The sequence below is a fragment of the Carassius auratus genome, chromosome 28 (genome assembly GCF_003368295.1).
Source record: "Carassius auratus strain Wakin chromosome 28, ASM336829v1, whole genome shotgun sequence".
Taxonomy (NCBI): domain Eukaryota; kingdom Metazoa; phylum Chordata; class Actinopteri; order Cypriniformes; family Cyprinidae; genus Carassius; species Carassius auratus.
This window is the reverse complement of record NC_039270.1, coordinates 21,628,441-21,689,388: the sequence shown is the minus strand read 5'-3', so window position 1 is coordinate 21,689,388 and position 60,948 is coordinate 21,628,441. Positions and strand designations below refer to the sequence as shown.

The 60,948-nt window shown below is 35.4% G+C and overlaps 3 protein-coding genes and 1 long non-coding RNA gene across 5 annotated transcripts; 1 reads left to right on the top strand and 3 right to left on the bottom strand.

Moving 5' to 3' along the window:
* Nucleotides 1-2,220: 2,220 nt before the first annotated feature.
* On the top strand, nucleotides 2,221-14,234 carry LOC113047138 (phospholipase A2 inhibitor and Ly6/PLAUR domain-containing protein-like). 2 transcript variants are annotated; one of them, XM_026208418.1, is made up of 6 exons: nucleotides 2,221-2,342; nucleotides 2,436-2,555; nucleotides 2,852-2,974; nucleotides 3,239-3,349; nucleotides 3,469-3,667; nucleotides 14,151-14,234. In XM_026208418.1, the coding sequence occupies exons 1-5, from the start codon at nucleotides 2,294-2,296 to the stop codon at nucleotides 3,657-3,659; spliced, it is 594 nt and encodes a 197-aa protein (XP_026064203.1). In that variant the 5' UTR covers nucleotides 2,221-2,293; the 3' UTR covers nucleotides 3,660-3,667; nucleotides 14,151-14,234. The 2 variants fall into 2 exon arrangements, with proteins under 2 accessions (XP_026064203.1, XP_026064202.1); XM_026208417.1 differs by lacking the exon at nucleotides 14,151-14,234 and having other exon boundaries at nucleotides 3,469-3,814.
* LOC113047139 (prostate stem cell antigen-like) lies at nucleotides 14,128-15,213 on the bottom strand. The gene is made up of 4 exons (XM_026208419.1): nucleotides 15,153-15,213; nucleotides 14,857-14,988; nucleotides 14,545-14,652; nucleotides 14,128-14,329 (listed from the first exon to the last, which is right to left on the bottom strand). The coding sequence occupies exons 1-4, from the start codon at nucleotides 15,178-15,180 to the stop codon at nucleotides 14,139-14,141; spliced, it is 459 nt and encodes a 152-aa protein (XP_026064204.1). The 5' UTR covers nucleotides 15,181-15,213; the 3' UTR covers nucleotides 14,128-14,138.
* Nucleotides 15,214-18,175: 2,962 nt separating this feature from the next.
* Nucleotides 18,176-20,751, bottom strand: LOC113047140 (uncharacterized). Its single transcript, XR_003276219.1, has 4 exons — nucleotides 20,602-20,751; nucleotides 19,963-20,053; nucleotides 19,342-19,466; nucleotides 18,176-18,558 (listed from the first exon to the last, which is right to left on the bottom strand). It is a non-coding gene; the product is annotated as an uncharacterized LOC113047140 (long non-coding RNA).
* Nucleotides 20,752-28,538: 7,787 nt separating this feature from the next.
* LOC113047137 (phospholipase A2 inhibitor and Ly6/PLAUR domain-containing protein-like) lies at nucleotides 28,539-29,975 on the bottom strand. Its single transcript, XM_026208415.1, has 5 exons — nucleotides 29,892-29,975; nucleotides 29,698-29,817; nucleotides 29,321-29,452; nucleotides 29,003-29,110; nucleotides 28,539-28,884 (listed from the first exon to the last, which is right to left on the bottom strand). Exons 1-5 carry the CDS (start codon nucleotides 29,938-29,940, stop codon nucleotides 28,694-28,696), a joined length of 600 nt encoding a protein of 199 aa, XP_026064200.1. The 5' UTR covers nucleotides 29,941-29,975; the 3' UTR covers nucleotides 28,539-28,693.
* Between the last annotated feature and the right edge of the window lie 30,973 nt (nucleotides 29,976-60,948).

Here is a 60,948-nt window from a genome sequence, read left to right as displayed (position 1 = left end):
ATTGTTAAAAAAAACAAGCTAAGAAAACTCGCTAGCTACCATTTGTTCAAGTGTTGAGGGGAATCTTTCTGCCTCCAGCTAAGCCCCGCCCACACAAATACGTCACCTTGTTTACCAACTGTAAAAGGGTCTATAAAAGCTGCTTTGTGATCTCGTCTCTCCTTGCCTGCTCAGCTGTGACAGCACCTGCCTTGAGAGAAATTGAATGAAGTTCTTCTTCTGCTTTCGCTCCCATACTGCTTTTAATTTGTACTCAGGGGCATCGCACACGTGGGGGATACTTTTCCCGGTGAGACAGTTAAACGCCTTACTACAGTCGCTCTTCCGTTTCTCTGGCCGCTCTGTGTCCGCGCTCGCTGCGCCTGCTCCTCTCCCCCTCCCTCTCAAACATGACACCGGCTTTGAGTGTGACCAGCTGATGATTGGCTGTTCTGCATTAAGTCCCGCCTCTCTTGGAATGTTATCGGTCAGCTCGTGCTGAGGAGGCGGGAACTTATGGTTATTTACATCTCCCTTTTCCAGTGTTTATGCTTTCGAGGTTTTTAAATAAGCTTGATATGTGTTTGTGAAGATGTTCTGTTATCGTTCTGTTGACATGTCGAGTGTTTTTGGTATTATATTTCGTTTTTTAGACTAATGCTAATTGATATTATTGGGATATTGTTAAGCAGCTAGCTAAATTCGGTTATGTAACGTTATGTGGCATGCAATGTATAACGTAGCTGTGATTAAGAAGGCAGGGAATTGACGAGGAGGGGGGACAAACTGCCATTGTTAAGCAGTGTATTTATGGGTTCATTGCCAGTGCAACTGATTTTGATATTTTGAGCATTGTTTGTTGATTAGCTGAATACTTTTGTGGATACCTGTTGTGTTTGATTGTAACGTTACCTGTTAAGGAGAAAAAAGTGAGAAATGATGACATTGTTTGCATACCTGTTGAATAACTATGCAAGAAAAGTGTATATTATTTTAATTTTTAAAAACAGTAAATTGTTACATTATTTATACCACCAGAGAAAATGACTTGTGTGGGCGTTTTTTTTCTCTCCCCTTTTCTGATTATTATTATTTTTTTTAAATTTAGGATTATTATTTTTCCCAGCCAAACGCTGCAAGCCGGAAGTTCGGCACAGTGCTGGAGAATTTTAAGCCCTGCATTTTGTACCCCTCTGTCACTGTATTCATAATTTTTATTGTTTATAAACAAACCACATCCATCCCCCGCACTTTTGAAAAGCTTGCTACGCCCCTGTTTGTACTACAAACTTTCTACCATATTAGAGAAAAAGCAGCATGTTGATCTGTCGATCACGTGTCCTTCATGAAAACTGTTCATGTGTTTTGAAAAATTATGCATTTAAAAGTTAATGACCAAATGTGTCTTTATAAAAGGCCACTTTGTTGCTGTAGATCAAATAACGAGATTAGTTAGTCTTTCATCAAACACATTTTGTTCTAAATTCCCTATGTGTGTTTATAGTGGAAGGACTATTATTATGAATGTGTGCCGCTAGTTTATGTGAGTTCCGCTATTCCGGTTTCACTTTCATTTTCAATAGCCGATTGCTCCGCCAAAACGATGCCAAGTGTCAACATAGCCTATATCAATCAATTTGATAAGAAAAATGAAAACACTATATTTGTATATTTTACATCTGTGTATTTTAATATTATTATTTGTCATTAACAGTGAAAGGCTGTCAAACCTCTTAGTACTTTTTATTTTATTGTTCTTATATTTTTGTCCTTGTTGTGTCTGTGTGTGTTTGTGTGTACAGTATATGTGTTTGCTTTCTGTCTCATGACATGATTTTTTTCTTATTAAAATAAAATAAAGCTTATACACAATTTATGTATGACTTACTTTCTTATGCAGAACACAAAGAGATATGTTTGGGACTAAACATTATGGAACCCATTGTTTACATCTTATGAACAAAAAACACAAAATATCTTCTTTTGTTTTCCACAGAAGACAGTACATCAGTCAGGTTTGAATGGTGTGAGGATGAGAAAATGAATACAGAATGTTTATTTTGATGTGAACTATCCCTTTAAGAAGGTTGGTTTGAACAGACTTATACTTTCCTTGTAATTACATATTAAAATTCACTTTTTCATTAACTGCCAAATATGTAAAGTATGCAAGCTTCTTTTTCTAGTAAGTTTCTGTTTCTAGTAATGTTTGCTTCTGTTTAACTTTCATTTTCTCATAAAGACCCTCCCCTTTTATAAGCTATAAAGTGAGCACTGAGAGAGAAACTCCATTTCATTCTCCTCGTGATCAAAGATGGATCTGCAAACCTCAGTTTTTCTTCTGTTCAGTCTCTTCACCGCAGGTACAAAGACAAAGAGTGTTTGTAATGTTATTGAGTATAAATACGGATCACTGATGTTTCTCTCGCTACTCTCTCTCTCTTTTATTACTAAAGGACACACTCTCAGTTGTTATGTGTGTTCGGGTGTGACGGGGTCTTGTTCAGATCAGACGGTAAAAACATGTCCCAGTGGATCTTACAAATGCGTGAGTTTAACAGCAGTAACAAAAGATGGTAAGTCCATGATGGATTGAATTTTTTTATTATTATTATTGGAAATATAACTTCTGACAAAGCTGCAAATTTCATCACAAAATGTACAAATCTAATCACCGAATGTTCTTTTCAGATTTCTGTTTATTAGTTTTCTCACAAAATGTTACGTCTACAATACAATTTATATTTAAAGTTATTAAAATTGAATCATTATTTGAAATGAGAGATATGCTACATATTGATGTTTAAAATTATTTTTACAGTCAAAATAATGTGCAGTTGAACTGGTCTATCCTGAATCATTCATGTTTTAGGTGCTAAAATCAAGTTTAAAGACTGTGCTGCTGACTGTGCAAGTGGATCCATGAACCTCGGCATTATGAGGTCATCTTCAGTGTGCTGTAACACAGACGGGTGTAACGTTCAAGATGCTCCAGGTACATTGTTTCACTGACCAAATTTGCGTTTGTTCAGTTTCTCTGACGCAATCCTTTTTGTTTAAAGCGCTATATAAATAAAGATGACTTGACTTGACATTAAAGTCGACTCTCACTTTACTTCCAAAAGACATTCAATCAGGAAATAAAATAGAGAGTGCAGGTTTTCAGTTGTGAATTGATTGAATGGAGCAGCTAATAGAGTGTTATTTCATTACATGTTATATTTTGTACAGAAAATACAATACTTTTTTTATCCTGTAGATCCCAGCACTAGAACCCCCAATGGAAAGACTTGTTACTCCTGTGATGGACAGAGCTGCTTAAACAAATTGAGCTGTACAGGGAATGAAGAGCACTGCATTAATGGAACATGTGAGAATCTGGAAAATTAAATGTTTTTATTTTATCTCTCTTATGATTGAGATTTTGATACAGAACACATTTACCAGTTTCCAGCTTAGATTAACCACTCTTTTCATTCTTTCCATCAGGGACTGTCAGTGGCATCTCCATCCTTGTAAAAGGCTGTGCCTCTAAATCTATCTGTGATGCTGGATCATCGGATATATATGTTAAGGGGATCTCATGTTGTCCAGGGAATCTGTGTAACGGTGTTCAGAGCGTCTCTCAGAGCTTCCTGTTCCTCTGCCTTTCTCTGCTCTCCTTCATCCTGCTGCACTGAATCCAGCAGATCTTCACATTCACATCCAAAATTGGACACACTGTACTGAATATAGAGCTTGCTTTTTCACTGTATAATGTATCCTTTGTATCCTGATATGTTTTTGTCTGTGGCATCTCATGTGACATTTTATTAAATAAAATACTACAACTTGTTTCTGGGGTTATAATTAGCTTCTCACACTGTAAAAAAATCTTTTTTATAAGATCATTATCTTCACAACAGACATATGAAAATTACTTATGTAAAGAAGAAAACACATTTTTTTAAACAATATTTGGATTCTCACTATTGGAATAATGTTCAGATCATAAAACTAATAAGTAAAAAAATAGATATGAGAAATAATATCTTGCAAATACCTTTTTCCCCACTTATTTTTCACTCAGTATATTGTATAACTAGCATGAAAGGTCAAAAGTATAAGTGTTATACATAATCATAAACACAGTTCGATTTCATAACTATTACATGGAACCTTCTTACTTACTCTCATTACTATAATATTAAAGGTTACATTTTTATTTTTCCCCCAATAGTTAATTATTGGCATTTGTTTGTAAAGGTTAATAATAATAACAGAGCCCAAACTATCATATTAAACTTCTATTTATTTTCTAATATAATAAACAAAAATTGTACATGAAAATTTAAATTGCAGATAAGGCACGTTCTGAGTAACTTTGACCCAGAAACAGATTAATTGTATTGAATTTGTAAGAAAAGTGCTGTTGGTTTAAAAACAGCTTATTGAAGGCTGTCTGCCAAAATGAAAGCTTTGGGAATGCTCTACTATGCTCTACTATTATGTAATAGTGTGCATAAGCACTGCCTCCGCAGAAAATGATCAACACCTGCTTATACACTAAACAAAATTATAAATGCAAAACTTTAGTTTTTGCTCCCATTTTTAATGACCTGAACTCAAAAATCTAAGTCTTTTTCAATGTAAACAAAAGGCCTATTTCTGTCAAATATTGTTTACAAATCTGTCTAAATCTGTGTTAGTGAGCACTTCTCCTTTGCCGAGACAATCCATCCACCTCACAGATGTGGCATATCAAGATGCTGATTAGACAGCATGATTATTGCACAGGTGTGATTTAGGCTGCATGGCCACAATAAAAGGCCACTCTAAAATGTGTAGTTTTATCACACAACACAATGCCACAGATGCTGCAAGTTTTGACGGAGTGTGCAAATGGCATGCTGACTGCAGGAATGTCCACCAGAGATGTTGCCTGTGAATGTTAATTTCTCTACCATAAGCCGTCTCTATGATGATCATGTTTCGTAAGTCCCTATAAAGAGTGTATGTTGAATATGGTAAATCTAAACCTTTTTCAGCATTTCTTGTTATCCAGTCTGTGCATCCTGAAGACAATTGTTGGATGATATTGTTACACAAATGTCAAAGAGTATTTGTATTTCTGAAGCAATGCACATCATAAACATGAGTTTTATTTGTGCATATTTAAAATAGCCTGGACATATTGGTGGACTGCATAAGCTTACAAAACAGTATATATATTTTTGCATTTCTAATGCATGCATATAGGAGCTCTTTATAGTAGTTATGGATCAGATTCATATGAGATGATGCAGTTTGTGAGAAAGTTACACAGTGACATCAGAGGTCTGAAATTTAGTATAAACTAATGTTTAAACATTAATGTTAACCTACAACAAGTAACAAAAACCCCTGCTTATTCATTTATTGTATCTGTGGAGCAAGAACAAAAACATACGTGTCTAAAAATGCATGTTTTAATTTAATGTTTACGTTCTTTTTTATTGCAATGAAAAGGAAGGGAAAAACTACTCAACTATTTTTAATTAATTTATTTATTATTATAATTTTTTTTGCAATTGGGTTTTTCATAGTGTAGCAGTATTTTGTTGATTATTTGTTTAATTAAATACAGGTCGGTTCCAATCCCTAAAGCATGATAAAAAGCAGTAGACCAACAAAAGAAGCTTTATTTAGTTATGCATGAATTGAAATGCATGTGACATTCAGTTTTTGCGGTTGTCTTTGCTGCTGAATCTATTACAATTAAAACAGGATGTAGAAAGACAGAGGGAACTTCACTTACACACACCATCTGATCAAGGAAATTACTTAGTAAAAAATGAATTGCATATTAATTGTTGATCAATTTCATCACCATAAAAACATTATTTTTCTTGCTGCTCAAGCTTAAATTCAGCAGTGCTCTGTAAAAAACATTGTTCTTTAAAAGTTGTTTTTACACAAAGTAAAAGGTCTGTTTAGGATTCTTTATTCGCGCCTTTTTGTTTTTCAAATCTGAAACAGTAAAAGTCACCTCATGTTTTTTTTAACATTGTGAAGAGCTCTTTGTCCACTTTTGCTACTTTTGTCCTTAATAAACATTACTGTTTTATAAACATTTATAAATGAATGGAACAAATGGAAGAGACACACTGTAACTATAAACTCAATTGTGTATTTCAGATAGGCTACCAGCAGGGAAAAGGTCACAGTCTGCAGCCCTATACCTAAATTTAAATTATTACAAGACATGGAGCCCCCTTCAATTTGCAAATGCCCCCATTGTTTGAGAACCACTGTTTTAATCAAACACATAGCTTGATGTTCTGTTGTATTAATCATAAACAGTAAAATTTTATTTTAATATTTACTTACATTACGTTTGTTAATTTCTCAAAACACATGAATAAAGTGGGATTTTCCTCAGATGATTGCTAGCTATAGCTTTGTACCCAGCAAAATGTTTTTTAAAGCAGAAAGCTACCATAAAGGAATTACATGTGTGATAATTTCCTGTAATGATAGAACAAGGAAACACAAGCTATATTCAGAATGTCAGATTGTGGCTTTGCTGCAGAATCTCCAGAGCTGCTGGATTTAGTGCAGCAGATTTAGTTACACAGGTTCCCCTTACAACATGAGATGTCCTGAAAAGATTAACTAATGTTTTAGAATCACAAAAGGCTTTAGAGACACAGCCATTTCCCACAGTTGGCCGCCCTTAACAGACCCTGATAAAAAGAAATAAATATAAGATTGAGTCAGTCTGAGTTAGTTTGAGTAAATGTGTAAATGTGCCAATGGTAAATGTGTACTGTCAAAGTTGAAAAATTAATGATAAAAAAGCACCTCTTTTTTTCTTACCTGTTGCTGTAATGCAGCGGTCTTCACTCCCTAAACAGCTCAATACTGTATGTTTGAGCAGCTGTATCCATCACAATAGTAACAGTTTTTTGTTACTACTGATTCAGTAAATGAAAAGAGAAACTAGTGCCATTCAACTAGTGGCCTCTGAATAACACTGTTGATTGTACTGCGTTTTGAGCTCCGTCACTATCTTCTTTTCATTGACTATTTTTAACTTAAAAATAAATTTTATACATCATCGTTTCCGTTTATATAACGCGTGAATATTTCCTCTATTGTATTCTACAACAAAAACAATCAGATTGCCTCGCTATCACTACTTTTATCTTGATCTCCCGGGTCCGCTATTAGCTTTTAGCCAGTTAGCATCAGCAAGCGTGGTTGCTGCTAACTGCGCTTACATTGCTAATACTCTATTCACACACATTACCACTGCTGTACTCACTGTTACTTGCTTTAATGGCGGATGAATGTCTCCACTCTGTGCAGCTCGAGGCCGTGGGGAAGCAGATTCGCGACCTGGAACAGAAGCAGGCCCAGCTGAGAGAGCGGAGAGTCGCGCTGGAATCATCCCGGGCTGACGCTCACAAGTCCGGGGTAAGTATACAGCGTGCTGTTAACAGTCCCACCACGTCTACTCCGTGTGTTTCTCTGCGCAGGCCCGGTGCACCCAGGACGCGATCTTCCCAGATGTCCGTCACTGCGACGCCGGGACACCACGGACCCTGGGTGCATCCACAGCGGAGGACGCGAGCTGGGTCCAGTGCGACGACTTCTCCCCCTCCTGCCTTCGAGATCTCCATCCAGAACCGCTTCGCTCCCCTCCGCGAGACAGGACGCGACGCTGTGATCATCGGAGACTCCATCGTCCGACACGTAAGTGCTACGTTAGCTGAAGGTAAAGTGCACACTCATTGTTTGCCTGGTGCTCGTGTTCTCGATGTTTCTGCGCAGATACCCGCGATCCTGAAGGACGACGAGAGCCCCAGAGCGGTCGTGCTTCACGCCGGGGTTAACGACACCACGCTGCGGCAGACGGAGACGCTGAAGAGGGACTTCAGGAGCCTGATCGAGACGGTTCGCAGCACGACGCCCGCGGCGACGATCGTCGTGTCAGGACCACTGCCCACGTATCGACGAGGACACGAAAGGTTCAGTAGACTTTTTGCTTTAAATGAATGGTTGTTGTCATGGTGTAAAGAACAGAAACTGCTATTTGTTAATAACTGGAATCTTTTCTGGGAGCGTCCTAGACTGTTTCGCGCTGATGGATTACACCCCAGTCGAGTCGGAGCGGAGCTTCTCTCTGACAACATCTCCAGGACACTTCGCTCCATGTGACTAGTAAGACAATTCTCAAATAACCATTATGATGAGTTTTGTTCCACCCGCTTAAATGCTAAAAGTACTTGCGCTGTAAAACCTATTAAGACTGTGTCTGTTCCCCGAATAGTGAGGTTAAAATATAAATATAATGTACGATCTAGAAAAAATCTTATCGTAATTAAACCAGAAAAATGTAAAGTAAATGAACAAAAACAATTTTTAAAGTTTGGGCTCATAAATATTAGATCACTCGCACCAAAAGCAGTTATTGTAAATGAAATGATCACAGATAATAGTTTTGATTTACTCTGCTTGACTGAAACCTGGCTAAAACCAAATGATTATTTTGGTCTAAATGAGTCTACTCCACCAAACTACTGTTATAAGCATGAGCCCCGTCAGACTGGTCGTGGCGGGGGTGTTGCAACAATATATAGTGATATTCTCAATGTTACCCAGAAAACAGGATACAGGTTTAACTCTTTTGAAATACTTCTGCTAAATGTTACTCTGTCAGACATGCAAAATAAATCTAATGTATCTCTTGCTCTGGCTACTGTATAGACCACCAGGGCCGTATACAGAATTCCTAAAAGAATTTGCAGATTTCCTCTCAGACCTTCTAGTTACAGTTGATAAGGCGCTAATCATGGGAGATTTTAATATTCACGTTGATAATGCAAATGATACATTAGGACTTGCATTTACTGACCTAATAAACTCTTTTGGAGTCAAGCAAAATATCACCGGGCCCACTCATCGTTTTAATCATACACTAGATTTAATTATATCGCATGGAATCGATCTTACTGCTATAGATATTGTACCTCAAAGTGATGATATTACAGACCATTTCCTTGTATCGTGCATGCTGCGTATAACTGATATTAACTATATGTCGCAGCGATACCGTCTGGGCAGAACTATTGTTCCAGCCACCAAAGAAAGATTCGCAAATAACCTGCCTGATCTATCTCAACTGCTATTTGTACCCAAAAATACACATGAATTAGACGAAATTACTGACAACATGGGCACTATTTTCTCTAATACATTAGAAGCTGTTGCCCCAATCAAATTGAAAAAAGTTAGAGAAAAACGTACTGTACCATGGTATAACAGTAATACTCACTCTCTCAAGAAAGTAACTCGTAGTCTTGAACGCAAATGGAGAAAAACTAACTTAGAAGTTTTTAGAATTGCATGGAAAAACAGTATGTCCAGCTATAGACAGGCTCTAAAAACTGCTAGGGCAGAGCATATACACAAACTCATTGAAAATAACCAAAACAATCCTAGGTTTTTATTTAGCACAGTGGCTAAGTTAACAAATTACCAGATGCCACCTGATTCAAATATTCCACCAACGTTAAATAGTAATGACTTTATGAATTTCTTCACTGATAAAATAGATAACATTAGAAATACAATAGCGAATGTAGATTCTACAGCGTCTAACACTTCAGTTTCATCCATCGCACCCAAAGATAAACTGCAGTGCTTTACAACCATAGGACAGGAAGAGCTAAATAAACTTATCACTGTATCTAAACCAACAAAATGTTTATTAGATCCTGTACCCTCAAAATTACTGAAAGAGCTGTTACCTGTAGCAGAAGAAACGCTTCTCAATATCATAAACTCGTCGTTAACTTTAGGACACGTCCCAAAACCATTCAAGCTGGCGGTTATCAAGCCTCTTATTAAGAAACCAAAACTAGATCCTAGTGTACTGGCAAATTATAGGCCTATTTCAAATCTTCCATTTATGTCTAAAATTTTAGAGAAAGTTGTGTCTGCTCAATTGAGCACCTTCCTGCATAAAAATGATATGTATGAAGAATTTCAGTCAGGTTTTAGGCCCCACCATAGCACAGAAACTGCACTTGTTAAAATTACAAATGACCTGCTCCTTGCGTCAGACCAAGGCTGCATCTCATTTCTAGTTTTTACTTGATCTTAGTGCTGCGTTCGACACCATAGATCATGACATACTCATAGATCGATTACAAAACTATACAGGTATTCAAGGGCAGGCTCTAAGATGGTTTAGATCCTACCTGTCCGATCGCTACCATTTTGTTTACTTAAATGGGGAGTCATCTCATTTATCATCAGTAAAATATGGAGTGCCACAAGGATCCGTCCTAGGTCCCCTTCTATTTTCAATATATATGTTGCCCCTTGGTAATATTATTAGAAAATACGGAATTAGCTTCCACTGTTATGCTGATGATACTCAGCTATATATCTCAACGAGACCAGATGAAACTTCCCAATTATCTAAGCTAACAGAGTGTGTTAAAAATGTAAAAGATTGGATGACACACAATTTTCTCCAATTAAATTCGGATAAGACAGAGATACAAATTATTGGACCAAAAAACACTACACAGAATCTTGTAGATTACAATCTGCAACTAGACGGATGTACTGTTACTTCCTCTACAGTCAGAAATCTGGGTGTAATATTAGACAGCAATTTGTCTTTTGAAAATCATATTTCCAATGTTACAAAAACTGCATTCTTCCATCTTAGAAACATTGCCAAGCTACGAAACATGTTATCTGTTTCTGATGCAGAAAAGCTAGTTCATGCATCCATGACCTCTAGACTGGACTATTGTAATGCACTTCTAGGTGGTTGTCCTGCTTCGTCAATAAACAAGCTACAGGTCGTCCAAAATGCAGCAGCTAGAGTCCTTATGAGGTCAAGAAAATATGATCATATTACCCCAATTTTACAGTCTCTGCACTGGCTACCTATTAAGTTCCGTATCAGTTACAAATTATCATTACTTACCTATAAGGCCCTAAATGGTTTAGCTCCAGCGTACCTAACTAGCCTTCTACCACGTTACAACCCATCACGCACCCTAAGGTCACAAAACGCTGAACTTTTGGTCGTTCCTAGGATAGCAAAGTCCACTAAAGGAGGTAGAGCTTTCTCACATTTGGCTCCCAAACTCTGGAATAGCCTTCCTGATAATGTTCGGGATTCAGACACACTCTCTCTGTTTAAATCTAGATTAAAAACACATCTCTTTCGCCAAACATTCGAATAATGTATCTTTTTAATTGTGAGTGTAGTTGCATCTGTTCAAAGTTGCATTTTTATTCATTAGCTTGGGTTAAACTAATTTTACTTTGTTGGATCAGCAGCTATGCTAATGATGTCTGTATTTTGTTTCTATGTTTTGCCACGGGATTCACATCCCGTGGTAACTAGGATTTACACAAGCTCCAGTCTGGATCCAGAACACCTGAGAAGAGATGATTCTGACCCTCAGAGGACCCCAGATGATGCTACCTTGAATCAACAAACAGAACTAACAATTATTGCTAAATGTGTGACTGAATCATATAATAACTTAATTAATAATATTGATAGTTCATCGTCTAGCTGACTACGTCTTGTATTATTATTATTATTTTTTCTAAAATCCTGTCAAATGTGCACAAACTACTAGCTACTACTAAATATTGTAGAAACATAATTTTCTGTAAAGTTGCTTTGTAACGATTTATTTTGTAAAAAGCACTATACAAATAAACTTGAATTGAATTGATACTTTAGTCATGAATTGATTTCAATATTATCACTTTCAATTAATTTAACTAAACTACGCCAACTAAAAAACACAGATTACAATGGATGGCGATTAATCTTAAACTAATCTAATATTTAAAGGAGTTATCAACAGTTGTTTACAGATGACTTATAAGATCATAAAATAACATAAAACATTCTGCTCCAACAGAACCACAAGTTTCCTTTTCTCTGAAATCATAAACTCGGTAACATTTTATTTTAGGGTCTCTTAACTAGTTGCTTATTAGCATAATTATTACTAGAATATAAGCCATTTATTAGTTCTAATTAAGCACATATTAATACCTTATTCTACATCCCTAATCTTACCCAATAAATAAACTTAACAACTACCTTACTAATTATTAATAAGCAGCCAATTTGGAGTTTGAGTGAGAAGTCTATAGTAAATAGTGAATAGGTGTTTCATATTCTAAAGTGCCACCATAAATTCTACACAAACAGTGAAGCAACTTTCTGTTTATTGAATAATAAGCTCTTAAATATTTAATAATATCTCCTGTACATTATATATTGCATTTCTGCAGATTGTCTGCCAACCTGTTTTTACTGGTGTAAGAGAAGTAAATGTTGTTGTTTTTTTTAAATGTTTTGTATTTTATGTGATAATCAGCTACAGTATTTATTTACATTATTTACTAAATGCATTACTTGTTAGATCAAATGATCTGAACTAATTGATGTTATTTATTCCCGGTGACCAATTTTTATGACTTATTTTAAGATGTAAATCCACATACTGTTCCTCAGTGATGACCTAATTGTCTAGACATCCATCAGCACAAGACCACAGGAACCAGATGAGTCCTCTGCACAATCTGACTTTGCTGCAGGCTGAAATTAAACTGCTGGTTGAGAAGAACTGCTCCGGCTGAGCCTGGTTTCTCCCAAGTAAACTCTAACACTGCTTTAACACACTCTGTATTGTTGAAAGTGTTATATTAATAAAGGTGACTTGACTTGACAACAATGAATGTTTTTAAAAAGTAAAATAGTAAAAAAGTATATTTATATACTATGTTTGCATCATTATTGCGAGTAATATAAATCTAAAAAAACACACATATGTGTGTGTGTGTGTGTGTGTGTGTGTGTATACATAAAATTAAACATTTTTATGTTATCTTGTTATCCAATTTTTTTTAAAACATGCAAATGTCAGATTGGATTGTAATAAACATTCTTACCAAGAAGCCTCCTATAACAAGCAACCCAATTTTTAACATTTTACATTTAAATGTTAAATTAACATTTAAATGTTATTTATTTATTAATTCATTATTATTTTTATATTTATATTTTGCCCAATGTCAAAAAAAGATCATCAGCTTCCACCTGTTGGTAAATTATACAACATATGCAAACTTTCTTAAAATGAGCAAATTCAAATAATAATTGTGAAAAATTGGTGTCTCAATCACGGAAAGATGACAATAAAATAGGTTAACGTTATTTTTACCTCAGGAAAGCCATTCAGAGTCTGTGTCTCGTTCCTTAGAAGTGTTCTCTGGAGAGAAGGCCTATTGCTCAACATAAACATTTATCTTTACTTTTTATTTTGCTTGTTTGTCTTTGCTATAGTTATGGTATAGGCTATTCAAATGTAGCAATGTAAGTGAGAATCGCTTAAAAGTAATGCTATTTTGAGACAAAGATCTTCTTCATGATTTTCATGATTGTGTAACTGTGTAAGACAATTAAAGCAGTTTTTAAATAACAAAAGAGCATGTAAAAGTAAAGTATTTGGGCTAAAAAGCGTTTTTTAGACACAGTAATTAACATGATAATTAATAGATGGCTGACTTTTCCATTTGTTATATTCAGGTGGTAAATATCATATATTATGTTGGGTGTCCATATTAGAGATAATCACCATGTTTAAAATGAAATAATCATATTTAATATGTCATCATACATCATATTAATAATATCATTTCATTTAAACATAAGTATTTATATATTTTTTTCCTTTTTTTGCCCCCTCAGACTCCAGATTTTCTAATAGTTGTATCTTGGCCAAATATTGTCCGATCCTAATAAACCATACATCAATGCAAAGCTTGATGTATAAATGTCAACCTCATGACTGGTGGTTTTGTGGTCCAGAGTCACATATATTAATGACAGTATATTTATTGAATAAAAATGCATTACTTTATTTTTTTAAATAAGCAGAAAATAAACTAAAAGTAGGCCTTTAGTCACATTGTCCTTACAGCATGACCTTATTTATTATATATGAAAATGAAAAAGGTGACTTGATATTACACAAATGTCACATCAGAACGTCACAGCAAACAATCGCATTAGAACACCACAGTACAGAGAAAGCACAAGCTCTATATTCAGTGCAGTGTGTCTGATTGAAGATCTGCTGGATTCAGTGCAGGAGGATGAAGGAGAGCAGAGAACAGCAGAGGAACAGGAAGCTCTGAGAGACGCTCTGAACACCGTTACACAGATTCCCTGAACAACATGAGATCTTCTGAACATCATCAACTGATGTTGTGCTATCACAAATGGATTTAGAGACACAGCCTTTTACAACCAGTGACTGCTCTCCGTAACTCGCTGATGAGAAGCAAAAAACACAGATTATTTTAAGCATTACTGGTATAGATAATATATATATATATATATATATATATATATATATATATATATATATATATATATATATATATATATATATATATATATATATATATATAATGATTTACTTAACCATTTATCATAAGAGAGATAAAAACAATGACTTTAATCTTCTTGCTTCAGCAGATTCTCACCTGCTGCTGTAATGCAGTGGTCTTCACCCCCTGAACAGCTCACTGTGTTTGAGCAGTTCTTCCCATTACAAAAGTAACATTTCTTTCCATTGGAGTCAGTTCTGGGATCTACACAGAAAGCAGGTATTCATTTATTTTATTTTCTGTAAATATAACACCAAATGAAACGACACTCTGTTAGCTGCTCCGTTCAATCAGTTCACGACTGTCAAGCCACCGCCTGTATTGTATTTCCTGACTGAATGTCCTTTGGAAGCAAGTTTTGAGATAAAAGAAGATGGTTATTTGCATTTGGTCAGTAAAGCACAATACCTGGAGCGTCTTGGACGTTACACTGGTCTGTGTTACAGCACACTGAAGACCTCTTTATAATGCTGAGGTTCATGGATCCACTTGCACAGTCAGCAGCACAGTCTTTAACCTTCAGTTTAGTACCGATGTCACCTAAAACATGAGTGATTCAGGAAAGACCAGTTCCACACATTATTTTGATAAAATTTGATTTGTAGTTTTGTGAGACATTACATTTCCAGAGAAGCAGCCCCAGTAAAACACATCTCCATCAGTCAAAAAGAAAATTACATTTCAATCCATTATATTGAACTTACCAACTTGTGTTACTGCTGTTGTACTCATACACTTGGAAAATCCCCTGGGACATGTTTTTACTTTTTGAGCTTTTAACACTTTTAACAGCTGAGAGAGTGTCCTTTAGTAATAAAACAGAGAGAGACGGTGAAAAAGAGATGCCAGAAATCTGTATTTGAACTAAAAAAAAAATTCAAAACTATTTGTCTTTGTACCTGCAGTGAAAAGAATGAACAGAAGAAAAACTGAGATTTGTAAATCCATCTTGATCAGGAGGTGAGTGAAATAATGTGCCTCTCTCAGTGCTCACTTTATAGCTGATCAAAGTGGGAGGGTCTCTAACTTGAACCTGCTTTCTTCTGTGGAATACAGAAGGAGATATTTTGGAAAATGTTTCTTAAATGTTTTTTACGTCTATAAAATGAAAGCGTTGTTGGCTTTAGCGTTGTTTGGGCCCCAGTAAACTGCAGAACTAGAAGATGGCTTTTGCTCTGAAATCATGAAGAATCAGACTTGATGTTGCGATTTTGTGAAAGATGTTTTAAAAGACAAAAACTGATGCTTTGATGATCTAGAACACTTCAGATCTAATTTAGTGTGTAATTTTTTTTAGTGTCTAATCTAAATTATTTGACAAGCCTGCTTGAAAAAAGCAGGGAAATCATATGGAGCCAGAAGAGTCTCAATAAAGATAAATGCACACACTACATTCACATATGCACACACAGGATTCATAGATGCACACACATGATTCATAAATACACACACAAGATGCACAAATGCGCACAAAATTCACAAATGCACACACAAAATTTAAAAAGCACAGAAGATTCACAAATGCATACAAAATTCAGAAATGCACACAAAAATCAGAAATACACACACAATTCAGAAATGCAAACAACATTTACAAATGCACTCAAGATTCACAAATGCACAGGACAAGATTCACAAATGCACAGGACAAGATTCAGAAATGTATTTCTGATGCACACACACATATATATTGATTTACAAACTGCTTGCGGTCTGTGAACTTCACTGCATTTGTGTGTGAATTTTGAGACTCCCCTGACTTGGCTCTACACACAAATGCTTTTTTTTAAACAGGGAATGATCAGCAACCAATCAGATATCTCCCTTGTTTTAGCCAATCACAAGAATGCACCCCATGTGGGGGATTGTTTACTTATAAGCCAATCACATGAATGTGTTCACACAGCAATTGTATTAAATTGTATGAAAATACAGATGTTTAGATTACAATTCAGGTTTATTTTTTATTATTTTTTACTAAATATAAATTTAAAAATGTCTCAATACATATAGCCCAGTGACTGCAGAAAAAAAGTTAACCATTGATTTAAAAATTTGCAATAGGCAATTATTTCATTTTATTGAAATATTTTAATGAAATAAATAAAAAAATAAAAAAAATGTTTAAACCTTTTTGAATATTTAAATATATCTAAATATTCTTTTGGATGCAATAAAGAAGTCACTTTAATTATAATATTCAGTCCCTACATGAAGAGAGAGTCATCCGCTGCGAGAGGAAAGTGGCTCTCTGGCTGCGAAAAGTGGGTCTCCGGCTGTCGTTCGCTTAGGAAAGTGAGTTGATCGCTGCGTGAGGAAAGTGAATCATTCGCTGGGTGAGGAAAGTGAGTCGCTCGCTGGGTGAGGAAAGTGAGTCGTTCGCTGCGTGACTCGTGAGGAAAGTGAATCGTTCGCTGAGGAAAGTGAGTCGCTCGCTGGGTGAGGAAAGTGAGTCGTTCGCTGCGTGACTCGTGAGGAAAGTGAATCGTTCGCTGAGGAAAGTGAGTCGCTCGCTGGGTGAGGAAAGTGAGTCGTTCGCTGCGTGACTCGTGAGGAAAGTGAGTCGCTCGCTGGGTGAGGAAAGTGAGTCGTTCGCTGCGTGACTCGTGAGGAAAGTGAGTCGTTCGCTGCGCAAAGTGAGTCGCCGGCTGTGTGAGGTAAGTGAGTCGTTCGCTGAGGAAAGTGAGTCGTTCGCTGCGTGAGGAAAGTGAGTCGTTCGCTGATTGGCTTATAAGTAAACAATCCCCCACGTGGGGTGCATTCTTTTGATTGGCTAAAACAAGGGAGATATCTGATTGGTTGCAGATCATTCCCTGTTTAAAAAAAGGCATTTGTGTGTCGAGCCAAGTCAAGGGAGTCTCAAAATTCACACACAAATGCAGTGAAGTTCACAGACCGCAAGCAGTTTGTAAATCAAGATATATGTGTGTGTGCATCAGAAATACATTTCTGAATCTTGTCCTGTGCATTTGTGAATCTTGAGTGCATTTGTAAATGTTGTTTGCATTTCTAAATTGTGTGTGTATTTCTGAATTTTGTGTGCATTTCTGAATTTTGTATGCATTTGTGAATCTTCTGTGCTTTTTAAATTTTGTGTGTGCATTTGTGAATTTTGTGTGCATTTGTGTATCCTGTGTGTGTATTTATGAATTATGTGTGTGCATGTATGAATCCTATGTGTGCATATGTGACTGTAGTGTGTGCATTTATCTTTATTGAGACTCTTCTGGCTCCATAAAATCATCACTAGATGGACTTAAGGTCTGAATCTGCTATGAAACCCTTTTAGTTTTTAACCTTCACTTGGAAACAGGAAATGCATATGATCAGAAAAACTAATGTTATTACTCACAGTAAAAACAGAAGTGTTAATTTAACTCCTAGAGAGTTGAATTTGACTCTGTTTCAGATAACATTTGGTCCCACTCGAAATAAGTGTAAAATTTACTCTTTGGTCAGTGTCAAGTTTTTAGAGTTAATTCTACTCGATATTGTGTAAAAGTATTTAACACTGTAGTTTAATCACACTGTTAAGAGTAATACAATTACACAGTATAGAGTTAATTTATCTACAATTTTACTTTTACAAAAATGACACTGTAATATTTACTTTTCATTTCTCAGCAGTTTTAAAAAATATATATAAAACATAATATGCAGTGTTACTGAATTATAGATCAACTACTATCCAAATGAAAACAAGCACAATAACACTAGATCACAGAACTCACAATTTATTGTAAAAAAAATAAAGCATTTCAATGTCATTTAATTTACATTGCAAACCCATTGCCTTGTCTCTGACAGAAACATGTATAACATAAAAATGTTTACCAGAGTAAGCAATATGGCACGACATGGAGAGTTGTGTAATTTCCTCCAAATGACATTTGTGTGTCATATGGAGGGAATGGAGAACTGTATGACGTACCAAAGACGTAATGGGCTTCAAAGAGTTTATCAAAAGCTCCAACTGAACCTGTTGCCTTGCACAGAAGTGCATGCTTGCAAGTAGGAGTGAATGGTGCTCTGTGTGGATTCTTGGGCGAGAGGGTAAGGCTGACTGCTTTTGGTGATGTTGTCTAGATGCTGCTACACACTGGTTCCAACCTACAACAAAACATATTCAACATAATTGTTTTGGTGACTAACTTCTGACAATAGATCACCTCCAACTGTACACAAGATTGAGGTGATGGAAGATGTATTTTAAACAACCGTTAAAGAATTAGTTCACTTTGAAAAATGTTTTTGCTGATAATTTACTCACCCTCATGTCATCCATGATGTTCATTTCTTTCTTTCTTCAGTCAAAAATAAATTAAGGTTTTTGAGGAAAACATTCCAGGATTTTTCTCCTATAATGAACATCCATGGTGACCAACAGTTTGAGGGTTCAAATGAAGGGTCAAATGTCTGTCTCAATGTAGCTTTAAAAGACTCAAAATCCCCGCAGAGAAATAAGGGTCTTATATAGAGAAACAATCGGCTGTTTTCAAAATAAAAATAATATACTTTTTAATCACAATTCGACCTTTCCGATGTCATGACGGCATATGTGGAACATCTTGAGATTCTACAACACGTGCAGTTGTGGTATTTTTATTTTGAAAACGACCAATCATTTTGCTAGATAAGAACCTTATTTCTCTGCTGGGATCACATCGAGACTTTGAAGCTACACAGAGACAGACTTTGAACCCTCATTTGAACCCTCAAACCATTGGTCACCATTGAAGTCCATTACATGGAGAAAAATCCTAGAATGTTTCCCTCAAAAACCTTAAATTATTGTCGACTGAAGAAAGAAATACATGGACATCTTGGATGACATGGGGGTTAGTAAATAATCACCAAAACAAATATATAAGTGAACTAACCCTTTAAGCATACCTTTTGAAATCTGATGAGCTGATCAGCTTGATACGCAGAAAGCTTTCCCGGCCTCTTTCTACCTTGTGCAGATGGTGGTAGCAGACGTAGAAGCAGCAAGATGGCAGACATGTCACTGTCCAAGCCTACAAATATGTAAAAAAAAACCTGGTTAACACTTCTGCAAGAATTTTTGGCCTCACCAAACAGAAACAAACTAACCAAACAAACTAATTTGCGAATTGTCTGAATGAGTACGAAGTCCTCGATTACCCAGCATGATTCTCAGAGTTCCAGGTGACTCCTTCACTATTTCTTCAAAAACCTCTGTCTGACTGGTCATAGACCTTAATGTTTGGCTGCGTGCTTTCTGTTATGTTGAATTTAAGACACGCTGTTTAAATTTGTATAATTTTATATATATATATATATATATATATATAAAAACATGCATTCCCTTCTCACAAGAATTCACTAAATGATGAAAGACAAGTATCTGCAGCCAATTTTGTGTAACTGAAAATATAAAGCACAACAGAAATTATTATTGACCTAGCTAGATATCATAACATAATAGTTTAACGGTATATTATTGTGTCATTGCGTGATGCATAGGCTATAGCTTTAACCTAATGTACCCACCTTCTTTCAAGAAAGCATCGAATGTCAGCTCAGACAGCTTGACGTATATTTCTGCTCTTCCCCAAATTGAACACGCAACAGTATTTTGCCCCTGTTAACAAATAAAATACATCAACTAAGAATTACCTATCCATTTCTCTCATGCACTATGCATTGTTTAGATGTTACACTGCAATAACAAAGGGTGGCTGAATAAGACAAAGTTGTGCTGGTTGAATATAACGTTAGGCTATTTTCTGCATCAAATTAGGCTAGTTAAAGTTAAGAGGCACGGTGTCCAATTAGCTACCAAATAACTGTGCCAAAGTTAGCTAGCTCATTAGCTATTTTAGTTCGAACAGTAACCTGTTAAAATTGTTAAGCCATGTTTAACAAACACGACATGAAATCAGTGATCTAAGTTATCATTTTATACGACCAACATTAACTATCAAGCATGCTAACACTAACGTTACCAGTATATATATAAAAAGCTAGATTAACCTTGCCTGTGAAGCTATGAAATATGTTAGCTAAGAATAGCTATTAACCGGATTGCTATTACTTGTAATATGACCTCAACTAATATCAGCACACATTTACAATTATGTAAAGTTAAAAAATACAGTTTTGGTCTGGACAACACAGGATGTTACTCACCTAGCAATATCAGTGGCCTAGCATTGCTCCTTCGCAATCTTCCTTCACCGAAATGCAGCACGTTTGACAAGCACAGCAGAGTGGCAGGTTTTCATCACTGCTGTAGAGTTGAAATTGTCACTGCGTTTCTGCAGATTTTTACACTCACTTTTAACTCCACTTATAGAGCAACTTTACTCCCCAAATGTTGAAAATACTCTATCTGGGTTAAAATAACTTTACTCTAGAATATTAACACCCCATTTTTTACTGCAAGTATTGGAAATACACGAAACTATGACACCGAAAATCAGAGCACAAACACAATTTATTGAGTATAGTCTGAATAGAAAAGTGTGTCATGTTTAGTTTACTCTGCAGCTGTAGAATCTGAAGTGTATTCACTGAAACAGGAAGTAGAAGAGCAGAGGAGACAACAGCGATAAGAGGCTTACCTTCATCACCTTTTCCCTAAATGCTCATATCCTACATGCAGCTCGCTATCAGGGTGAAGTTCAGGGTTTGCTCTCTGAATAAAGGATACACATAAAACCTTCTTTGGGGAGTCTTTGTCTTAAGTGCTGCAAGCCGGGATTGTTTTCTCATGTGAGTTTCTCATGTGCATGGGATGCAAGACATGAGGCACCGTACACAGACATTCTTTTTATTTTTGCTGGTGCTCAAAACAAGTACTGCCCAGGACTTCCTCAGCCTCAAGTTTATTGCTGTTGTAGTGGCAGCATAGCTTAAATAAAAAGTTTCTGTTTAAGAAATTCAGTCGCTCTTTTACCCAGTTATAACATGGGATCCTTGGGAGACAAAAACAAGGTGGCATAAAAACGGAAGGAAAATTTCACCATGACAGGACTCAATGTTTACTCACGAAAAGGGTGTGTGCATCCCATTTAATCCAAACAATGAGGAAATTATTAATAAATACCACTACTAATAATTCTAGTTTTTAAAATTGCCTGGGTTTCATGGTGCAGAAAAAAACTAACTATCTTTATTTTAACGTGAGAGCAGGTGCTGCCTTTCTTAACTTGAATGTGTAAATCGTCTGGTGTCATTCTCTTACAGCTATTTTAACTGCACACAAAACACTTTGTTATGCTACTTGATATTTCAAACTGGAATTTATTATCACATTATTTTAATGTATTGTGTTCATAATCATAAAGCAGCTTGCATTGCAAATAGTTTTACTGTTTACTTATTATTAATCTACTATTTATCAATAGCATGCTCAGAACTGAGGTGAATCCTCCAGTTAATCAGTTTAACCGATCAACTCCAGCGGTATTATAACTTTTAGAGAATCATACTGGACTTAGGCTACCAATAATTTAAATACTGTTTTGCTTTCATATTTGAAATCTTATCCTCAAAGACAGAGAAAGGCATTCAATTATTATGTATTTATATCTTTTTCCTCTTCACTGCTTTCGATCATTTTTATTTTGCTATCAAGCCATAGGCTACTGTACAGTTACTGTTACAAAGCAGAGTGAATCTGAAACTTGCACATCATCAAATCGGGGTGCATGTGTGACAGTGGACAGAATGGATTTCTGTGGAAAAGCTGCTTGTCTCCCTCATGTCTGATGAATGAGACTTGACCACCCTGTACAAAAAATACAAAGGCATAGGAGCAACACTGTTTATTATTATTATTATTATTATTATTATTATTATTATTATTATTATTATTTGTAATATTGTTCTTCCTCATCAAATCATCTGTTGCCCCTGCTCATAAATGATGCTAATGCAGTTTGAAATGTTACATTTTGGAACGGCCCAAATGGAGAAAACAACAAATTGCAAGAACAAAATGAATTATGTTCCAATAAAATATTCATATACTGTATCTATGCAGCAGAAAGGTCTGCTCAGATGGTCCCAAAATCACACCTCCCCCAGAGGGTAAGGGAGTCTCCAATATATTATTTTATACAATTAGGCCAAAGTACACAATCTGTGTCCAGTAACATTACAAACACTTTTTATTTTGCCTTTGTACCTGTTAAAGTAATTAGGCTATTTCTTTTGGAGTCAAATTATTGAGAAACCAGGTCAAGATGATAGCTATTCAATTCTCTTAGCTCCTCAATTTAATGTAATGTTGCAATGACCTTAACATTTTAAAGGGGCTATATGATTTTTCCACCACTAGATGTCGCACACACCGCATCTCAGACCAAATCAAACGTGCTTCGATCACACTTTGGCATTTCGGTTTCATTTCCACTTCATTCACTTTCTCTCAGTAGTCCTACATGAAGTGTTGGCAGCTTCCACATTACATTCTGGTTTCAGTTTCGTTTTAGGTTAAACTTTGTTGCATCTGTTAGTTTCCTTTGTCTCCATTTCTTTATATTTACTAATTAATTTGCAGATCTTGTTTTGTTTATTACACCACAAATAAATACCACGAGAGACAGAAACTGTGTCACAGGGAGCAAAACACACGCAAACAGAGGATTGTTGCTTGCAGGATCACATTTGGACTTGGACTTCTAAGATAGTCGTTTTGCTTTTCCTCTTGTGGTTTGTTTTTTTCCTGATGTCAAGTGGCTTATAATATATTGTCTCTCAAAAAAAATTATTGTAGCCTGCCTTCTCTTAGAGCTTGCTTTGTGTTGATTAATATTTTCTTCTTTGAAAAGTCAGATAACTCTAGAAAAATCAAGCGAGGACTTTGTTGTTTTCTATAGTTTTGTTTTGTTTTATTATCTTTCCTGACAGTTTGTGATATAGTGACGCACTTGTACTTCTTTAGTGTCTTGGTACTTTTGTCTGATACTTTTTCATCAGTGCATTATGAAACAGGAGGCTTTTTGAACCTCTAAAGGGACTTTATGTCTTCCCATGCTTCAACATTTTTGTTTGGGGGGATTCAGACACAGCGGTTGTTTTTGTTTTCTGCAAAACTTTCAGTTCTCCTGTTTTACTTTTCTTCAACCTGACCGCCTTTGTCTGATACAATATAAATAAATAGCAGTTTGCTAGAATTTTAGATTTACTTCATCGCCATATGTGTACATTTTGTATTTATAAACATTAGAGCAAAACATTGCATTTTAAGTAATGCAGTTCAAAGGTGCATAGTGCACTATTATTATATTTAAATAAACCATGGAACAATTATAGAGTGACACAGCATCTTGGAAGAAACAGTTCAGCTACATACTATCATGTTGACAGTCCTGGCAAAAGAGCTTAACTTTCCTTAATCTACCTGTGTCTGCATAACCTACATTAAACTCCATTCTTGGGCCTAATATTAACTGGATATCTGTGGATCATTGTCTGGTTCAGTATATTGTGGTGATGTCATCTCTACAAGTCTCTGTTTTTTAATCTGCACCTCTGCTGTGCACCTCTCCAAAACCTGCACTTGTACCAGTTCTCCATTGCACACAGATCTGCTTGTTTTCCCTGTATTTTTCTTTTGTGCCATCTATTTCTGTCTTTTCTCAAATTTTCTGCCTTCTTTACAGGGTCGGCATCTCGGCGTACCCTGTGTTGCCATTGCCTTTCTGCTTTCAGCTTCATTAACTTATCATTAATTCTCCTTAACCTGGAATACTATACAACAAATGTATAATTTATTTTATTTATATATATATATATATATATATATATATATATATATATATATATATATATATATATATATATATATATATATATAAAACAGAGAATTATCATGTGATTGAAGATGACTCAGATTGTGGTAACGATTTTGGCAATCTCTAAGCAGTTTAAACATGAAGTTGCAAGAAAATAACTTGCTTTAATCCTCATAAGGAGTGGTGATGATCCAAACACTTTATTTCAGTGGTGTTTGGGGTCAGTTTCTCAGGCTAATGTCAGCATGAACATTAACAACTGTCTCTGATTTACTGCTTGTTTTGTTTCAGTCGATGGTGGTTAATAACTCTGGTTTTGTCATAAAATACTTACCCGTGTACTTTCTTTTGATTACAAACAGCAACATAGTTCCTGTTGAACATATTGTAATAATGCACAAGTTCCTAAACCATATTATATAAAAACCTTATAGTACATATATGCAATTTTTGAGGAACCTTCTTTGCACCTTAACATTTATTCCTACTGCTTTGTTTAATTGCATTGTTGTTTCTTCCTTTTTTCATATATTTCCTCTGCTTTAATCCATTCTATTGTTTTTTCTTCCTTTTACTTTTTCATTGGTGGCTATAAACTAAATAATTCAATAAAATGACTCACTTTTTTCTGCAGAATATAAAATGATGCTTTTAAAGAATGTTGGAGCCCAAATAACACTGAACCCATGGCTTTCATTTTATGGACAAACCCATGATTGGTTGGTTTTTAGTAGACATACATTAATTCCTTAAACCTCCCTTTATAATTAACTGGCAAGTAAATGATGTAAGCTGAAGGTTACATTTCTAGTAATGTCTACTTCTTTTAAACTTTCATTTGCTTATAAAGACCCTCCCCTTTTAAAAACTATAAAATGAGCACTGAAACAGACGTCAATTTATTCACCTATTGATCAGAGCGGGGTCTGCAAATCTAACTTTTTCTTCTGTTCATTCTTTTCACTGAACGTAAAATGACAAATAGTGTTTGTAATGCTTCTGGGTGCAAATACAGATCACTAATGTATTTCTCACTTTCTCTCACTCATTATCTTATTAATAAAGGATACTCTTTCAGCTGTTACGAGTGTATGGATCTGAAGGATTATTGTGCAAATTGCAAATTGCAAAAAAAAAAGAAAAAAAATGCAAGAAACGTACCAGTAAAATGTCGAAGTGCATGAGTTTAACAACAGTTACACAAGTTGGATTAGTCAACTTCACATCAACTGAATCACAGCTGATATATTTGACTGATGGAGATGGTGCTGCTTCCCTTACGAAAAATAAGTTTATTAATTCCTCAGAAATATATTAAAACGATATTTAAGTATACTTGACTTATACTTACAAAAAGTCTAAATGTATTTGAACTTTTCTTGTGCTCCTAGAATCCGTGTTTTATTTGTTATACTGTAGAGGGCGCTAGTACAAATCTTCTGTACAGAATTTCCAAAAAACACAAGTGAAGAAGAAAAACAATCAACAGATACTAACACATTCATTCTGAATCCAATTCATAGTCTTTTTTCAGTTTTTTGTTCAAAATGATATTTCTTTATTTTTTTATAAAACTTACCCACAACAAAGTGTTTAAAAAAAGAATGCATGAAGTGTTTTTGTTTACAAGCAGATACCCTGTTCTTCCTTTGGATGTTTTGTATATTCAGATATTCATATACAAAAAATATATACAAATAAAAACTTAAGAAAGGACATGGTAGTATACTTAAAGTATGATGTAAAGTTCACTTAAAGAAAACTGGTAGCACTTTATTTTACAGTCCTGTTCCTCATATACATACTATGTACTTATTATAGTAATTACAACAACTATGTAATAACTAACCCTGAACCTACCCCTAAACCTAACCCTATCCCATGTAGTTACATTGTGTTACCAGAACTTTCTTAGATAAATACACTGTAAGTACACTGTAAGTACATGTTAGTACACGTACTGTATTCTTGCAGTATAAAACTTCTAAACTATTAGTTTACTGAGACTAAACTTCAAAGTGTACTTTTAGTATAACTGAAGTACAAACTACAATCACAGAGGTTTGCTACTGTTATACTTAACAAACTTTGTAATAATGTGATCATATTTTATCTTATTATCTGTATTTAATGTTCTACTGTTAGTGTTTCATGTGTTTCAAAGGGTCTGAGTATGTATATACTGTACATGTGGAAGAACTGAAAATAAAACAGACTTGACTTGACTTATAGTATACTTGTATATACTAGAAAGTGGGCCAATTTAGCCCCAAGGAGTATTAAGACAGTACACTTTCAAGTATACTACTAGAACCATGATATGTGTATACTTTCTACGTAAAGTATACTTAAAATATATATACTTGAAATTTACTTAAGTATAGCCTACTTAATAAAATAAACTTGATGTATACTATTTTAAATACAGAAAAATATTTTGTAAGCCAAAGATGGTAAAAATAAGCTATAATTTCCTTTTTCAATCTGTCTTGAAATTTTGTGAGTTTTGCTAATTTAAGGTCATGAAGTGCATGCAAAGTTTCAATATACTGATGTGTTTTGACATGATACAAAAACATAAATTAATTAAATTTGTACTGTCCCTGAGTCAATTTGACCCGCCTTTTTTAATGTTCTAAGGCAACTTTACAGACCCAAAATAATAACTTTTATTGGTTAGATTTTTTGATAGCCACAGATGATAAATATGAGCTATCTTAAATTTTTTTCAGTCTATCTGAAATACTATTGAATACATTTCTTGACATTTTGTTACTTTTTCCTAATTTTGGGACATGAACATGCATACACAGTTTCTATACACTGATCTGTACAGACACAACAACAGATTCCTTTGTTGAATGTCAGAGCTCCTCAGCTCTAGTCCTGAAGTACATCCTAGTGTACAGTATTTATTCTAGTGTCTCGATGAGTTTAGCAACTTTTTTAATTTCAAAGTTTGTAAAAACAAAACTGATTAACCTTTTAACTGTAAGTCCCACTTTTTGAGCCTAGACATAAAAGTGACTTTTCCAATTAAAATTGTTATAAAACCACAGATTTAAGATCATCTGAACAAGTTTTGAGATTCCTTTTTATTATTTGAGTGTTCTAAACAATCTATTTCAGACTTTTCTAAATATTTATGAAGTAGACATCCTATTCAGAAATAGTTTGGGTAGTAACTTTGATATTTTATATGAATTCAACCTCTAAAACACATAAAAACATTTGGCACCAAATCACTAATGGAGAATCTGTTGTCATTTATCTATTGCTCTTTCATTTCTATGAAAACTAGAGTCCAGTCCTTTCAGATGATATATAGTTTGTCAAGATTACTTTAGCTTTAGACCCAGATATTATTGTTAAAATATGTGTAATCGCAAACAACTCACGGGAGTGGCAGTCAAAAGTAGTGGATAAAAAGGTTTATATAAATCATAAATTCAGATATTAATTCTTTGTTATGTATGAAAAGTATTGATATTAAAAGTGTATTGTTTGTAGTTGATTGTATATATATTTTTTATTTTCATGTCGTAATTTTTGTGGAACTACATTGAATCCGATACGGGTCAATTTTGACCCGGACGATAGAGGAAGTCACCTGTTTTCGGACAGTACACGAGGGCCAGAGCAGAGAATATTGCTAAATAATATATATCCTTCTCTAAAGTATATTTTAATTGAGTTAGAAAACCGATATTAAACTTTTACATGAATTCAAGAAAATTCATGTGTTTCTAGGTCACAATCATCAAGTTTGTTATTGTAAATTACTTTCAGTATTTTGACAGACATATTCAGACTTTCTCATTTTTGGAGATCAGTTCATGCCTTCATCCATCGGCCTTATGCTATCAAATGTTCTTGTACATTTTTTTTAAATGTTGAATATTATATGTAGTCTGTTGTTGTAATTTTTAACCTGAACGAACAAATGGTAATAAATATATATTTGGGGGGTTGGGCACAAAAAATAAAATGTAACATTTAATATTATAACGAGTCAAGTGCAGAGAGTTCCAGTAGTGGATCACATGATGTATTAAGTTATACTTTTGACGTTTCATGCTGGTTGCACACACAAAATGTATTGAGTGAAAAATAAACTTACTTTAATTTTAAATGTTACTTCTCAATGTAGCTTAAATTTCCTATTACTGCTTTCATGACCTATCTATAATGCAAATCTTGTTTGCATTATTGAATAATTATCATACTTTTTTGTTGTGTAATTAACGAGTTTGTATTTTCATTTCTGTAATATTTCAGATTTTTTTTTAAGTATAACAAGCTTTATAAAATATTAATGCAGAAAAGAGGTAATGTAGTATTTTATTTAAAAAAATGTCACATCAAAAAAAAAAAAAAAAAAACATACCAGGACACAAAAGATGCATTGTACAGAGAAAATACAAGCTTTCTATATTCAGTGCAGTGTGTCTGATTGTAGATGTGAAGATCTGCTGGATTCAGTGCAGCAGGATGAAGGAGAGCAGAGAACAGCAGAGGAACAGGAAGCTCTGAGAGACGCTCTGAACACCGTTACACAGATTCCCCTCACAGCATGAGACTCCCTGAACATCGCTAACCGAGGATCCAGCATCACAGATAGATTTAGAGACACAGCCTTTTATAACCATTGTCTGGCCACCGAAAGTCCCTGATGGAAAGAAAGAAAAGAGAGATTTTTTCAAGATATTAAATTGGTATTTGTTATCTGTATCAAATGCTAAAACATAAGAGAGATAAAATAACTTGTTTCTTTTGCAGATTCTCACCGGATGCTTTAATGCAGCGGTCTTCACTCCCTGAACACTTCAATATGTTTGAGCAGCTCTTCTCATCACAGTAGTAACACGTTTTTCCATTGGGGACATTGGAAGGATCTACAGGATAAAACAAATATATATATATATATAATTTTTTTTCTTTACAATATATAACATCTAATGAATTAACACTCTGTAAACTACTCCACTCAATCTATTCATAAATTACAAGGCACACTCTGCATTTTATTTCCTGAATGGAATGTCATTGAATGTCCTTTGTAAGAAAAATAAAGTTATTTGCATTTGGTCAGTAGAGTACGATACCTGGAGCGTCTTGGACGTTACACTGGTCTGTGTTACAGCACGCAATAGATGTTTTTACTAAACCATAGTTGATGGATCCACTTGGACAGTCAGCAATACAGGTTTTAATCTTTGTTTTACCGCTGATGTCACCTAAAACATGAATGATGCAAGAAAGACCAGTTTAACACATTATTTTGACAGAAAATATATTTATAAATGTCAAAATGTAGAATTTCTTGTTTCAAATAATGATTAAATTTTTATAAAAATTATAATGTTATAATCTGAGAGAAACAAATTCAATAGCAGAGATCTAAATAGAATAATCTGTGATTGCAAACATACATTTTGTGAGGAATTCAGCAGTTCCTTGAGAAGTTACGTTGTGGACTTACCAGCTTGTACCACAGATGTTGTACTCATGCACTTGTAAGATCCACTGGGACATGTTTTTACCGTCTGATCTGAACAAGACCCCGTCAGACCCAAACACTCATAACAGCTGAAAGAGTGTCCTTTAAAACAAAGAGAGATATCAATAATCTGTATTTGTACCCGATATCAGTACAAACACACTTTGTCTTTGTACCCGCAGTGAAAAGAAGGAACAGAAGAAAAGCTGAGACTTGCAGATCCATCTTCGATCAGGATGTGAATGAAACACTTTCTGTTTCAGCGCTCATTTTATAGCTTTTCAAATAGGAGGGTCTTCATGAGAAATGAAAGCTTAACAGAACATTTCTAGAAAATGAAACTTCAGCTTGCATCACTTACTTGCCCGTTAATTATTAAGGGAGGATTAAGGAATTACATGGAATGTACAGGTCTGCTTAAACTAACCATCTTAAAAGGGATAGTTCACTGCAAAAAGTACATTCTGTCATTAGCTGCTCGTGTTTTTTTCCCAAACCTGTTTGACTTATCCTCTGTGGAACCCAAATGAAGATGGGTTCAGTGTTAAAAAGTAATCTTGACAAACTATATATCATTTTAAAGGATTGGACTAGTTTTCATAGAAATGAAAGAGCAATAGATAAATGGCAATAGATTCTCCATTTGTGATTTGGTGCCAAATGTTTTTATGTGTTTTAGAGGTTGAATTAATATCAAATATCAAAGTTACTACCCAAACTATTTCTGAATAGGATGTCTACTTAATAAATATATTATGAAATATTTCATAATAAATTATGAAATATAAGGTTCAGAACACTCAAACAATGAATGGAAATCAAGAGTTCCCGTATATAAACTAGTGGATAAGTTTGGTACTGCATCCACAAAATCGTACTTAAAGTTCATCAGCGTATTAACACTTTGCATGCATGTTCATGACACTAAATTAGAAAAACTCACAAAATTTCAAGAAAAACAAAATAGGTTTAATAGTATTTCAGATAGATAGAAAAATGCTTATTTTTACCATCTTTGGCTGACAAAATATATTTCTGTATTGAAATAGTATACTTCAAGTTTATTTTATTAAGTATGCTATACTTAAGTAAATTTCAAGTATATAATTTTAAGTATACTTTACGTAGAAAGTATACAAATATCATGGTTCTAGTAGTATACTTGAAAGTGTACTGTTGCAATACTACTTGGGGTTAAATTGGCCCACTTTCTAGTATATACAAGTATACTATAAGTCAAGTCAAGTCTGTTTTATTTTCAGTTCTTCCACATGTACAGTATATACATACTCAGACCCTTTGGTGCATACAGATAGCACTAACAGTAGAACATTAAATACAGATAATAAGATAAAATATTATTACATTATTACAAAGTTTGTTAAGTATAACAGTAGGAAACTAGAGTACACAACTAGTTTACCTCTGTGATTGAAGGTTGTACTGCAGTTATACTAAAAGTACACTTTGAAGTATAATCTCAGTAAACTACTAGTTTAGTAGTTTTATACTGCAAGAATACTCACAAGGTTTCTTTAAGTGAACTTTACATCATACTTTAAGTATACTACCATGTCCTTATTTAAGTTTTAATTTGTATATATTTTGTTATATGAATATCTGAACATACAAAACATCCAATGCAAGAACAGGGTATCTGCTTGTAAACAAAAATACTTTATTCTAGCTTCATGCGTTCTTTTTTTAAACACTTCGATGTGGGTAAGTTTTATAAAAAACAAAGAAATATAATTTTGAACAAAAAACTGAAAAAAGACTATGAATTGGATTCAGAATGAATGTTTTAGTATCTGTTGATTCTCTTTCTTCTTCACTTGGAAATTCTGTACAGAAGATTTGTACTAGCGCCCTCTACAGTATAACAAATAAAACATGGATTCTAGGAGCACAAGAAAAGTTCAAATACATTTAGACTTTTATATAAGTATAAATCAAGTATACTTAAATATCGTTTTAATATATTTCTGAGGAGTACATAAAGCCCATTTCTGAGAAGTACATAAAAAGTAATAAGCATACTTTCCTATATTTGGTTTAAAAGAAGTATACTAATAGCACACTTGAATAAACCTATTTTTCTTAAGGGAAGCAGCACCATCTCCATCAGTCAAATATATCAGCTGTGATTCAGCTGATGTGAAGTTTACTAGTCCAACTTGTGTAACTGTTGTTAAACTCATGCATTTTGACATTTTACTGGTACATCTTATTGCATTTTTTTTTTTTTTTGCAATTTGCACAAAAATCCTTCAGATCCATACACTCGTAACAGCTGAAAGAGTATCCTTTATTAATAAAATAATGAGTGAGAGAAAGTGAGAAATACATTAGTGATCTGTATTTGCACCCAGTAGCATTACAAACACTATTTGCCATTTTACTTTCAGTGAAAAGAATGAACAGAAGAAAAACTGAGATTTGCAGACCCCGCTCTGATCAAGAGGTGAATAAATTGACGTCTGTTTCAGTGCTCATTTTATAGTTTTTAAAAGGGGAGGGTCTTTATAAGCAAATGACAGTTTAAAAGAAGTAGACATTACTGGAAATGTAACCAGAGTTATTAACCACCATCTACTGAAACAAATCAAGCAGTAAATCAGAGACAGTTGTTAATGTTCATGATGAGATGACATTACTGTATGTTTAAATGTTTAGCCAGATAAACTGACCCCAAACACCACTGAAATAAAGTGTTTGGATCATCGCCACTCCTTATGAGGATTAAAGCAAGTTATTTTCTTGCAGCTCCATGTTTAAACTGCTTAGAGATTGCCAAAATTGTTACCACAATGTGAGTCATCTTCATATATATATATATATATATATATATATATATATATCAATTATACATTTGTTGTATTCCAGGTTAAGGAAAATTAATGATAAGTTAATGAAGCTGAAAGCAGAAAGGCAATGACAACACAGGGTACGCTGAGATGCTGACCCTGTAAAGAAGGCAGAAAATTTGAGAAAATACAGAAATAGATGGCACAAAAGAAAAATGCATGTGAAACAAGCAGATCTGGGTGCAATGGAGAACCGATACAAGTGCAGGTTTTGTAGAGATGCACAGCAGAAGTGCAGATTAAAAAAGCTGAGACTTGTAGAGATGACATCACCACAATATACTGAACCAGACAATGATCCACAGATATCCAGTTAATATTAGGCCCAAGAATGGAGTTTTATGTAGGTTATGCAGACACAGGTAGATTAAGGAAAGTTAAGCTCTTTTGCCAGGACTGTCAACATGATAGCCCCATAACTGTCACCGTCCCATCTGTGGGACGCTTGGCACTCTTTTTTGTTGTTTTCTTTTTCTCTATAAAATCTTTTAGCAATCATCATATATCATTTGAAAGCTTAGAAGCCCAAGATTCATCCTGTGAAACCATTTTGAACCATTTTGAAATCCGACATTGTTTGACCATGGAAATGGTACTTTAAATTCTAAAGGCGGTCACCTCCTCCTCAGGGTCAAGTGTCAAAACATAATGCATTACGGTCTTCTACAACCAAAACTTTTTATAATCTTGGCAACAAACATATCATTGGAAAGCTCTGAGTCTCAGTATTTCATATTTGGTGGTTATTTTGAGATAGAAATAAAATTCAAAGAGAAATCTAGAGAAAAATTAATTAAGCAAAATTAGTTTTGATGACTCCCAGTGGCTGTGTGTGGTATGATGCCCTAAATAAAATCTCACAGGAACCTAATTTTTTTTCACTTCAACTTCAAATTTATAACATAACTTATTTAGACACAAGGCTTTCATTTTATACCAATTTTAGAGTAAAACCTGTTATGTAAAATATTTATAATAAATAAAATAAAATTAATATAGTGCATATTATTTAGAGTACACATTTTATTATTTAGTTCCACTTTTGCCAAAATCTGCTAATTTTCTTCTTTAAAAAGAGACCAACCTTATATTTATATTCCAAAGTGTTCATAAATTACAGCAATTGTATTGTGGATAGTGCACTTTAATGCCTATTTAAAAAATGGGGGGTGACAGTACTAGTACACATCTACTCATAGACATTTAATATAACACAATCATCTGACATGAAACAGCATCAAAACTAACTTCATGGAATTAAATGTCGACCAATGAAGAGGTAATAATTAGATTCAAGCTTAGGGGTGTTGATCGACTCCATCTACATTTATTATGCAGCTTACCCACATCAAAGTGTTTAAAAAAAAGAATGCATTAAGCGAGAATAAAATGTTTTTCTTTACAAGCAGATTGTCACAATATAATGCCAGAAGGAACACAAAGTCAATAATAATCGAGAGAGTCTTTATTAATCCAACACAGGGATATATCCAACATGAAACACAGGAGGAACACACACACACACACACACACACACACACACAAACACACACATTGTTTATTGTTTATTGTTAATTTGGATCCCCATTAGCTTCCACAAAGTGGTTGCTAATCTTCCTGGGGTCCACAGAGTTGCACAATACAAAAAAATCATTCAAACAAATAAAATAATAACAAAAATACAATTGCTAATCCAGTCACATCACAAAACTATACCCATACATATTAATAGTAGCAGCACAAGCAGAAGTACGTCTATACCTTTAACAACATGTTTACACAATTTCTTTTAAACACATGTGTTGAATTACTTTTACGTATATTTATAGGAACAACATTCCAAGCAGCAGAGCCACGATAAAATACAGTCTTTTTCAGCAAATTTGATTGTGGACATGGTAAAAACAGTTGAGACTTACTCACTTGACGTGTTTTATGATCGTGTCTAAAACCAACATATACAAGCTTTTCAAAGAAAAAACATGGTGTGTGATACTTGATTACCTTATAAAAATATACCAACACTCGTAAATGTAATTTGTCCTTCACTAAAAGCCATGATAATTTTCTATGCATATCAGCAACACTGGCCTGAAATTGATAATGGAGCACCAACCTAGCTGCTCTATTCTGAACAATCTGAAGTTTTTTTAAGTGCTTTTCTGATGCACTTGACCAAATTATAGGGCAGTACTCAAGATGCGATAAAACTATTGACTGCACCACATCTTTTAAAACCAAAGACGAAATAAATGCAGAACATTTCCTGGCTACTGCTATACCTTTACCCATGCTGCTTACTATATGATCTATATGTTTGGACCAGGACAATGTATTGTCAAGTACCACGCCCAACAAAGTAACATCTGTTACTTGTTCCACTGGCGTCCCATCAATAAATAAATTCAAATCTGCAGCCCTAGAAATATTGTATTTTTGGCTAAAAATTATGCATTTAGTTTTTTCTATATTTAAAATTAATTTGTTAATTTGAACCCATTTAGAAATTGTTAAAAGCTCATCACTCAAATTTTTCTTTAGTTCAGCTGAAGAATGTGCTGCAGAAAACATTGTAGAGTCATCTGCATACATAACTATATTAGCATTATTAACAACATATGGTAAATCATTTATAAAAATAGAAAACAATAAAGGACCTAAGCAACTTCCTTGTGGAACACCACAATAAGTATTTTTAGCATCTGAAAAAGATCCATTATAAAACACTCTCTGTTTTCTATTAGAAAGATAGCTTCCCATCCAATTAAGGGCTGTCAATGAAAAACCATAACATTTTAGTTTAGCCATAAGAATATCATGGTCAATGACATCAAAGGCTGCTGTAAAATCAATTAAAACAGCACCAACCAGTTTCTTATTATCTAGACATGCTAACCATTCATCTGTCATATGTATAAGAGCAGTACTTGTGGAGTGTCCTGGTCGATAGGCATGTTGAGCATTGGCAAGTAATCCATTTGTACTAAAATATTGTAAAATTTGCTTGAAGGTAATCTTCTCTAAAAGCTTACTCAAAATTGGAAGTATGCTAATTGGTCTGCAATTAGAACCTAAAAAGTCTGTTTTTCCCTTTTTAAGTAATGGAATAATTTTAGATTCTTTCCAAAGATTTGGATATTTGCCACCAATCAAACACCTATTATAAATATGACAGATCGGTTGAGAAAGCTGTCTAGCTACCATTTTTAGCAATTTTCCATCTAACTGATCAGCTCCACAAGGTTTATCATCTGGAATTGAAAGCAACATCTCTTCTACAGTAGTTTGATCAACAGACCTAAAATTAAAACTGCATAATTTATTTTTCATTATTTTAGAAATAGGACTACAGGCTGATTGAACATCATTGCCATACATGCTAGATCTTAAATTGTTCACCTTATCGTTAAAAAAGGTGTTAAAATAATTAGCTATCTCTAATGGTTTAGTAATAAACTGACCTTCATTTTCCACACACCCTTGATAATTATTTGTCTTCCTACTCATTATTTCATTCAGTGTTTTCCATATTTTCTTGGGATCACCAGCTGCAGACCTAATTTTTTGCTTATAATATTCCCTTTTTTTAATATGATTTAATTTAGAAACCCTATTTCTTAACTTACAATAGAATTTTTTATTGTAGTCACTTCCTAATTTCTGTACTACCTCCTTTGCCTTGTCTCTTTGCAGCATTAAGCACTTCAGCTCATCATCGAGCCAAGGAGCATTTTTAGTTTTTACTGATCTTTTTCTAAGTGGGGCGTATTTATCAATTATCTTATTTATTATATCCATAAAAATATTTAAGGCTTTATTAACATCTTTTTCTTGACACACTTCAGTCCACTGCACACTCTGAACTTCATTAATAAACAGATCTTGATTGAATCTTTTATATGACCTAGATAATAAAATCCTGGCTCCTGATTTGGGAATTTTTGTCTTTTTAGTTAATGCGATCAAATTGTGATCACTACAGCCAACTGCCACTGATACTGCCTTTGAACACAATTCCTGGACATTGGTAAATATAAGGTCAATGCAGCTAGAAGTACTAACCTTGTTTGCCTTCATAACAATTCTTGTTGGTTGGATAATCATTTGTGTGAGATTACAAGTATCAGCCATAGATTTTAACTTTTTTGTTAATGAGCAGTTTTTAGCCATCCAATCAATATTAAAATCACCCAATAAAAATATGGCCTTATTTTCATCTGTGACCCTGTTCATACTTTCACATATTCTATCCAAATACTGCACATTAGCACTAGGAGGCCGATAACAACAACCAGCTAAAATTGGTTTACAGTGTGGAACAGAAATCTCTACCCATATGTCTTCAATATAACTGTTCATTAATTCTTCCCTTAACAACACACCAAAATGTTCTCTAATATAAAAGGCTACTCCACCACCATATTTATCCCGGTCTTTCCTATACAATTTAAAACCATTAATCATAAGCTCAGAATTACTCATAGCCATATCTAAATGTGTTTCTGACAATGCTAAAACTTGAATATTATCTTCAGTGCATATTCTCATCACCTCATGAATTTTGTTCTTGAGGCTACATATATTTAAATGTGCAATAATTAATCCTTTCTTTGACAATTTTGTTAAAAGAGATGCCATAAACTTGTCTTGCTTCCTAACAAAACAGCAAACAAAAATGTAAGATAATAATTACACAATCATTCTAAAAATGCATTGCAATTATGTTTGAGTATTTCCAGTTCTGGACAAGATGACTAACTTGTCATATTTCAGGAAGGCTCTTTCACCTCTGTCCCGGGCAGCTCTTAATTTTGGAAGGAGTTCCCTCCTTCTCAACTGAAGAGCCTCAGAAAAGTCTTCATTTATAAAAATGTTTGTGCCTTTTAACCTCTTGGCTGATGACATGATAGTCTGTTTATCTTTCAAACGTAGAAGTTTAACAACAACTTTTCTGGGCTTACCCCCTTCTTGATACTGTCCGATCCTGTGAGCTCGCTCGATTTCCATTTCGGAGTCATCTAGCCCCAATTTACTTGAAAGGATATCACGAACTTTCACCTCTGATTTCATCCAGCTTTCATCTTTTTCATCAGAGATCCCATCCACAATTATGTTTGTCCTCTTCATCTGATTTTCCACATAATCCAGTTTGACAAAGAATCCGTCTAGTTCCTCCTTTGACTTGACAATATCCTTTTCAAACTGCTTTATTTTTATTTCAACATCCTTATAACCAGTCATCAATCCATCCACTTTATGTTGTGTGAATTCCAAACTAGTTTTTATATCTTGAACATCTCTGATCACTCCATCCAATCTTTTGTTTGTTCCATCTACTACCAACTGAACAAAGCTCTTGAAGTTGTCTTGTTGTTGATGAAGCATCTCTCTGTAAAATTCTCTCTGTTGATCCATTAATTGAGAAAGTACACTCATTGTAACGACTGAATCATCCTCAGAAGGTGCAGTCTTAGATTGTTTGGGAGGCATGATTTCTTACCACGATGTATCCGGAAATAGAGCAGGGAGAGGTTCAAGTGATGTGTTTGTTGAAGGCCCAAGCCTACCGGGCCTACTCCAAAGTTGAAAGTCACACTAACTTGTCTGTTATACTGTTGTATAACTGGTAGACCCTACAAAACTGAACTATGCTTTTTTAAAGGCAGGTTAATTGGGGAAACACAGGTGAATGGAATGACTAATAAACAGAGACAGGGAACACAAACACCACGGGAGACAGAAACTGGGTCACAGGGAGCAAAACACGCACAAACAGAGTTTAGATAAAAGTGTTTGCCAAATGCATAAATAAAAAAAGTAATAATTTGTAGTTCTCCTGTTTTACTTTTCTTCGACCTGACCGCCTTTGTCTGATACAATATAAATTGATATTTAGTATTTAAATGTGCACTACGCATGTTTTTTGGGCATATAAAAGACATAGATCTTGATTCAAGAATGAGCAGTTTGCTAGAATTTTAGATTTACTTCATAGCCATATGTTTAAATTTGTATTTATAAACATTAGAGCAAAACATTGCATTTTGAGTAATGGTGGGGTGAGAATTCCCATGCAGTTCAAAGGTGTATAGTGCACTATTATTATATTTAAATAAACCATGGAACAATTATAGAGGATACCTTTAAGACACAACATCTTGGAAGAAACAGTTCAGCTACATATTAATCTGCAGTAATTAAACTGATGAGTCACCAATCTAACTTTAAATATTACTTTCAGATCATTATTGTGTGATTTCTCAGAACATACTTCCGTTAAACCTGTTATTTTGGTCTATATGTGAGATGTGTGTGTTTTTTTATGTGTGACAAATGTGTCTGTGGTTGTTTGGGTAGGCTATTTCACATAAATAAATCTGCTGATCTTGTAAGTTGTATTGTTATGGTTTATAGTTATATTGTTTCTAAGAATTTTAATATGTTGATTGGTTAACGATAGTAGAACAGCCAAAAGCAAACTTTCATGATTGACAAGTTTTTTTATTTATTGAAGAATAGAAATATGTGTATCAGTCAGTTTCTGCTGCAGCTGTAGAATCTGAAGCACAGCTGGATTCACTGAAACAGGAAGTAGAAGCAGGGCCACTGCTGGCCAAATGGTTGCCCGAAGCAGAATTGTATTGCTGTGTACCCTCCTTCAAAAAACTAAACAAACAAAAAACGTAGCTATATAATGGCCCAAAATAGAACTTTAATAATATATAAAAGTAAATAAATAAATTTTAATTAAATTGTATTATTTATAAATTACAATTGAGCCCTGGACAATTACATATGGCTATGACTTTATTATTAGAGTTGTCTGACTGATTTTATAATCTTAAGCATTCAGAAATCCCACAATATATAAATTAAGCAGTTTTACTTCAATAAAGCCACGGCTAATTTTTGCAAGGGTTGTGATGTCTACATGTTTTGTTGAAGAAATTAAAGAGGCTTTAGCATTTCTATCACAAAAGGGTGTCCAAAATAAAAAATTAAGTGGACATTTGAATTAAATATTTGGTCAATATTAAAAAAGGATTTGATCGTCCTGTAAGTGTAACAACAGCTATTACCAGGCCATTGTTGCCCTTTGCAGGCATTTGTAATCATGCAAATTATTTATTTTGTACATTATATTTTAACAGTGTTATTCAATAAAACCATATGATTATTATTAATTAACCAATAATTATTGCCTCATTGTTTTTATTTAATATATTTTAAGTCATGAAAACTAGAATATTAAGTCAAATGCGTTGTTGTTGGTGGTTAAATTATTGCTGACATTAAAACACATTACTAACGTCAACAGTCAAAAAAGGTTCACAGGATTATGAAGGTTCCTGAAAGTGATGCACAGGCTTCATCTTGGGCTTTTTTATTTTTATTTTCTCTGCGCCAGACTGCGCTGATGTCTTTTCCCAGATATAGCCATAGTTGTCCATTAATAATGTTGCTATTATAATATATAATAATCAATTTATTTTTTGCATCATTTAAATACATTTAGCTGAAAGTTAATCAACTAAATTAGTGTATATAAATATAGCTCAAATAAATTGATTGCAACCACTTAGGCCTACCATAAAAAATTATATTGCTGTGGAAAAGCCGCTTGTCTCCCTCATATCTTATGGATGAGACTTGGCCACTCTGTACAAACTGTGAACTAACCCTTTAATTTTAAAATAATAAAATTGTGTTTTTTCCTAATAGCTATTTTAATTATTATTTTATAGAAATAAATTATGTGTAATTCGCAGGTGACTATTGTTCTACGAGAAATACATGTATACTCCCATAACAATAGTTGAAAGATGTCAAGAAAACTGCGTTTCAGAGTCAACAGCTCAAAAAAATTTACTCTATGGACTTATCAAACTAAGTGTGTCCCATCAGGTAATGAAAAGTTATACACACACTTGTGGTCTTCTTACTCACGTGGACCAAAAACAGGAAACTTACTTGGCGCAAAAACAGGAAATGCGTTAAGTGCAAAGACCGCAAGTGTGGGTGTTTGGCCAAGGCAAAACATTTTCGAAAAAATAGAGAGACAGAAACAAGAAAATAAAAAACAAAGGGTTGTAACAATATATATATATACAACTTTTAAAATGCATAGGCATATATTTTCATACACCATTATATTGAAGTCAAGTCAAAGATGCTTTGTCAATCCTTCAACATGTACAGCACATACATAAAGAGAATTGTAATTGCGTTACTCTCCGACCCTTGCTGCATACAGATAACACTCACAGTAGAACATAAAATATAGATAAATATAAAATACAACTATACAAATATACAAATAAGGTAATGTAAAAAAAACAAAAAACTATAAGTATAGCAGAACAAGTCAGATAGAGTGCAAACCAGTGGAGTAAACAAACAGTGCAGATATAATGATTGTAGTGCAAAACAGCTTTTTCAGTGTGATTAAAGTGACAAAAAGCACAGAGAGCAGTTCTTTATTTAAACTGACAGAAGAAGTTGAACGAGATCATTTAAATGCTGAATGAGGTAGTAAGCAGACCACTTCTGCATAAAGTGTCTGGTGCAGGTCATAGTGTGTTAGTCAGAGGGTGGGAGTGGAAAGGCCTGGGGATGTGGGATCTGGTTGGAGTGCTTAGGTTCAGAGTTCAGTGGTGCATGGGGAAAAGTTGGGGGGGGGGGGGGGGTTCTTCAGTTTGTTAGTCTACTCCTGCAGCCCTTAAAAACATTCCTTTCACAGCTGAAGTATGAAAACTATCAACAATGTGCAACATAAAACAAAACATTTTGAAATAAATAAAAGCAATATGAATTATTCAGAATCAATTTCAAGAAACTCAGCACCAAAAAACTGCTATTATTGACAACCATAAATGATATGCTTTCAAAAATAAAAAACATAAAAAATATAAATGCTGTTTAAAAATGAAATATATGAGCAATTTTCAACCTAACCACAAATTAAGTGCAAAGTGCAAAATCTGCAGTTTTATATGTCCATAAAAATGTAAAAACAAACAAAAACAAAAAACAGCATTTTTCCTAGCAATACAACGTAATGCATTTTATTATGCATAAAATTATTGTTCTAAGATATAACAGAAATGACACTGTGGCTACTAAATTAACCATTATTTTTAACAAACAAATATTTTTAATAACAAATGTGTGCTTATTTATTTGAAGCAACAAAAGGTCCTTACTAGGTCTTACCTTATTTTTCATCCAGTGGGTATGCACTACAGTGTGTGTGTGTGAATAGAATAAAAAATTATGTTGTGCACTTTTCATTCTTTACATTTCTTAGGCTGTATTGGTGCTTGCTCAGCTAAAAATATTAATGTTTACATCTATAAGCTTCTTTTGAATATTGATGAATGTTTCTTACCTGAACTATGGCATCAGGTAGTCATGCTTTTATCTCCGGTAGCTTCGACATCAAAACTTCTATTGTGGGCAGGAGGTTGCCATAGTAACAGTTTTCTTCTCCTTGCAGGATATCCAGAGCAACTGTGAGAGGCTTCATGATGGCACAGTATTCCCTCAGAAACTAAAACTCCCTCTCACTAATACATTTTAGCTCTAAACGATTAGAGATGGTACTCAAGTCAGTCATGGGTATTTCAACTATTCTTGCCACAGCATCATAAAATGAATTCCACCTTGTGGTGCATGGCACAAGCAGTTTTTTGCCAAAAAAATCACCCACTAACTCTGAAGCCAAAGTCGACCAGGCTAGCCTTACTCCGCTGTGCTATGCACTTGGTGGTAGTACTTCTGTAAATTCCTTTAGTCCCAGGATTAGAAAGCAGCCACTTGTTAGTAAAGGGTGGCTCCATGCTGATGCAGTCAGGTGGGAGGTCTGCCCTTTTCTGTTCAGCTGGTTTACCTCTTTGTTTGCGGCAAGTGATGCACTTGTGAAGAATGCCATTAATGTGTGTTTTTACTCCAACTATCCAGAATCCCTTAAAAATTCGCAAGAAGAAAATCTTTCGAAGCAGTGACAACCGAGACCATTTTAAACAGGTTGTGGCATGCATTCACACCTCCATGTCTGTATCCGGATCGATGAGAACATAGGGGCCCTCTTTCACAGGGGTGAATGCTGAATGTTGCTGAAAAGGTGGACCAGTGAGCCAGTTTGTTTCAGTTAGGTGGCACGCAAGTACTGGCCTAGTAGCAACATCGGCAGGTTTTTGTAAGCTTGGAATGTACCGCCACTTCTGTATTTTTGGGTCTCATTGCAGATGTACCCCAGAGCAACTTTGTTGTCTGTGTAGAATAGTAGGGTGCAAGCTATTTACATTCACCAGGACTCCTCTGTGTGTGAATAGCTTGTCACTGAGGTTGACGTGGAATGGGAATGTATCATTCTGGAGAAACCAACTCAAGACAAGACTGCGATGCAAAGGGGTTGAATCAGTGTCTAGATTTAGATGTTTTAAGTCTTTAGCATAGTCGGTTGGAGAGAATGCGTGCATCACAGTAGGCCTTTTGGATGCTAATTTGTGGAGTCTTAGGTTAGAAATAGTGAGCATTTCTTTGGTGGTCTTAAGCTAACTTATTGCTTCACTGATGGAAGTAAGTGACTTAAGTCCGTTGTCAACATAAAAGTCGCTTTCAATGAAATGTCTCGCGTCTGTACAAAACTCCGCTTCACTGTACAAGGTAGCACGTCTAAGACCATAAATGGCAACAGCTGGGGAAGGGCTGTTGCCAAAGACCTGAACTTTCATGCATTATTCTTCCATGTTTTCAGACATATCATTGTTCTTGAACCACAGAAAGTGGAGGAAGTTCCTATGATCTTTCTGACAACGAAACTGTGGAACATTTGTTCTATGTCTGCAGTGATGGCTATTTAGGCTCATGCCTAAATCGCAGCAGGACTCCCAGTAAACTGTTGTTAAAATCTGGGTCTGTTAACAGCACATTGTTCAAAGATACACCATGGAACTGTGCATTGGAGTCAAACATTATGCGAATTTAACCAGGCTTGCGTGGGTGATGTACCAGCACTCCTTCCCTGGGGTCACAGAAGGTGCTAGTTCAGCATGATCATTATCAAAGATCCTCTTAATAAACTCTACAAAGTGTTCTCTCATCTCTGGTTTCTTGTGTAGTGTGCGACAGAGAGAGTTGAAACGACTCAGAACTTGCTCTCTGTTGTTTGGAAGGCGTTGTCTAGAAGAATGAAATGGAAGGGGCGCTACCCAGCTATTAGTGTCATCCATGAACACCTCCATGTCCATCAACTGAAAGAACTGCCTTCCCTCAATTGAAGGGGCAATCTTTTTGTAATTTTTTGTTTTTTCGAAGACTGAGATGGCTAATGGGCTGGGAGCAAACTGGGGAAGGAAAGAGACTTTAACACTTGGCTGTGCAGATACATTCTCCTTGAGGTAGATTTTATTGGAACATGGGCTAAAGCAGGATGGACGTCCATCTTTTAGAATGTTTGTATGGTAAACACTCACGGTTGAGGGCTTGTAGGCAGCGCTGAGGCACACCTCGCCAACCACAACCCAGCCTAGGTCCAGTCTTTGAGCATATGCAGGATTTTGTGGCCCATTGCTTTGCTCTCTTACTTTGTGGACTTGGATGATATCACGTCAGAGAAGAAGAAGTATTTGAGCATTTGGATCTAGAGGAGGGATGAGATGAGTAATAGATTTGAGATGTGGGTGTTGTTTTGCTGCTTCAGGATGCTAGCTCGCATCCCAGACATTTCTGTGTCTCCAGCACATGTGCGCAGAGTGTAGTGAAATTATGTGCTCTTGAGATTAAAGAGGACAAAGAAATCAGACCTGGCAAGTGAACGATTTATTTGATCGTCGAGAATAGCATAGATGTTAATTTGTCTGGCTCTCACTTGGGGTGAACTCTGATGAGACAGATTTTTGAGCTATTGGCATCCCCACAGACCTCTGTGCATTCCGAGTTAATGGAAGAGTTTGCACTTTCTTTCTCCCCGCCATGGTCTGTATTGGGTGCTTTTAGCATCCATGGGGGTGGTCCAGGATGAAGAGCTGTGACATGTTTGTCACTGCCACACTCTGTGCACTCACAGTCTTTGGCCACAAGATCATTTGAAGAACAAGATCTGAAACCGATTTTATGCTCCTTCAAAAAAAATTTCTGTTCCTCAACGCTATTAGCTTTGAAGGCTCTGCACCTTTTGAAGCGATGGGGTTTTCTGTGAATGGGGCATTGTCTGTTGATATCTGGCTTAATGTTTGGCAAATCGCTAGAGCTGGTTGTTTGTGCAATTTCAGTTTTGTGAGTAGAGATGAAGCTTTTCAGTGGTCTGCCTCTTTACACTGAGAACACTCTTTTGGTGTGCGCAGAGTTTAACTCTATAAATGTGGTGCTGCTGACATCAAGCAGAAACTCATGACTGTATGCACACTTAAAGACAGGTAGACACGATGAAGACATACAAAAACACTGTGACTCACAAGACAAAAAACACAAAAACTGTTCTGACAGTTTGGTATTAACAATTTAACAATTTTGGTATTAAATTGTGTATATATAAATTATTTTCTTTCTGCTGCCAAACTTTTACTGCAGCAGGAGATTATATTCCTGCCTTGAAAATGCATTTGAATTTATTACATTTTTAATAATGGCCTCTCTTAATCTTCAGCAGAAAAGTGAATTGCACTGACTTTTGCGAGAAGTTAATCAAAATGATGCTTTGCTGATGCTCTCCACACGTTCCCAGTTATTGGCTCTTTGCTGCACGTGTCACATGTTCAGGTGCAAGCACTCCAGAGTTAATCACTCAATAATTAGCCTGCAGGAGCCAAACAACATCTTCTACTTGGACACAAACCCCTTGTCTGAATACCCACACTTGCTGCAGCAGTATTCAAGGCTTAGTGTATTCCATCTTGCATCATGTTCTGGAAATAAATTGTGAAACTTTTTGCAGAGATCTCGTGAGTGGTCACTGAAACCTTTCCAATGTATGTTAAAAATTAATAATAGATATTGCATAGAATTTGATAGTAAAACAAAAGTTGCACGTTTTATTGGTGCAAATGAAGAGTGGTGATAATTATTTTGTACAATATTTGCAACTGCATTTTAACACTTAATCAGAAGCACCACTAAATTTAATTATGTCATCTGCTATAGGGATTAATGAACATACATTCAGAAGTTAATTTTAAAATGGGAAGTATTGAAAATAAAAATAAAGCTCTGTGAACACTTGACATTTTTTGTCCCACAGTGTTGGGAAGGCTTGGAAATGTAATAGGTTACAGATTACAAGTTACCCTATTTAAAATGTAATTAGTAGTGTAACTTTTCAAAAATTGATTCATTTTTTACATTTGTAATATTTTCAACTATTCATAATTTTGAAAAATTTAAACCAGGCAGGGTAACATTTCAGTAGCACTCAAAACTGATTACTGCCAGACTTTCATTCATCATTTGAATTAAGATTATAAATAAGAGATGATGTCTATAAATGCATCATCATTCATCATCAGTGTACATCTTTATTTTAGTGATAACAGCTGGCTGGATCTACATTTTCCCGCTTATTACATTGCTGCTTGCCACAAAAGTAAATAATTAGAAACTAAAAACTTATCTGAGTTGAAATATTTGAATGCAAAGCTTCCATGAAGAAAGCAGCTGCTAGCAAGCAGCAAGTTCAAACTAGCCTTCTCATCAAAACTAAATAGATAACAGTTAAAAACAATTATTTCAGTTGTACTACATTAATGTTGTACAGGGCTGATTCTTATTTTATTCTTCTCACAAAACACTAAATAAAAATAAAAATCACAACTTCCTTTAATCTGAAAATGTTCACCTATTGCAGCAATTCAGAATATTGAAGTGAAACTCTTGGCCTGATTTTTTCAGTAACTTCTCTTTATCAACATCCTTTCTTTTGCATCATTGCCACCCAGTATAGGCTGTATAGGTCCAAAGGTTTGTAGAAAACACACAAGTCAGATCTCTTTTCTCTTACCTTTGCGAGCAAAAATGAGGCGTATTTTAAAATATTTACAATGCAAGTGATCGCACTGACTTTTCCATTCTCTGCACAAATGTTTGGATATGCTTCAGAGCACATTTTTTTAGGTTAAGTGTTTAAACTAACAAATTCACATTTTTCTAAATTAACTTAATAAAATAACGAAACAAAATACAAACACTTTGCCATTTCATACAAAACAGATATCCTATATTAACTTTTGTTGTTTTGTCACCAAAGACCAGTGGTGTAAAAAATACTCAAAAATTTGCTCAAGTTAAAGTACAGCTACTCAGTGCAAATTTTACTCAATTAAAAGTACAAGTATCTGGCCAAAAACATACATGAGCAAAAGTAAAAAAGTAAAAAAGTAAAAAAGCAAAAAGCAAAAGACTGTTGTTAAAATCTGGGTCTGTTAACAGCACATTGTTCAAAGATACACCATGGAACTGTGCATTGGAGTCAAACACTATGCGAATTTAACCAGGCTTGCGTGGGTGATGTACCAGCACTCCTTCCCTGGGGTCACAGAAGGTGCTAGTTCAGCATGATCATTATCAAAGATCCTCTTAATAAACTCTACAAAGTGTTCTCTCATCTCTGGTTTCTTGTGTAGTGTGCGACAGAGAGAGTTGAAACGACTCAGAACTTGCTCTCTGTTGTTTGGAAGGCGTTGTCTAGAAGAATGAAATGGAAGGGGCGCTACCCAGCTATTAGTGTCATCCATGAACACCTCCATGTCCATCAACTGAAAGAACTGCCTTCCCTCAATTGAAGGGGCAATCTTTTTGTAATTTTTTGTTTTTTCGAAGACTGAGATGGCTAATGGGCTGGGAGCAAACTGGGGAAGGAAAGAGACTTTAACACTTGGCTGTGCAGATACATTCTCCTTGAGGTAGATTTTATTGGAACATGGGCTAAAGCAGGATGGACGTCCATCTTTTAGAATGTTTGTATGGTAAACACTCACGGTTGAGGGCTTGTAGGCAGCGCTGAGGCACACCTCGCCAACCACAACCCAGCCTAGGTCCAGTCTTTGAGCATATGCAGGATTTTGTGGCCCATTGCTTTGCTCTCTTACTTTGTGGACTTGGATGATATCACGTCAGAGAAGAAGAAGTATTTGAGCATTTGGATCTAGAGGAGGGATGAGATGAGTAATAGATTTGAGATGTGGGTGTTGTTTTGCTGCTTCAGGATGCTAGCTCGCATCCCAGACATTTCTGTGTCTCCAGCACATGTGCGCAGAGTGTAGTGAAATTATGTGCTCTTGAGATTAAAGAGGACAAAGAAATCAGACCTGGCAAGTGAACGATTTCTTTGATCGTCGAGAATAGCATAGATGTTAATTTGTCTGGCTCTCACTTGGGGTGAACTCTGATGAGACAGATTTTTGAGCTATTGGCATCCCCACAGACCTCTGTGCATTCCGAGTTAATGGAAGAGTTTGCACTTTCTTTCTCCCCGCCATGGTCTGTATTGGGTGCTTTTAGCATCCATGGGGGTGGTCCAGGATGAAGAGCTGTGACATGTTTGTCACTGCCACACTCTGTGCACTCACAGTCTTTGGCCACAAGATCATTTGAAGAACAAGATCTGAAACCGATATTATGCTCCTTCAAAAAAAAATTCTGTTCCTCAACGCTATTAGCTTTGAAGGCTCTGCACCTTTTGAAGCGATGGGGTTTTCTGTGAATGGGGCATTGTCTGTTGATATCTGGCTTAATGTTTGGCAAATCGCTAGAGCTGGTTGTTTGTGCAATTTCAGTTTTGTGAGTAGAGATGAAGCTTTTCAGTGGTCTGCCTCTTTACACTGAGAACACTCTTTTGGTGTGCGCAGAGTTTAACTCTATAAATGTGGTGCTGCTGACATCAAGCAGAAACTCATGACTGTATGCACACTTAAAGACAGGTAGACACGATGAAGACATACAAAAACACTGTGACTCACAAGACAAAAAACACAAAAACTGTTCTGACAGTTTGGTATTAACAATTTAACAATTTTGGTATTAAATTGTGTATATATAAATTATTTTCTTTCTGCTGCCAAACTTTTACTGCAGCAGGAGATTATATTCCTGCCTTGAAAATGCATTTGAATTTATTACATTTTTAATAATGGCCTCTCTTAATCTTCAGCAGAAAAGTGAATTGCACTGACTTTTGCGAGAAGTTAATCAAAATGATGCTTTGCTGATGCTCTCCACACGTTCCCAGTTATTGGCTCTTTGCTGCACGTGTCACATGTTCAGGTGCAAGCACTCCAGAGTTAATCACTCAATAATTAGCCTGCAGGAGCCAAACAACATCTTCTACTTGGACACAAACCCCTTGTCTGAATACCCACACTTGCTGCAGCAGTATTCAAGGCTTAGTGTATTCCATCTTGCATCATGTTCTGGAAATAAATTGTGAAACTTTTTGCAGAGATCTCGTGAGTGGTCACTGAAACCTTTCCAATGTATGTTAAAAATTAATAATAGATATTGCATAGAATTTGATAGTAAAACAAAAGTTGCACGTTTTATTGGTGCAAATGAAGAGTGGTGATAATTATTTTGTACAATATTTGCAACTGCATTTTAACACTTAATCAGAAGCACCACTAAATTTAATTATGTCATCTGCTATAGGGATTAATGAACATACATTCAGAAGTTAATTTTAAAATGGGAAGTATTGAAAATAAAAATAAAGCTCTGTGAACACTTGACATTTTTTGTCCCACAGTGTTGGGAAGGCTTGGAAATGTAATAGGTTACAGATTACAAGTTACCCTATTTAAAATGTAATTAGTAGTGTAACTTTTCAAAAAATGTCAATAATTAAAGTAATGTAACTTATTACATTTGATTACTTTTTGATTCATTTTTTACATTTGTAATATTTTCAACTATTCATAATTTTGAAAAATTTAAACCAGGCAGGGTAACATTTCAGTAGCACTCAAAACTGATTACTGCCAGACTTTCATTCATCATTTGAATTAAGATTATAAATAAGAGATGATGTCTATAAATGCATCATCATTCATCATCAGTGTACATCTTTATTTTAGTGATAACAGCTGGCTGGATCTACATTTTCCCGCTTATTACATTGCTGCTTGCCACAAAAGTAAATAATTAGAAACTAAAAACTTATCTGAGTTGAAATATTTGAATGCAAAGCTTCCATGAAGAAAGCAGCTGCTAGCAAGCAGCAAGTTCAAACTAGCCTTCTCATCAAAACTAAATAGATAACAGTTAAAAACAATTATTTCAGTTGTACTACATTAATGTTGTACAGGGCTGATTCTTATTTTATTCTTCTCACAAAACACTAACTAAAAATAAAAATCACAACTTCCTTTAATCTGAAAATGTTCACCTATTGCAGCAATTCAGAATATTGAAGTGAAACTCTTGGCCTGATTTTTTCAGTAACTTCTCTTTATCAACATCCTTTCTTTTGCATCATTGCCACCCAGTATAGGCTGTATAGGTCCAAAGGTTTGTAGAAAACACACAAGTCAGATCTCTTTTCTCTTACCTTTGTGAGCAAAAATGAGGCGTATTTTAAAATATTTACAATGCAAGTGATCGCACTGACTTTTCCATTCTCTGCACAAATGTTTGGATATGCTTCAGAGCACATTTTTTTAGGTTAAGTGTTTAAACTAACTAATTCACATTTTTCTAAATTAACTTAATAAAATAACGAAACAAAATACAAACACTTTGCCATTTCATACAAAACAGATATCCTATATTAACTTTTGTTGTTTTGTCACCAAAGACCAGTGGTGTAAAAAGTACTCAAAAATTTGCTCAAGTTAAAGTACAGCTACTCAGTGCAAATTTTACTCAATTAAAAGTACAAGTATCTGGCCAAAAACATACATGAGCAAAAGTATGACTTTAAAGGTGTCATGAATGGCACTGTTCTCTGAGATCCATTTATAAAAGTTACCAAGAATTTGACATCAAAATATCATATTTTATAAGTAATACAATATTTTATGTCCTGTTTTAAATCCCCCTCATCAGAACACATTGTGATTGAATATAGTGTTGTGCTCTCGTCTGTTAGTCTATCAGTGTCCTTGGAGGCGTGGAGAGAAGCGCACAACAAAGATAATCCATTGCAGGAACTTTACTTAGTAAAGCATAACTATACAACAGCAGGGTTCATTATTATATATAAAATAACTGTAACTCAACTTCTATTTAATTAACTAACACTATAACACCCCCCCCCCTTTTTTTTGTAACTTGGCAGAGTACAATTTGCACTACTGAGGGTGAATAGTTACTTTTCTTTCTTTCTTTTTTTTTGAGTCCATGTAATGACTTGGCATCCGTACAAGTTATCCACTTTTTGTCTTCGTACCCTCTTTTCCACAGTGATCTGGATCACTGTTAGAATCCATTGTGAGAATGGTCTGAGGCTCTCTTGATAAAGAGTTGTTGGAAGGTGAAGGATTAGATGTAGATCTATAGGTTTATGGGCAGATTTTGGAACCAATAAGCCTTCCTCAGTGCCGGTGTATATCTGTCGCATCCGCTGCATCCAGGTCATGTGATCACAGATTTGTAAATGATCATGATACAGTGATGCAGTTCATGATGCAGCTCTCCCACTTCTTTTGTCTTTGACTCGGTAGAGCACTGGTCCAAGGAATTCTGTGACAAAGTTCCCTGCCATGGAGATTGAAGTCTTGGACTGTATCTCTTTTTCATGCTACTGACCCTCACTAAAACAAGATCACCCACTTGGTAGGACTTGGTAGGACTTCTCTCTGGTTTGTAAGTCGTAGACCTTCTTCTGGCGAATCTGAGCAGAGTGTAAGTTCTGACGCACTACTTGATGAGCAATTTGCAGGATAGCTTGCAGTTCATGAACAAACTCTACCCTTTCTGTTAACTTCAGCTGTCCTTAACCAGATGTCATGTGCCTTGAAAATGTCTCACCCCAGCATCAGCTGATTTGGTGTAAAACCTGTTGCTGAATGCACAGGGCTCCTGTATACCGCAGTGAGTAGGGGAAGATGTTCATCCCAATTCTGTTGACTTTGATCCACGTAAGACCATATCATCTGCAATAACGTTTTATTGAATCTTCCCACTTGTCCGTTTGATGCTGGATGGTAGGTGTGTTCTGGGTCTTCATTGAACAGTGAGTGTGGTGTATTTTGCCGGTTCTCCAAAGAATCGAACTCAGTCAGGGATTTTTCTCTCAGAAGAAAAGACTTTATTTTAAGCAAAACAAAGTCGAGAGCTCGTTGCAAGGAGTTCTGTCGATATGCTAGGTTGCATCTCATTATATACCCTATACAGGGCGTTTCCAAATAGTCAAACTTTTCCTTTAGATTACACTTTACCTAAGTCCCTAGGGAGGGGAGGTCCTTAATGTATGTCTAACCATATGTTATTCATTAGCCCTGTACATTCCTGCACGTAAGCATATTCCTTTCTATCCATTTCCTATAGGATTATAATGGAAAAACAACTAGCAACAAAAATGGCTAGATTCACATTGATTATTCTGGATTGATTAAAATCTTACTAATAAAAATCTTCCACATATTCTCCCCTTTGAGACTTAATAAGTCTCACATTTGATTATTCTTATCCAGAGTGCTACTCCATAATCCAGTCATATTATTTACACTACCTAGTGACTAAATAAGTCACATTGTATTATCACCAGTGACTAGATTATGAAATTCCACTCTGAGGGATTACTGGACCAAACATCTCTCTCCTAATTTGACATGGAGTGAGTAAAAGATCCAGTCTCCCTAACCCCTCTTTAATAGTAGACATTGTTAAAAACATGAATGTGCAATTGGTTCAGCGTTTGCCTGGTTATCACAGTTTTGTATAAAAGGCGTAAAAATACATACACATACAAATACAATTCACATCACACATTGAATATCACAAGATTATAAGAGTTGAACTTCAGCTTAGATACCTTATGTATCAATTTCCCATTATTTTGATATCTTTGAATTTAATTTGCTTAACTGTGGCTTTGACTAGTGACCTCAATATAGGAAGTATACAGTAAAAGAGTAAATATCCTGTCATTAATGCAATTCCTAAAAACTTTCCCTATTTAGTTGTAAACTATGCTCCACATGTTCCTAATTGTAAATCAAACCAGTCTTACATTTTATTATCTTTTCCAACATTTTCTTTATCTACCATTCTTAGCCTTTTCAATTTGATCATTACTTCATTAAATGCTCCCTTCTATAAATACAGCATTTTCCCCAAACATAACACATACTTTTCCTTCAATTCACAAATCTTGAGCTTTTCTATTTTGCTCCTTTCATTCTATTTGTTGCATCCAATTGCTCTATTTTCCCTTCAAATCTTCCTACATCCATATTTCCCTTCTCATAACCTTCAAATTCTTCATCTACCATTACTTAAAATTCTCTTTCCACATTTTTTCTTTCCTATTTGTTGGCTCATATCTGCCGCCAAGTATTTTGATCTCAGTAGCAGTCCCATCATTCTCTCATTCCTAGGGCTGTAGTACTCGAGTCCGGTCTTGGACTCGAGTCCGGACTCGAGACATTTTTCTGTCGTCTCGAACTTGTCTCGGACTCGTTGAATTTGCACTCGGACTTGTCTCGGACTTGGCCATTGGACTCGCCAAGTCTTCTAGTTGGTCTCGACCGAGTCCAGCAAAAAAATAAAAAATTTCTCCTTAAAAAACCAAACCACATTTGCATGATATCGCGACTGAAAACGTGTGGAAAACGCTAGGCGCGCCGCTCTCCTTATTTCCAAAGCACTCTGTAGCCTGCGCTCCCGCTCCAGTGGCGTCTGCTGTTGCTGGGCAACCATGACCCGCTCTCCATGATGACGCAGAAGTTTCAGCAAAGAATAAATGGAATTCCAGCACTTAAAATCACTTGCAGTAGCTCTGCTAATAGATTCATTTAAAAAATGGCTATCCTTGTACAACTATGATCATCTGTTTCTGTGACCATCTTGCCTTAGCTTTCAGTATTGTTCCGGGAAAGGATATGCATGACCAGTGGTGCACTTACTGCGACATGAAAAGTTTAGATATTTCTAATTTAATTTTCTACCTGTTAGATTGTGTTTTATTTACGTCTACACCTAGATGGCCTTTTTTTTTATCAATAAACGCGTATTAATGTATAGCCTTATGCAACAATTACATATGTACATTTTTAAAACTTTATATATGACATTGCATATTTACATTTTCATGTAACAGCCAGTATTTGTATCTGTAAAAATCACAATTTTTTTTCCTATCTGCATTCGGATACAACATCATAAGACTGTTATGACTTTTTATATATTTTTTCGTAGTCATCCATTTATAAAAGTTACCAAGAATTTGACATCAAAATATCATATTTTATAAGTAATACAATATTTTATGTCCTGTTTTAAATCCCCCTCATCAGAACACATTGTGATTGAATATAGTGTTGTGCTCTCGTCTGTTAGTCTATCAGTGTCCTTGGAGGCGTGGAGAGAAGCGCACAACAAAGATAATCCATTGCAGGAACTTTACTTAGTAAAGCATAACTATACAACAGCAGGGTTCATTATTATATATAAAATAACTGTAACTCAACTTCTATTTAATTAACTAACACTATAACACCCCCCCCCCCTTTTTTTTGTAACTTGGCAGAGTACAATTTGCACTACTGAGGGTGAATAGTTACTTTTCTTTCTTTCTTTTTTTTTGAGTCCATGTAATGACTTGGCATCCGTACAAGTTATCCACTTTTTGTCTTCGTACCCTCTTTTCCACAGTGATCTGGATCACTGTTAGAATCCATTGTGAGAATGGTCTGAGGCTCTCTTGATAAAGAGTTGTTGGAAGGTGAAGGATTAGATGTAGATCTATAGGTTTATGGGCAGATTTTGGAACCAATAAGCCTTCCTCAGTGCCGGTGTATATCTGTCGCATCCGCTGCATCCAGGTCATGTGATCACAGATTTGTAAATGATCATGATACAGTGATGCAGTTCATGATGCAGCTCTCCCACTTCTTTTGTCTTTGACTCGGTAGAGCACTGGTCCAAGGAATTCTGTGACAAAGTTCCCTGCCATGGAGATTGAAGTCTTGGACTGTATCTCTTTTTCATGCTACTGACCCTCACTAAAACAAGATCACCCACTTGGTAGGACTTGGTAGGACTTCTCTCTGGTTTGTAAGTCGTAGACCTTCTTCTGGCGAATCTGAGCAGAGTGTAAGTTCTGACGCACTACTTGATGAGCAATTTGCAGGATAGCTTGCAGTTCATGAACAAACTCTACCCTTTCTGTTAACTTCAGCTGTCCTTAACCAGATGTCATGTGCCTTGAAAATGTCTCACCCCAGCATCAGCTGATTTGGTGTAAAACCTGTTGCTGAATGCACAGGGCTCCTGTATACCGCAGTGAGTAGGGGAAGATGTTCATCCCAATTCTGTTGACTTTGATCCACGTAAGACCATATCATCTGCAATAACGTTTTATTGAATCTTCCCACTTGTCCGTTTGATGCTGGATGGTAGGTGTGTTCTGGGTCTTCATTGAACAGTGAGTGTGGTGTATTTTGCCGGTTCTCCAAAGAATCGAACTCAGTCAGGGATTTTTCTCTCAGAAGAAAAGACTTTATTTTAAGCAAAACAAAGTCGAGAGCTCGTTGCAAGGAGTTCTGTCGATATGCTAGGTTGCATCTCATTATATACCCTATACAGGGCGTTTCCAAATAGTCAAACTTTTCCTTTAGATTACACTTTACCTAAGTCCCTAGGGAGGGGAGGTCCTTAATGTATGTCTAACCATATGTTATTCATTAGCCCTGTACATTCCTGCACGTAAGCATATTCCTTTCTATCCATTTCCTATAGGATTATAATGGAAAAACAACTAGCAACAAAAATGGCTAGATTCACATTGATTATTCTGGATTGATTAAAATCTTACTAATAAAAATCTTCCACATATTCTCCCCTTTGAGACTTAATAAGTCTCACATTTGATTATTCTTATCCAGAGTGCTACTCCATAATCCAGTCATATTATTTACACTACCTAGTGACTAAATAAGTCACATTGTATTATCACCAGTGACTAGATTATGAAATTCCACTCTGAGGGATTACTGGACCAAACATCTCTCTCCTAATTTGACATGGAGTGAGTAAAAGATCCAGTCTCCCTAACCCCTCTTTAATAGTAGACATTGTTAAAAACATGAATGTGCAATTGGTTCAGCGTTTGCCTGGTTATCACAGTTTTGTATAAAAGGCGTAAAAATACATACACATACAAATACAATTCACATCACACATTGAATATCACAAGATTATAAGAGTTGAACTTCAGCTTAGATACCTTATGTATCAATTTCCCATTATTTTGATATCTTTGAATTTAATTTGCTTAACTGTGGCTTTGACTAGTGACCTCAATATAGGAAGTATACAGTAAAAGAGTAAATATCCTGTCATTAATGCAATTCCTAAAAACTTTCCCTATTTAGTTGTAAACTATGCTCCACATGTTCCTAATTGTAAATCAAACCAGTCTTACATTTTATTATCTTTTCCAACATTTTCTTTATCTACCATTCTTAGCCTTTTCAATTTGATCATTACTTCATTAAATGCTCCCTTCTATAAATACAGCATTTTCCCCAAACATAACACATACTTTTCCTTCAATTCACAAATCTTGAGCTTTTCTATTTTGCTCCTTTCATTCTATTTGTTGCATCCAATTGCTCTATTTTCCCTTCAAATCTTCCTACATCCATATTTCCCTTCTCATAACCTTCAAATTCTTCATCTACCATTACTTAAAATTCTCTTTCCACATTTTTTCTTTCCTATTTGTTGGCTCATATCTGCCGCCAAGTATTTTGATCTCAGTAGCAGTCCCATCATTCTCTCATTCCTAGGGCTGTAGTACTCGAGTCCGGTCTTGGACTCGAGTCCGGACTCGAGACATTTTTCTGTCGTCTCGAACTTGTCTCGGACTCGTTGAATTTGCACTCGGACTTGTCTCGGACTTGGCCATTGGACTCGCCAAGTCTTCTAGTTGGTCTCGACCGAGTCCAGCAAAAAAATAAAAAATTTCTCCTTAAAAAACCAAACCACATTTGCATGATATCGCGACTGAAAACGTGTGGAAAACGCTAGGCGCGCCGCTCTCCTTATTTCCAAAGCACTCTGTAGCCTGCGCTCCCGCTCCAGTGGCGTCTGCTGTTGCTGGGCAACCATGACCCGCTCTCCATGATGACGCAGAAGTTTCAGCAAAGAATAAATGGAATTCCAGCACTTAAAATCACTTGCAGTAGCTCTGCTAATAGATTCATTTAAAAAATGGCTATCCTTGTACAACTATGATCATCTGTTTCTGTGACCATCTTGCCTTAGCTTTCAGTATTGTTCCGGGAAAGGATATGCATGACCAGTGGTGCACTTACTGCGACATGAAAAGTTTAGATATTTCTAATTTAATTTTCTACCTGTTAGATTGTGTTTTATTTACGTCTACACCTAGATGGCCTTTTTTTTTATCAATAAACGCGTATTAATGTATAGCCTTATGCAACAATTACATATGTACATTTTTAAAACTTTATATATGACATTGCATATTTACATTTTCATGTAACAGCCAGTATTTGTATCTGTAAAAATCACAATTTTTTTTCCTATCTGCATTCGGATACAACATCATAAGACTGTTATGACTTTTTATATATTTTTTCGTAGTTATCACTGAACAAGTATGTCGTGTTAAACTGAAATAATTATTAATTTCTAAAATAATATTTATCATGCAAGCAGAGAGATGTCATGACAAACGTTTAGTGATCATTTGAACACGACTGAATCCATTCAATGCGCACATTTTCATTACGCAGAAAACTTTGAGCGAGTCTTAATGTTAATGAACTTCACTAAACAGATGTGTGTGCCGCGCAAACCAGCAAAAGGTAAAGATGCAAACATGTAGGACAAGTAGACAATGTATCCGTATCGAAGCTGATTATTAGCCTACTCTTGAGAGAGAACTGATTTGGTTTTTGAGAGACTGAGACGCGCAGCGCGGCTGTTTGATTGGTGAGCGCGCTGTGCTTATTCCATTCATTCGTATCATGGTAGCCTAAGCTTTCAATATTTGCCTTTTAAATATATACAAATAATATAACGTGTAGCTATGATGTATTATTATAGGTAAAATTACTCTTGCAACGCTCTGATTTCTGAGCGATAAACAGAGAGGCGACAAAAATGCGGTGTTTGATTTGCTCTCTTTTCACTCATAAAGTTTACATTCATTCACTTCTGGCGCTGATGCCCTGGCTCACCTGTTAGCTAGCAAACACCAGACTCTGTCAGCTTCAGCCGAGTATTCAGGCAGAATTATTCCTTGAGCGTTATTTGTTTTTTAAGACATTATCCGTGCCATTCCGAATAAGGTATTCGGCTTCAGGCACAACCCTAATTAGTACATTACATATTTTATTTTTACATGCAACATAGATAAGGTCATATAGTAACAGCTCCACGCAATATTGTAATTCTAAAATTCACGTCGTTCTTGCAAACACTTTGTATGCATTATGGTTAATGCATGCTGGAGTAGTCGATTGTTTCCGACAGTGCACGACTAGTCCATGCAAGCCCTAGTACAGTATGACAAAAATTTCACTGTATTTATGTGCGCATGTCCAGTAGAGCCAAACGTATCCATTCTAGCCTTGCTGCGCGCATTTGTCATATCCCGAGCTTTGCGTGTGTCTGTGCACTGTGCCAATTAGGCATAGTCATATACATTTTTGATCACAGATATAATGTCAACAAAAAATAAAGTACATACAAATTATTTGACCTTACAGTTCCAAACTTTGTTTGTTTATCCAAGTTTATTTCCCAGGGTCGGACTGGGGGTAAAACCAGTACTCATTAACAAGGCCCCAAAGGAAGAGAGGGCCCTTGAAAAGTATGAATCTGAAATATACATTTTTTACCTGGATATTTTCATGGGTGGGGGCCATGGGGGCCCATCAGGACTGCCTATGCATAGGGCCCAGGATCTTGTTTAACGCCCCTGTTAGCTTTAACCCTAATTATACACACTTGAACATAATCAAGCTCTTAATAGACACACTAATCTTCCAGGTGTTTTAAGGCCAGTTGGAGCTAAACTTTTCAGGACATTGGCCATCCAGGATGTAGTTTGGAGACCCCTGTCCTACAGAGTTGTTACTATGCACATGCTTTTTGATCATTACAAATAATAATGTAAAATGATTTTCTTAGAATAGGAGATATGCTTTCTCTCGCATCACAAACATTATCAGTAGTTAAGTATGTGGTCTTGAAGAGGACCCTTTTTTCTTTCATTTGGACTCGGTCTTGGACTTGGACTCGAAACATTTGGACTTGGACTTGACTTGGACTCGAACCTCTTTGGACTCGGTCTTGACTCGGTCTCGACTAGTCCTGGACTTGGACTTGACTTGGACTCGACAAAGCCGGACTTGACTACAGCTCTACTCATTCCATCTTCACCAGGGAGACTCTTTGCGAGTCGTTGCAATGGTCTTTCCCTCGTTGGCAAGGGTGGGTCGTTACTAGCACGCCCTTCATCCCTCACTTCATGCTGTGTGGAGTTGTTGAATCTGGTTGGGGTATTTTAAGGTTAGAGATGTGAACTCAGGTGTCACTCTGTAACTGTTTTGCTGATTAATGCAAGGCTCTCTTGAGCTCATAACTGCACCCTCACTGGTTCTCTTTGATGGAGCGAAGCATTCCTTGGTCTTACTAGAACTGCTGCCACCTGTAAATTGAAAACTTAATTTTTTGTTAGTGTTATCAAGCATGCTAATTTGTTCATCTTGCTAGTCGTCCTTCTTGGTGTGACCTGTGGAAATGTAATGTGGGTTGAGGGCTGTCTTGGCCCCTTTTTGAGTTTTCACAAATCCAGTGCTGTCTTTACAATAAGAAAAGGGTGAGTACCCATTTTTTATATTATAACAAAGAATTTGGTTTTACTTCGTTTTCGTCATTCTTACTATTTTTAAATTCATTTAAATTTTATTCTCAGCAATTTGCTTATTTAGTTATCTTTTTGTTTTGTAAACTGAGTTCCACTATATCACTGGATATTTTATCTAGGCCTATGTTGCTCAGTAGCATAGGCCTTTTGACCTGGAAAACACTCAACCCACTGTATTTATTTTAACAGTCAGAAAGACAATATTTCATCCTTTTGACACAATCAGCTCCATCATGATATGCTGAAAAGAAAGTTAAATGTTGGGTAGACAGAGCAAGCTTGCTTTGCTCTGCCTTCCCGTGTTATACGCTGCGCATGTGTGGCACTGTTTTTCTTTCTGCCACAACAAAGACCTTGGTACTGACCAGGAAACTTAACCAAATTCATCCATGGTCATTATTTTTCTGGGCATAAGTTTGCCCTGTGGGCCCACATTCAAATTTGTATACAGCTGTTTGGGCAAATTGATTGAATTGCCTCAGTGTCTCGTCAGACACTCTCTTTCATGCCATACAACACCATCATTCATGCTTTTTCACACACTTTCACTCCCCCCTTTTTTTTTTTTTTTTTTTTTTTTTTTTGCCAAAAACTTTTCTTTTCTTTCTTTCCTTCCTTTTTCAAAATCTCATAGATTAATTTGTTTAGAATATTAGGCCTAGGCATTGGGCATTTGAGAGAGCCAATTATCATTTCTCAAATGTCACGTGTTTGTCTAATTTAAAGTTTAGTCAAATACTTTTTTGTTATTGCTCATGAGCGACTCTGAGAAGAGGATTGGAGATCTCTGTAAATCCTGGATCCATGGCCATCTACATTTCCATCTGGTTATCCCCAGTGATGACAGTATATGTGATTACATGATTTTGGATCTCTGGAATGATTTTTTATTCAATATTATTTTATTCAGTTTTACCTTAGAAAATTACCTTAAAACAAAATGGAGTGACCAATATTTCTATTTTTTCAACCATATAAATTTTTTCTATTGTTCATCAAGATACCCTTTTTTATTTTATTTATTTATTCTATTCTTTCCCAAAGAGCTCAGCATTGTTGTCAAGTATTCAGTTGTGCACTTTCCCCTAGTTGTTTAATGAAACAGCCTTACTATGCCAAATCCAGCTCCATGTTTATCTGATTGGTGAGTCAAGTACTCACTTCTGTCTGTCAAAATTATTTTTTCTTTAAGACATGAGGCTGGACTGGTACCTATTGAAAAGCAGATTGAGAGAGTTAGTTAAAACACAGAATTTAAGGAAGTGCTGTGAGACCAGTGAATAATCAAGATTAAAACATAGTAAATAAAAT

Bases quoted from the DNA above. Each gene is read 5' to 3' on its own strand.
- LOC113047139 (XM_026208419.1), bottom strand. From the start codon at position 15,180: ATGAGTACAACAGCAGTAACACAAGTTG. The intron at 14,989-15,152 runs GTAAGTTCAATA...CTCATGTTTTAG, and splicing joins AACAGCAGTAACACAAGTTG to GTGACATCGGTACTAAACTG. The intron at 14,330-14,544 runs GTGAGAATCTGC...GCTTCTCATCAG, and splicing joins CCACTGCATTACAGCAGCAG to CGAGTTACGGAGAGCAGTCA.
- LOC113047138 (XM_026208418.1), top strand. From the start codon at position 2,294: ATGGATCTGCAAACCTCAGTTTTTCTTCTGTTCAGTCTCTTCACCGCA. The intron at 2,975-3,238 runs GTACATTGTTTC...TTTATCCTGTAG, and splicing joins TAACGTTCAAGATGCTCCAG to ATCCCAGCACTAGAACCCCC. The intron at 3,350-3,468 runs GTGAGAATCTGG...TCTTTCCATCAG, and splicing joins GCACTGCATTAATGGAACAT to GGACTGTCAGTGGCATCTCC.
- LOC113047137 (XM_026208415.1), bottom strand. From the start codon at position 29,940: ATGGATCTGCAAGTCTCAGCTTTTCTTCTGTTCCTTCTTTTCACTGCG. The intron at 29,453-29,697 runs GTAAGTCCACAA...TTCATGTTTTAG, and splicing joins AACATCTGTGGTACAAGCTG to GTGACATCAGCGGTAAAACA. The intron at 29,111-29,320 runs GTATCGTACTCT...TTTATCCTGTAG, and splicing joins TAACGTCCAAGACGCTCCAG to ATCCTTCCAATGTCCCCAAT.